The sequence below is a fragment of the Mizuhopecten yessoensis genome, unplaced genomic scaffold, assembly GCF_002113885.1.
Source record: "Mizuhopecten yessoensis strain PY_sf001 unplaced genomic scaffold, ASM211388v2 scaffold11067, whole genome shotgun sequence".
Lineage (NCBI taxonomy): Eukaryota > Metazoa > Mollusca > Bivalvia > Pectinida > Pectinidae > Mizuhopecten > Mizuhopecten yessoensis.
Window position 1 is genome coordinate 495,167 of NW_018408863.1, and position 72,089 is coordinate 567,255.

Consider the following 72,089-nt stretch of genomic DNA (forward strand, 5'->3'; position numbering starts at 1 on the left):
TGTCTCCATAATATAGCACCATGTCACCATGTTATATCATCGTGTCAACATCGTATATCATCATGTCACCATGTTATAGCATCATGTCACGTTGGTATAACATCCTGTCACCATTGAAAAGCATCATGTCCCCATATTATAGCATCATGTCACCATGATATAGTATCACGTTACCATGGTATAGCACCGTGACAACATGGTATATCATCATGTCACCATGTTTTATCATCGTGTCACCATGTTTTATCATCATGTCACCATGGTATAGCATCATGTCACCATGTTTTAGCATCAGTTCATCATGTTAAAGCATCATGTCACCATGGTATAGCATAATGGCACCATGGTATAGCATCATGTCACCATGTTATAGCATCATGTCACCATGGTATACATATGTAGCACCATGTCACCATGGTATAGCATAATGTCACCATGTAATAGGATCATGTCACCATGTTATAGCATCGTGTTATAACATCATGTCACCATGTTATATCACAATGTCATCATGTTATATCACAATGTCACCATGTTATATCACAATGTCACCATGTTATATCACAATGTCATCATAGTATAGCATAATGTCACCATGTAATAGGATCATGTCACCATGTTATAACACCATGTCACCATGGTAAAGCATAATGTCACCATGTAATGGCATCATGTCACCATGTTATAGCATCATGTCACCATGTAATAGCATCATGTTATAACATCATGTCCCCATGTTATATCATCATGTCGCTATTCTATGCAACAACAAGAGTCTGGTTGAACGAGACTAATATGGACTAAGACCACAATTAATTTTAATTTGTTTCATTGTAACAGGCCAAGAGCAACATCTTGGGAGTAAAATATTAAAATTTCAACATAGCATGTTGGCATTTTCTTGAGATAATCGTCTGCTTGTGTCACCAATGTCAAATCTAAACTCAGGACTCTTCACACAGTATCCTGCACAATATCAAAAATTGACACAAACATTGTTAGATTGTTATCTCTACTGTAGAGTATTTCAACACAAAAAAACTTTTACACAAATACCAAGTTCTAAGAGGCAAAGTACATTGTTTTTCCTAAATTCGTGAGTACTGAACCCGGAAGCATTTAATTGTGACCTCAGTCCTATTATCGTACAACCGCCAAGTTGCGCGCGTTGTGTTAGCACGATGTACGCACTGTAATATTAGTGCGTTGTTCGATCACACAGCTATATTTCATTCATAGCAAAGATTGTATTTCATCTTAATTCAAATAACCGATAAATACATGTACCAGGAACTTTCTTATTATGTACTGTGCAGAGACGTATATACTGGCTTTATTTATATGTTACTGTAGTGTGGCATATCACACAGAAATATATAAACTTTATTAACTTTACAACAATTATGAAACCAGTTAGTTTAACTTATATTAATCATTCTTGTTGGTCCGGATGTAAGTGCGCGAAAGGGGGGGGGGGGGGCTTAGGGGGCAAACCTTTTCACGCCCAATCGGGGAATTGAGCCCCGGTCGCCTTGGTGAAAGGCAAGTGTGCTATCCACTGCGCCACCCGATCACCCACACTAGTGTTTGTAAGCACATCGCGCGATCAGCGACCATATTTATATAGGGCACCCTATTGCGACAGTTGATATCTGAAATGTTTAATTTCTATCTAAATTTCCTATAAATAGTCTTATATTTTCCCCCTCTCGTCGTCAAGTTTTTGTTGGTGCTAGAGTCTGCCCCGATCTTTGTTTTTATTACCAGTAGATGACGCTAAACTAAAATGGCGACTCCCATGAAATAATTGTCGTCCCTTATCCTATTGGCAAAACAGCTAGTACGTCTTTGTTGTACACACTGATACATATGTACAATGTATCTCGCGGTATAGACAACTGTATTAGCCATAATTTGCGGGTATTAGGTACCAGCCAATGAAAAACTATACCGACTTCTCAGTAAGGATTCACTTTAAATCCAAATAAAAATAATAATCGGACCAAACTCTCGCACGGACAAAGTCTCGAAAGCGAGACAATGTGAAAGCGAGACTACACTTCACAGCATCGCCTTTGTCTATACTGTAGAACTAACTTTCAGCAATTTTCGGGAAGGCAATGCGTCTGTTTCCTAGTCGGAGCATCGACAAATCCTTAAATTGATAGGTTTTAGTCCTAGCAAAAGGTTCAGCATTTAGCCTAAGCACAACAAGTTTAACTATTGCCAATATAATATATGACCAGGAGGCAATCAAGCATATATTACACAAACAGTGGCATTTTCTTAAACGCTCGCTAGAAAAAGGAGAGGTCACCTTCGGTTGACTATTTATAGATACCTAGGCACATCTGAATGTCTCCTGGAGGACAAACCGGTATTTTGAATTACATTATACCAAGTAAAAATTCTTCGAATGACATTGTAGTTGTTAGCGGCACACTAAACAGTATAATTCAGGAAAAAAAACACTAGGTTATAAACTGAAAGAGTTTTATATCTCGGAACAAAGCAGGTCTTCTAACATGTTCCTTTGCCTTCTTCTGGGAGGTATGCATGAGGTCCAAATCCGTCCCAGTCCATGTGTATTACCTTGGCAACCAGGTCGATGTCATTCAATTTTGCTAGATCAGTTTTTTTAGACAATAGCAGTTCTAGTTCTACTTTCACTGTTGATGTAAATTTTAAGGTCGGCCAGAGAGAATACAGTAAGGGGCCTTAATTTTGTCAGCAGATACGTTCAAACTTCGGACAGCTCTTTCCGGTCCGGTGATTCTTACCCGTTACCGATGCATTCGCTTGCAGCTATCTATACACAAAATTTTCCTTCACCCGCATCATTAAACTAACTTCATTAAAAATACAACGCATACAGCTGGTAAATGCAAGACTGTATACATGTATATCTTACTGGTTTCAAGTTTCACAGCCTGTATCTGCATCAGAGACGTCTATTATTATTATTTCTATATTTCCGCCAATTTGAAGAGTTACAAGAACACAATATACAAATTAATTAAAGGTCAATTCATAATTAAATATACTTATGTACAAAAATAACATGAAACATAAATTATTAAGACATTGTTCGTCTGTGATCAAATGTTAGCACATTCTAAATAGGGTAATTCATTCTCAGATAACATGCATTTCATTACAATTTCATCGATGATACAATTTCATCATTTTATCAACAGAAATAGCACAAATCAATACAGAGTTTTCATAATCCAATTCACATAACTTGTAATGGAGGATACCGCCAAGTAGTATGTGAATTAGATTATGATCTGACAAGGAGTGCAAGTAAACATTTAGCTCTATATCAAACTCAGTACTTATAAGGCACTAAATGTTGTCTAACGAGTTTCTCAGTTTTTGTACAACGAAGGACAATGTGTGTAGTAATGTCAGTTTGTAAAATACCACAAAAGTGACACAACTCAATTACATTGGTAGATCGCATTTCTACATATAACCTAATTACATTATTCATCCTATCCAAGTGCTCAGGGAATTCAAAGCTAATTTCCATAAAATATATATGTGGACAAATTGTATAAATCAGAATCGCTAATCATTATTTCATACATCATCAGTTCTTCCTGATTGTACACTGATTTGTACACAAGTGATTTCCACAATGGTTTCCTAGTAAAAACAGCGTCTGAAACATACTTTGGTACATAATCAAATAAATCATATTTGCGAAGTATTCTCAAAATATCAGGAATAAATTAAAACCACCTTGACAAAAAGCATACAAACAATACATAAGAAGACGTCTGCAAAAATAATGATTGTGTTAAATATTTTCTACTAATCCCACAAAGTCGACTAAGGAACAAAAGTTTTCTTATATCAAGTTGGCCATATCGGTTCTAGTCCTAGGTAGCAGAGTACAGTAGAAATGGCTTGATCCTAAAAATAAAGGGCATGTCCCCAATAAACATGGATAGCGGATTTATCCTGCACAACACACCTACATATATATATATATATATATTTACAATCTACATTTTAAATACATTTTTTTTAGAATGATTTTTTTTTCAAAAAGCTATTTCTCCGGATTTGGGAATTGTGAAAACCACGATTACCACATCAAAAAACGCCAAAAATGCATAAAAACATGTTTTTTAACCCAAAAGTTGACCCACGAAAGAAGTACATGTATTGGTTTTCTTAAAACCTGTCTTCATTTGAATATCACCTACTCGGTAACAGAAATACTCACATTTTAGCATAGGTCGTTCAACTGGATTTTTCACAATATTTACATATGTGCTGAGTACAAAAATAGACTACGTGAAAAGCTAGCTTTTGTTGTGTAGACACAGACTTGTAAATGGCCAAAAAAGTAGTCTCAAACCAAATTCGATTTTTTTTGTGTTTTTAAATGTGAAGCCCACATAGTCCACTTCATCATGTATATGCCAATGTTAGTGCTGATTTTTTTTTTAAACTTTGATAATGTAATGTTACACATGGATTATTCACTGTACAAAATATCACCCATATGGCCACCGTACGCTACTGTACACTGCTACCCGATCACTGAAAGGTTGACTAGATTTCACGGTAATATCTACAGTCTTTGTCTGCAGGAACACATATATTTAATGCAGGTTGAGCGGAAGGGAGACTGGGTAGATTGCCGACGGCACATGTCACACACATGTATAAGACAATATTATAAGACTCTTTCATGCGCAGGTGTTTTCAAATTTAGTAAAAATCAGTCAGTTAGAGCGTTAGTATAAAACTGTAAAATCCTGAGTTAAAATCCTGGTCTAGCTGCTTCTACAGTCAGAACACTGCTGTTGTTTGTATTTTGTTAACTTCATCTTTAATATTTCTGCATACATAGTCCCGCAAGGTATATGCTTTTCTTTTCAGAAATGATTTATCTAAGCTACAGTATAGCCGTAACAAACAGTTTCCAATGGGTAGTTACAGTTTTTGGCAGTGGTACGGGCCTCCTTAAGTAGTGACATCCATTTATACATATCTGCATCAGTTAATTAGCATAGGGCATATTATACGTCACGTTCATTTTATTTTCGGGTTTGCGCCCTATTATCCTCGAAATTCGGAGGGTCTCGCTAACTCACGTTCTCCACACAGAAGGCCAAACAGAGTAAACACAAAAAATACGATACGTCTCCATATACATATATAAAGAGCTGAGTTTATATCATAGAATAATTTTAGAAAAAATAGGGATTTTTCTTTAAACATCAATTCCACGATTTCTGATAATGCAAAAGAAATATAGTTCTACATAAAGTTTTAAGTTGTTTTTAAATCTCTTTTATTCATATTCAGGGCATACGATCTCCTGACTTTATTTATGCACATATCCATATCAAATGGCACTTAATTACATATGTGCAGGGTTTGTTTAAAGTTATCGTGTTGCAATCTGCCGAAATAACTGAACGGACGTTAAAAAGATAAGTAATGGCCGATTTGTTTTTCAAGATCAAGTTCTTAATACATTGAGTCTTTTGACCCATCGGTTTCAAAAGTGATATATATTTACAGACAATACAATACAATACAATACAATTTACAATACCAGCAATGTACAAACAGTATGGAAAGTGTAACCAATTAAGTTAATTGGTATCTTTTTACATTTGCCGCTTTTTTTATTTGGTCAAATTGACAAGTTCTTTTCTGTTATTCACATTAAATAGTTTTATCAATTTAAACATCCTTGTTTTTTTTTTACATGTAGTTATTTTTCAAAAATCTAATACCATATGCATATACATAAATGAATTATCCATTGTTTCTTTTATGAGTGTTGATGCATACATGAATTATGTAAAGACAATAACCAGACTTTCAAAAATGTAAATTATTGCGTTCATGTTCTCAACAAATGGAAATCAAAAGCTGATGAAATTTAAGACGATGCAAAATAAATGTACACGTTGACCTATTGGTTTAATGCGGCTCTTTTTGAAAATATCTCCCGGTAGAAATATTAACAGAACCTGGTTGATGACAAAAAGGATCTTCAGAAAACATCCACGTTTTTACTTTTTGTGCCTGTGGCAAAAAATGAAATTAAAAAGTCATGAAGCACCGACAAAGAGATAAATGCAACGGCCATCAGATTTTCCGGTTATATTTTAACCTTCCGAAATAACCGATGAAAGCCGATGGAGTGTGACGTGCTTGTGACGACATAGTATGACAATCTCTGAACGACGTTTCATGCCTGCTAGCATCAACATTTATGTGATACGTTTGTTTCACTCAGAATGTATAAAAGTTTTTATCTAAATAAACAAGTAATACAACATGAGTATTGTTTTCACTATATGAAGATGTTTATGTATGGGTTGAAACGCAATTGTCTTTGCTTCAGGGATACACTTCCGGTTTCCCCCTGGCAGGGATACACTTCTGGTTTCCCAACTGGACGTCTATTTCCGGACGATTTTTTTTAAAGACAAGGTGTAGCAAGGGGAAGCAACGCTGTTTACGCACGCATGTGTTACCATTAAAGAGCTTCGCTATTATAATGGGGCTTTCAGCGGTGTATAGAGTCGAGCCATCGGTTATTTGCCCTCATTGTTTGATTTTCGAGTTTTCTATGATAGTGGTGGGGGCATATTGACATATACACTCACGTAGTGACCTAGGAATGTTTGGCCAGCGGGCTCTCGCCACTGTCAGTCGGTGTTTATCTTGGTTTTATGTGTAACAGTTACCTTTAACACACCCATGAGTATTGATCCTTTCCGCGTTGTGCCGATGTTTAAGAGTACATCCGATTACTAAGTAGCTCAGTCGGTAATTAGAGACCTAAATGTATTAAACAAACCCGTCTTAACTTTTCACATCTATTTAAATGACTTGACCTATGTCAAATCTAGGCATGTTGCCAAACTTGGCATAAAAGTGAAACTGGCTACTGCGCTTGCGTGGTGTTTGTTACATGTACTATAAGATATTTCCTACCTTCAACACATGAGAGTGCCGAAATCGTAACTTCTGAAATCTTCTTAAGTGAAGTTTATGACAAAAACTTACGAACAAACTTAAGTTTGTACTTAAAAATTCTAAAGGTGGATGTATCTGCGTAACTTAAAAGCCTCGTAAAACTCCGGCCAGGGTTCGATTCCCAGTTTAGCCCCGCTCGATTTATACACTCAGAATACTGTTGATTATAATTTGTTCATCTTTATCTTTTTGTTTTCATTTAAGTCTTGCAAGATACAAGATACAAGATAAAAGATACAAGAAGCTTTATTTAAAGTCGCATACATATCAACATAGAACATATAAGCTCTTGAGAGCTATTATTGCGACAAACACAAGTACAGCTGTATATAAAATAACAATACCATAATGTAATAGTGGTAACGAGGAATACATATACAGCAAAAATACACTGTAGTGTCACATGTAAGATGGGATCAGTAATTACACATTATTTTTGATAATATCACATGGCTTGACATTTAATATATAAAATTTAAAGATTTGACACATATTAATGAACGATGCGTTACTAAAATGAATGTTAAAACATTTATATCCGGTCATGTAAGATAACGCTGGCCATGTAAGATAGCCATGCTTGCTGTGTCTATCTTACAAGGGCGTGACGTCACAATGGCTCAACAATGACGTGACGTCACGAATTTGGAAAACACCGATGCCACAATGCGGAAAAGGCAACGTGATGAAATTAAAACCTTTAGCGATATATTTACCGTACACGTTAGATAGATGAGATTATTTTTTCTGCACAAACTTCGTTTGCAATTATAGGGTATGCTAAATCTTGCTGACGAATTCGTTTTCGTCAATAAAGCTCAGGGGAAAAAATAGTATTTTCAAAATGGTTTCTGAGCCTATTCTGGTTGTTGGAATGAGAAAAAAATACTCTTTCATACCCAAGGGTGTAGGATAGGGAAAGTCAACCCTTGGGATTTCCATATTTGGCAAAACCCGAGGCTTTAAAACCCTCGGCAAAGCCTCGGGTTATACCAAATTTGAAAACCCCTCGGGTGAAATTTTCCTATCCTACACCCCATTTTACGTGACGTGACGTCACAATGGCTCAACAATAACGCGACGTCACGACTTTTGGAACTCTCAGATACCGCAATGAGGAAAAGGCGACGTGATGAAATTAAAACCTTTTTACGATATATTTAATTATTTATGTATGCAATTATTCCTTGGCTATGCATTCTCTGGCCGCATCATGTTAAACCATTAACTGTTGAACGACAAAGCAAAGACTTAAAAGCTTTATTGTTACAAATGTGTATACGTGATCCTGTTATGGTTCTTCCTCCTCCGGTATGTATTATCATCCGGGACCGTCATGGATAAAATTCGCTTCTTTTTTTAATGATTAGATACAACCATACCGGCGACACGGAAAAATAATATGAATTAATTATCTATAGCTGACAAACGATACAATCCTGGATGCACACAGACAATACATCCAATATGAAACCAGTTAATAATTTCAGCTTTAAAACAAATTCTGACAATATTTCCCAGCTGCAAGGCCTTTTAAAACTGTCATCAATTACAACTTTTTATATTAGGCCTAATTCGTAAATTATACATAAATAGCTGTGATCAGGCTCGATTGCATGTTTTATTTCGTTATTGGTACTACTTACCAGCCAATCGGGAACCGTCGGCACTTTCCGTAAGCGAGAAAATACGGAAAGTGCCGACGGTTCCCGATTGCTTACCAGCGTGGTTTAGAAAGTTTTATAATGATGTTTTTTTGAAAGTAGGGTTTAATCATTTAAACATTAATCTTTGTTAAGTTATTCACAAAATATTTGGAGCACGGAATCTTCCCAGCAAATTCTGCGCCCGATATACATTTATCGCTTTACGAATGCAAGAACTACTGTGGGATAAGTATCAAAAGTTGCTTTGGAAAACTTTTTTACAAAATTATTCAAGTCTAGTATTTCTCTATATCTTCGGGCTCAAAATAAGTTAATAAAGAAATAATCATTATATGTGCAGGTATAACATTGAGAAATTGTCACGACTATACAGTATGAGAGCGATCAATCTCAATCTTTACCCAGAGTTGTCGTTCCTTAGAGCAAGGACCGTAACTCTGCATGGAGATTGGACAGCAAGGACCGTGACTCTGCGTGGAGATTGGACCAATCTGTGTGTTTGTGTGTTAGTAACAGCATTTACTAAGTCATTGCTAAGACCCTCGATTTAACAAGCGACTGCCAGCTATACTTGTCGTCACAACAACTAATGGTGGAATGTATAACGAGGGTAAGAAAATGTTTGAAAACAAATCCACCATATTAACAACCTTTCAGCATATTAAAGTGTAAGGAAAGTCTTTTTAGTGTCTACTTCAGTGTCCATACGCCTATGAGTGTGCTGTAAGATATTGAACGATATGGATAGTGAGAACGACATGCGTGTTCAGTAATAATTTGAACGTTATGGGTTGGTGAGAACGACATGAGTGTGCTGTAAGATGTTGAACGTAATGGGTTGGTGTGAACGACATGAGCTTGTTGAAAGATATTGAACGTTATGGGTTGGTGTTAACGACATGGGTGTGCTGTAAGGTATTGAACGTTATGGGTTGGTGTTAACGACATGGGTGTGCTGTAAGGTATTGAACTTTATGGGTTGGTGAGAACGACATGGGTGTGCTGTAAGATATTGAACGTTATGGGTTGGTGTTAACGACATGATTGTGCTGTAAGGTATTGAACTGTATGGGTTGGTGAGAACGACATGGGTGTGCTGTAAGATATTGAACGTTATGGGTTGGTGTGAACGACATGATTGTGCTGTAAGATATTGAACGTTATGGGTTGGTGTTAACGACATGGGTGTGCTGTAATATATTGAACGTTATGGGTTGGTAATATTGACATGAGTGTGCTGTAAGGTATTGAACGTTATGGGCTGGTGCGAACGACATGGGTGTGCTGTAATGTATTGAACGTTATGGGTTGGTAATATTGACATGAGTGTGCTGTAAGGTATTGAACGTTATGGGCTGGTGCGAACGACATGAGTATGTTGTAAGGTATTGAACGTTATGGGTTGGTAATATTGACATGAGTGTCCTGTAAGGTATTGAACGTTATGGGTTGGTAATATCGACATGAGTATGCTGTAATGTATTGGACGTTATGGGTTGGTAATATCGACATGAGTGTGCTGTAATGTATTGAACGTTATGGGTTGGTAATATCGACATGAGTATGCTGTAATGTATTGAACGTTATGGGTTGGTAATATCGACATGAGTATGCTGTAATGTATTGAACGTTATGGGTTGGTAATATCGACATGAGTATGCTGTAATGTATTGAACGTTATGGGTTGGTAATATCGACATGAGTATGCTGTAATGTATTGAACGTTATGGGTTGGTAATATCGACATGAGTATGCTGTAATGTATTGAACGTTATGGGTTGGTAATATCGACATGAGTATGCTGTAATGTATTGAACGTTATGGGTTGGTAATATCGACATGAGTATGCTGTAATGTATTGAACGTTATGGGTTGGTAATATCGACATGAGTATGCTGTAATGTATTGAACGTTATGGGTTGGTAATATCGACATGAGTATGCTGTAATGTATTGAACGTTATGGGTTGGTAATATCGACATGAGTATGCTGTAATGTATTGAACGTTATGGGTTGGTAATATCGACATGAGTATGCTGTAATGTATTGAACGTTATGGGTTGGTAATATCGACATGAGTATGCTGTAATGTATTGAACGTTATGGGTTGGTAATATCGACATTAGTGTGCTGTAAGATATATAACGACGAGTGTTGGTGAAAACGACATGTGTTGGTGAGAAAGACATGAGTGTTCTGTAAGGTATTGAACGTTATGGGCTTGTGCGAACGACATGAGTTTGCTGTAATGTATTGTACGTTATGGGTTGGTAATATCGACATGAGTGTGCTGTAAGATATAGAACGACATCTGTTGGTGAGAATGTCATGAGTGTCCTGTAACGATTGAACGTTATGGGTTGGCAATATCGACATGAGTATGCTGTAATGTATTGTACGTTATGGGTTGGTAATATCGACATGAGTGTGCTGTAAGGTATTGAACGACATGTGTTGGTGAAAACGACATGTGTGTGCTGTAAGATATAGAACGACATCTGTTGGTGAGAATGACATGAGTGTCCTGTAACGATTGAACGTTATGGGTTGGTAATATCGACATGAGTGTGCTGTAAGATATAGAACGACGAGTGTTGGTGAAAACGACATGTGTTAGTGAGAAAGACATGAGTATGCTGTAAGGTATTGAACGACATGTGTTGGTGAAAACGACATGTGTTGGTGAAAACGACATGTGTTGGTGAGAAAGACATGAGTATGCTGTAAGGTATTGAACGACATGTGTTGGTGAAAACGACATGTGTTGGTGAAAACGACATGTGTGTGCTGTAAGATATAGAACGACATGTGTTGGTGAGAATGACATGAGTGTCCTGTAAGGTATTGAACGTTATGGGTTGGTAGTATCGACATGAGTATGCTGTAATGTATTGGACGTTATGGGTTGGTAGTATCGACATGAGTATGCTGTAATGTATTGGACGTTATGGGTTGGTAATATCGACATGAGTGTGCTGTAAGATATAGAACGACGAGTGTTGGTGAAAACGACATGTGTTAGTGAGAAAGACATGAGTATGCTGTAAGGTATTGAACGACATGTGTTGGTGAAAACGACATGTGTTGGTGAAAACGACATGTGTTGGTGAGAAAGACATGAGTATGCTGTAAGGTATTGAACGACATGTGTTGGTGAAAACGACATGTGTTGGTGAAAACGACATGTGTTGGTGAGAAAGACATGAGTATGCTGTAAGGTATTGAACGACATGTGTTGGTGAAAACGACATGTGTTGGTGAAAACGACATGTGTTGGTGAGAAAGACATGAGTATGCTGTAAGGTATTGAACGACATGTGTTGGTGAAAACGACATGTGTTGGTGAAAACGACATGTGTGTGCTGTAAGATATAGAACGACATGTGTTGGTGAGAATGACATGAGTGTCCTGTAAGGTATTGAACGTTATGGGTTGGTAGTATCGACATGAGTATGCTGTAATGTATTGGACGTTATGGGTTGGTAGTATCGACATGAGTGTGCTGTAATGTATTGAACGTTATGGGTTGGTAATATCGACATGAGTATGCTGTAAGGTATTGAACGACATGTGTTGATGAAAACGACATGTGTTGGTGAAAACGACATGTGTTGGTGAGAAAGACATGAGTATGCTGTAAGGTATTGAACGACATGTGTTGGTGAAAACGACATGTGTTGGTGAAAACGACATGTGTGTGCTGTAAGATATAGAACGACATGTGTTGGTGAGAATGACATGAGTATGCTGTAATGTATTGAACGTTATGGGTTGGTAATATCGACATGAGTGTGCTGTAAGATATAGAACGACGGAATGATGAGTGTTAGTGAGAAAGACATGAGTGTTCTGTAAGGTATTGAACGACATGGGTTGGTAGTATCGACAGGAGTAAGCTGTAAGATATCTTGATCGCTTTGTGATCGGCTGAGAGTGTCCGCAATTAGGAATTTCAAAGTTCTATTGATATCTAAATCATTTCCGTTTTTTTCAATACAACGATGGAATCTGTTCGAGCGCAGGATTTAGCTGCCCAATTAATGTTTTTAAGTTTTTAAGGTTCATGACATCGTCGTCCAGGAAGTCTTTAAATTTCCTTGCCACATCTTTGAATGGCAGATATGCCCCGCCTGCAACATATGGTGGATACTAATTGTATGGGTAGTCATGGAAAATTGTTTTCCATTTTGACCCTTTGTTACGTTCTGGCAATGCGGCAGTAACTTTTGTTCCTAAATACACGCCTGTTTTATTCGTCTTTTCGATTCCTCTGATGTATCTAATCAAATCATGAGGCTGAACGTGATAATCGTCATCTGGAAACAACAACATGTCGGCCTCCCAACAGTTCTTCATTGCCCAGTTGTATGACATAACCGTTTTCAATGTGTTATTCATGTATAGGCGTCTAACAAATTCTCTTGGACAATATCATTATACTGGCGGACCTCCTCGTCCACCAAGGCCTGATAGGACCCGTTGTAACCTAGCATGAACACGCGCCATACGTAGGGGTCACGCAAATCCCTCCACATCGCCCTTACAGCCGCCCTTAGCTCCATATTTGACACGGCAGATTTAATAAGCACCAATACCGTTTTCGTGCTGTTGTTACGGGGCGGAAAATGACACTTTGGAGGAAGATGGATGAAGGTGTATGGGTGAGGGTTGATTTGGCGATAAGGTATGCGCCGTTTGAACAATATCAGGTTGTTTACAAGACGTTCTAAGTCGATTTCCAATGGATAAGAAAAATTGTCGTTGTATGATAAATATTTACGAGACGTTTTGTTAAATCCTTCTTCATACTCCGATTCAACAAAAACTGGCGGTAGTGGTATTTCCGTGTCATTAAATCGTTCATCGTAAACACTGTCATCCAATGAACCGTCTGTCTCTTTCTTCATCAACGCATGGCTAACGTTTTTCTCATTTTCGAATTGTTCTAAAGATTTCCGGAATTCCTGTTTGATAGCTGTTTTTCCAGTCACTATGATGATATTGAGTTTTTGAATCATACAGGAAAAAATAAGAAGAAAACGAGGAATCCAACAACAACACAGCGAGGAAGATGCGAACGATGCTTTTGATATTTTAGTGTTTTATCCAAAGCATACGAGTAAACTTGGACATTTTGCTTCCACTTCCGTCGTTGCTACGTTAAGCACTTTTGGCTAAATGTTTCATCCATATGGCCTATATAAATATCGGTGTGGTTCACTGCACTGGTTGCTCCTGCATAGGTTAACTAATTTTGGAAACATCGCCGGTTACTGGGAAGTTCCTTACGTGAGTTCTAGTTCCATCATATTATTCCATCAAGTATTTGATTTTACCTAAAAAATGCAATATCAGTTTGTTGAATATTTTCGATATTTAAAACCAAAAAAAGTATAGTATTGGGTATTTGTGTACAGTTTCGGGTGATGTAACTCTTCAGCCTAGAGTGTAAGGTGATAACAGCACAATCACATATTTCCCAACTGATAAATCTTATTGGAGTTATACAAAAATGTATTTTGATAAAATATACTATGGAATTCTATGACATAAATCGATAAAATCCTACACCCAATCATTATAAAGTTGACCTTTTAAGCAGATAATGTTTATCGTGATATGTATCGTATCGTATCGTGAGGTATGCGTATCGTATCGTGAGGTATGCGTATCGTATCGTGAGATAGCCGTATCGTATCGTGAGGTATGTGTATCGTATCGTGAGGTATGCGTATCGTATCGTGAGGTAGCCGTATCGTATCGGGAGGTATGCGTATCGTATCGTGAGGTAGCCGTATCGTATCGTGAGGTATGAGTATCGTATCGTGAGGTAGCCGTATCGTATCGTGAGGTATGCGTATCGTATCGTGAGGTAGCCGTATCGTTGCTGCCCTAATTATTGAAGGTTGGTGTTGTTTATTGATAAACATCCTGTTGTTTCGTTGTCAGCAATCTGTTTCTCGCTTTGAGGAACAGTACTTGTATCAGTTCAACATATCGTGTATTTAGTTTTATATCGCCTTTATACTTATTGCTTAACCGTATCACTATAAATCGATAGTGTGTAAAAACCTCGAAAGTATTTCAGATACATGTACAGCAAAAGAATTCAATACTCATAGCAGTAATTATATTATAGGGTCATTCACAAAATAAGCATCGGAAATTCAGATCCCATGCAATTTTCACCTGGGTTAAATCGCTGTGACACAAACACAATACAAAATATGAACATTTCAATACTACATGAATATAAATTAGTAGAAATCTTTTACAATATATTACAAGTAATATTAACATGCATGTGTTTAAATTTATAATATAAGCACGTAATTACGTATTTGACTTACTGTTTTATATGCTTGAAAGCGATGTACCCTATAGGTCATAACTGTATAGTTGGCAAGCAGGCTGAGCATATAGATCTGCCATGTCTTCGTGGGAACAAACATTCCATGGGTTGTTCCGTCTGTCCGTCCGTTCACAGATCCTTGTTCAGATCGGTAGGAAGATAAAAAAATTAAGACATACAATTTTTATTTACAACATTATTATTTTTTTATCATCTGACCAATCTCAACAAGGCACTGTGCTCAACTGATGATGCGTGACCTAAAGTATTGTTATAACAACTCGATCTGTCTATGGTTGGCTGATATTGTATATCAGTAATATACATATGAATACGTTGCCCCGGACGCTGTGGTTACTAAGGAAAGTCATGTGATCAGAATAAGCATACGATGTACAAACTCAAAAATTGGTGGCCAGTGATACAACACACCTTTTAGTTAAATCACGGAATTAGATTAGTTATCTAAGTCCGTGGTTAAATGAACCATTGTTTCTTATTGAATTGTATTACAACATACGATTTATGAGTTGTCAGTGAAGCGATACACCTGAAAGATTAATAATGAATCTCAATTTAGCGTGGAAATGTGAATACATTTCAGTGTTTTAAAGGGCTGTAATGGAATTGTGTATCGCAGTGAAAAATCATATTGAGGTAAAACGTATAACCTTAAGGAGACATGGCATGTTGAATCAACAATACGTCGACAGTTCGTGTGTTTCTTAAAGGGAACCTGATCCGCATACGGGGGTTGCTAGATAGAGAACAATCGGATGGGGTAACATCCCGCCTGTGTTTATTGGTCAGTTTAATCGATCTGACGTCACAAAATCCGTGGAGTATATATCTCGATAATTCCGAAAAGTAGATCATTCCGAGCTTGCGGAAAGGAAACATACACATCGTTGATTAGCTCCCAGACGAAAGGACAAAGAAGAAAACATATCTTCACTATAGGACTTAGGAGAGGGGTTTGTAACATCTGAACAGAAAAACTATTAAGAGGAGACAAAAAGTTACAGGAAGTCGAGGTTAACTTCGAGAACGAGGCCGATGTCATGCTATGACTTGATTACTGGAATGCAGTCACAGAGGTTGCTAATGTTCATCAAATCGGATGCACCAGCTACGCACGGGTTTGTTAAACCTGTGCGGATCCTTTCGTTGTAGCAAAATGCCTAACCTCTGGAGAACGACACGATGCTTCCTTTTCTTTCTCACTAGTCGATACAACTGTCCGGAACTTCGGAACACCCTGGGATTCGTCAAATTTAAACACTTGTCGGCTAGGTAACTTTCGACGTCGGCCATGATCTACGAAAATGCAAGACATCAGTATGACCTCCAATAGCTCGCAAAGCCGCGATAGCGCCTTGAGAGACGGAGACAGACCGCGCCTGTCTTTTTTTAATCTTAATCCAGCATCGAGTTTTGCGTCTCGATATGCTAACGAGTGCTCTATGACACATATAATTTTGTTGCGTCCTATCCACTACAGTAATATATTGCAATGGAACGCCCCAGTAAGTTCCCGGAAGACCTACGTACGCCATGCAAACTTCACAAACCCAAGAGGAGAGGAAATTTTTGAAACTTTGTGTTAGAATAAGATATTCTAACACGGCCGTACCGGGTTCATGTAATGACAACATGGAGACAACAAGGAAGAATCTGATTTATAAATTATCCCATCTCGATTCTTGTTTTTTTACCAATAAATAAAAAAATCGATTGATTGACGTGAGGTAACACTTAGTCAGCTCAGTATCATAATATCCATCAGTATCATAACGGCCAATTTGTATAAAATGCACAACAAATTAACTCCAGACTATTTAAATTCTCTATTGCCATCTTCCGTTGCAGAAAATAACCGTTACACCCTTAGAAACAATGATGATTATAGAATTCGTCCTTTCAATCTTTCTCTAACAAATTCATCTTTTATAATTTCAACTCTTGGCGGTTGGAATTCATTGGACCTTTCAGTACGATCATTGACCTCATTACATTCTTTTAAAAACTCGTTAACTTCAAATGTACAATCTCCTCCACCAATCTACTTAGGTTTCGGTGAACGTAAATTGAACATTTTGCACACTAAACTTAGACATCAGTGTAGTTCACTTAAATATGATCTGTTTAGAGTAAATCTGGTTGATAGTCCAGTTTGTTATTGTGGCTACCCCTGTGAAAATGCCTTTCACTTTTTTTGTGAGTGCTTACTTTTTCACAACGAAAGACATACCCCGCTCCAAAATTTGAATGCCTTGCATGTTGATTTTAATTTAGAACTACTTTTGTTTTGGTAATAGTCAACTTTCGGTAAAACCAACATAAGTATTATAGACATGTGCATCATTACATCAAATCCAGCAATAGGTTTTGATAGTTATAATTACTTTTCTATTTCTGTTTATGTGTAAGTTGTTATATGTGTTTGTAAAATTGTATTTCATTATTTTGCCTGATTTATTTGTTACATTGATTCTGTTCATTTTGAAATTACTCTACCATGATGCATGTCATGAAATTTGTATAATTCATAATTTATTCAAATGCGGATCGATTTCTCAGTTTACACGTTTACTTTTCTATGTAACACCCCTCCCCTCCATCACCCCTACCCCCTCCCACCCCACCTTTCCTTCTCCACCCTATCTTTTTCACTTTCCCAAAAAAACATATACACTGTTTTTACCATATGTATTGGGGAGAGGACTCTATTAAGTTGTAATAACTTGTTGTCCGATCCATTTGTATATTTGTACAATAAAATATGTTTAAAACTAACGGCCAATTTGTGTTGGTAAAAGCAGGAATACACGTGTAGCTCGGAGCTAAAAGGCGTTTGAGTCATAGTCCATACGGTTTAGTCTCGACTAGCATGCATTTCTAAAATACCTAGTCTCACTTAGCATACTACTTACAATCATTTTCAAAGTTAATGAGTATTTCTTGAAGCCCTTCAACTGACTCGGAAAATGATGAAGTCTATTATTTAAAGTGAAAAATGAATATTTATATTTTCATGAAGTTGAACAAAAATGAATATTATGTTATGATGAAGAGTTTGATATATGAAATGGAAATGTCATGTATAAATATAATTTAACAGCAAATATACGTGCTGTGCTTATACTCTAAGTATGCATTAGACTATAGTTTACCTGTAATTAAACCCTATTGTTCTCTATCTGACACAAAATCTCACCTAGCACACCTTACCGGTATATAGGAAAATACCAAATGTATGCTAGGTTAGAAGACACCGTCCATACGGCCAAATACTTGTATTTGACGATTTTAATGTGACAACACCCATGTTACAACATCAACTCCCTTTATTGCTCAAGTGCTCATGTGCATACCAACTACAGATTACACATCGAGTTACTGTGTAAGGGAGATAACTCTTATTAAACGTTAGGCAAGTTATCTGTAATTCTGTAACAACGTGGCGAGTGTAGCGGGCCATATCTGTTGCATCGTAATTTTGGAATGTCAGCCTATGAGGACATTGGATACATGCATATTTTACTTGTTCAGCTGCTTTTAATGGACATTATGTTCATAACGACCACACACATTTTTGATCATTTTTTTCCACTTGAATATTTACTTTTAAAGCTTATACATGTATGTAAAAATAGCATTGGTTCATTAGTTCATTGATTATGACACCGTTGTAAGCGTCAGTCGCTTCTTGAGGTGCTTCGTGAGAATACGAAGTCAGTCAGAGGCCACGTAGCACCGGGCGCTTTATTATGGTGACACGAACATATAGATAGAGTGTAATAAACAGGAGCTGTGTAAAACTAGTTCCCCGCACGCACAGTTTTGTATTTTGTACAGTAAGTATAACTCATTTTGTTTAACTGGCTTGAACAATCCCGAGTTATAAACTTTTCCGAAAGAAACTCGAGTGTTCCGAAGAGCCATTGGGAACTGACACCAGTAAATAACAGCAACACTTTTTATCATGTGTTTATTGAGGGTACCGAGGTACTTTTTTTATACCTCGGTACCCTCAATTTTAAAAGGTTTAAGAATGTGTATAAACACCGGATAAAAAGTGTCCTTTTAGCCTGATTATTAACAAGTAAAACCCGACTTTTTATATGAATATAATCAAATTCTGTACTTCACTAAGTAGTTTTTGATTTACGTAAACATTGGAGATTTGTTAATGTGTATAGACCATGATAAAATAACAACACTATTTTATAAGACTTAAACTTTCAAGAAGATTTTTTTATTTCTTTCCTTTTTTATGATTTATATGGACGGTCCATATTTATCCAAAACAAATCTTGAAAATTTTAGTGTACATGTATGCTACGCCACTGCACAATAAACTGCAGCAGGTATCACTTAATAATTTGCTGATATCAGTATGAATTGGTCGTGTCAATAACATCTTCAACCGAAATCCTTGCAAACGCTCCAAAAACAAAATTAGCAAAACAATAAAACTGGAAAATGACAAAAATTTATTTACATCAGTAGATTGTTGTTTTGTAGTCCGCTCGTCCTAAACAACATTGTTCATTTAAAATTATCCTATCTATAAGATGATCCATTTTTTTTATACTAACCACAAGAACTGTTATTTTACAGTATATACATGGTCCGCGTTGGCGCATCCTTGATACTCCAGGGGTTATGCTTACTTGCGCTCTCTGCATCCCTGGAATATGGTATAGCAAAAAGTGAAGGCACGGGGCTAAAAATACATTTCACTCCAGTTAAATACTTTTTCACTTCAGTGAAATAATTCATCATTAAAAAAGGCGTTAGTTCATCTTCAGGTAAAAAGAATTTCACTTACATGCAATCAATTTTTACCTTAAGATCAAATAGTATTAAGGTAATAGAATTGTGTCACCATTTCTCAGTAGAATTTCTTCAAATTTTGTAGTTATATTGCTTTGAAGTAAAGAAAAAATTCTGCCACAAAAAAAAATCAGGTTGTCAGAATTTTAAGAATTTTAAATGGAAATTCATGTAAAAAGGAGTGAATTTTGAAAAAATAAATAAAAACACATATTTGTTTGCAAAATAATGTCACTAAAAATGATACTGACATAGATTAGTATCGCATTAATGTATATCAATTTCATCAATACTGAAATTGTGTAAAATTAATTATCTATAAACGACTACAAATTGACATTTTATAATAAAACCATATACACAAAGTAATTGCATGTAAGAGTTATCGTTCTTGAAAAACTTCACATTGATAAAAAACCAACTGAATTAATGCCTGGATTGCTTTGAAATACTTTAATATTGAAAGAACACACTGTTCTGTCAATAATAAACATACAATATTCATTAGTTTAATATTAAACATTAGAATATGTAGACATTGTGATACTGTCTCCCTAAATTGGATTTTCAACTAGGGATGTACTTCTCATTTCCGTTTATCTATACACTCCAATGACCTTAAATGAACGACGAAAGATGCGGCATAGTAGGAAGACAGCGAAAGTTATCTCTCTTTGATTGTAATTACTAGGCGTATACACTGTTACATATTTAAAGTTAAAACGGGCTTTGCATACGTAGTGTATACAATAGTTATGTCAACACATACCCCTGCACTATGAGTTAAATCATTCATCTGATACAGTTTAGGGCATTGTCATGTGATAGGACGTACACGAAAATATACAGGAGTGCCGATGGGAAAGCTTTTTTGCAGATGTTGGAAGCTGAAACTCGTCGAACAGCAAGTGCGAGATTGAATGTGGATTTTAGATGTGCAAATTAAAAAATAGCCGTGCTTGCGATGAGTAATCGTCCGTTTTTAATCAACCCGACATTGAACTAGCTGAGAAAATTAGGCAATTAAACTAAAAGTGAAAAAATCAACACGTCGGAGAACCCAAGGAAATGATTGAAACTTCATCGACGAGTGGAGTTCAGTCTTGTTGTAAACAGTGTTCCCCTTAATGTTCCAACATATCTTGTACTTTCTCTAAGTGTCCCGAAACTCGTTTTTTCTCTCTCCGCGAAGTAATCAAATGTACCGCTTCATATCACAGGAGCCTGAAGTTCTGTCAATAATTGATAATAACAGTAATACAAAAAAATACCTATAATATGATTTTTTGTATATTACTCAGTGTTATTATTAACTACTGACACAACTTCAGGCTCCTGTGTTCATATGCCGTATGCTTTTAATTCAATATATTTATTGTATATGTCATATAATATATTTTGAAACGTTACAGAAAATAATTTGTAGTCGGTTATGATTAATTATGATCTGTATGCGCTTTCCGATTCGTACCTTCCTGCCCCCCCCCCCCCCCCCCCCCCCCCCCCATTGACACCACGTAGGCCTACATGATACCGTCTGAAGAGGGAAATAAACGACACAATGGACTCGCAGCAGAGAATTAGATTAAAATCGGTTCTTACATGACTGCATGAGACTAAAATAAAATGTTGACATTGAAAAATTGAGTTAGCATTTGTTCTCATTTTGAACAATATTGGAACCAAGTGGCAAGTGCTTATAAGCGAACGTACATGACCATTGCAAATGTTTTGAAATAAATAGGATGCCTATTAAACAACTAGATACTGTACATAATATAAAGAACATTAGTTTTGTTAGCAGGGGAGTGTCAAACAATGTTAAGTTTGGTTGCGCGTTTCCTTTGTAAAATATGAGAGTTACTTCCCCTGGTATTGTTGGTAGATCTCGCGGTTGTTTGCACGTGACTTTTCCTGTGTTGCTAAGCGGCATATTCGCTTGCGAATCAATCATGGAAGCTGAAATGGAAACCCCTCCGAAGAATAAAGGACATAGAATGTTTGTAGTGAGACAAGGAACACTGGACAATGTCATCAAATCCCGCGGGTAAGTTGTATGTTATTTGCATTCAATATTTCACAACAGCAGAAGAGAAATATTTTATGTAATATAGATTCCATCGGACTGATGGGCATGATGACGAATCGCGCCAATTTTGTTGACAGTGCTTAGGCCCATAGGCCTTTTTACTCGTGAAATCAAATAGGGAATTCGGAGGTTACGTTAATCTTATGTGCTTTTGTCATTCACAAGACCTTGTAATGATTGTTAATTGTCTGTGAAGACAAAGACGAGCTGGAGACAGTCATTTTTTAACGACTCATAACCTAGGTCATAATGTAAAAATATATTATTATAGGCCTACCAAAGAAGGGTTGCAAACGTTCTGAAGACATCTTAATATTAAATAGAGATATCTATAATTGAAATAAAAAAAAAGGAAAACAGAAATAGAGAAGAGTTATTAGGTCCCTAAGTGGTGAACACACATTTTATTAATGTTTTTAACTTTAGGCGCTCAGACAAACGGTTTAAAATCAAATAGCATAATCAATAATTGATAATTGGTTTGTAATTGAAATTATTAGAATACAATTATAATTTTATGGGACTGAATTCGAATACCAAAATATTTTTAGCAACAAAACAAGTGTGACATCAATAGACAGAGAGATAGCTAAGATTAGGGTTCCTTTAAGCAAGTTTTATGTAGCTTTGAGTGTCTTTCTATATTATCTTCAAACATTCATAAAATGTTAATTTATATACATGTATGTAAAATGTTCTTGTGACAAATTATGAAATTTGTAATTAATAATCACAATTGGAAATTTTAAAAACCTATATATTTTCAGTTATAATTGAAATAGCATATGTTTAAACCTTAAAGGCCTATAGAAGTTGTTACAAAATTTCTCCTGGAACTGATCCAGATTGTAAAAAGAAGTAGTATGGTGACAAATTGATGTGACTTAATTCTCCCACCTCAGACAGAGATATCCCACGTCATAGGCCATGCTAGAATTTTCTATCTCGTCTGTCTTGTACCTTTACGTGACATTTTGTGGAATTTTGACACTGCGATGTATTCATCCGCATGTTAACTGATTGAAATTGACAATTTACATTATAAATGTTCTGTTTTGTCGTTATATGTATATTTTTGATGTTGTTGGATATTTGATATTGTAGATAAAATTCAATCTACACTGTGGAATACGTTGTAATCTATGTAAGGACGGTCTAAAATTTTTACGCAGAAGCATTCAAATGTAGCTTTAGAAGTGAAGAGGTCATTATCCTTGGAGGCCCAAGGCGGTATACTTGTAGCTTTTAGCAAAATTGAAAGTTCTTTTCCAGCTAAAAGGTATGAGAAAAAAAATAATTACCTGTAACTGAGCGAGATCGGGTTATCTCAGTCTAGGGGTAAGATTTTGTAACATCCCAACCTCGGCTTGCGTCTCTGTTGGGATTTTGTTACAGAATCTTAACCCTTGACGGAGATAACCCGATCTGGCTCAGTTACAGGTAAAAGATTTTATTAATCTGTTAGTTTAATTTCTTATGTATACCTTTAATCTATGGATATAGAATTCTTTGTATATCCTTTAGAGTTGACAAAGGAAAAGTTACATAATTCTCTTTTCTTTTAAACCATTTCAGAGAGGCGGTGGAAGCTAAGCATCTTATTAAATCAAGATTTTCGTTTGAATCAACCCATCTGCAGCATATGGAGAAACATAAGAACAGTACTTTGAAGATTGTTGAGAGTGGTAAGTAAAATTTTTGTGCTTAATGGAAAATGTATTTTCAGCAAGGGCGGCAATTCTAATTGTTTGTTTGTTTTGTTTGTTTGTTTGTTTGTTTGAAGAGTTTATAGTCTACACTTCACTGGCTGGTGCCAGTGTTCGGTCGACTTGTGCAATTCTGATATTATTGACACAATTTTATACTTCTTGAGTGGTTGTATGTTTAAGAACCACTTAAAGAAGAGATTTAAAGGTGGGGTATGGGTGCAACCTGAGGACTCCTGTATTTTCTATGTTATAAATTCCTTCTCACCCTGGTGACGAATCTTGCAAATAATTACTGTGTTCACCACACAATTTCTCAACCCTGCAATGCAAGGTTACTTATACACATAGATACATGCACTCAAAGGAATTCCACCAATTATGATATATTAATTTGCAGGGTTCTCCCCAGGCCATTTAGCTGATACGGCTCCGTATCAGCTTCAGTTTGAAATCCTCCCTGCCGTATCAGCTTAATTGACCCGTATCACCTTAAACTGTGAACCGTATCACCTTGTTATTTGTACTGAACAGNGACATATAAACTAAACAGTTAATTCCTGTTTATTAATTTAATACCATTCAAATACAGGTTATTAGGGAGGATAATTTTGTGGAACATGTCCTGGTCACTGAATTAATTGAAATTTTTTTAAATAGTGTAATTATAATAAAAACATATTTTTTTACCTATTTCAATGAAATACAATTTTTTATATTACTTAATATTGCATGTATTAAACACAGATACCAGGTGCTGAATTGAGTGAAACAGACTAAAATCTAGTCCGAATACAATCAAGTGTTGGGAATCGGTTGAAATTTTATGATCTATCATTGGTTACCATTAACCAACCAATGATCGATTAATATTCGATTTATAGAAATACTGAGTGAAAACCTCCATGCTGTTGTTTCGAGTCACTAAGGCAAAAAAAGTGATACCATGTAATTATGATATAAGAAATACCTGCTTCAAACACTGAATCTGTAATATATAGTCCTAACTAGCAGCTATGAGCTAAAAGTAAGTCATGCAGTGATTATGCCATCAATTTTACAAAGGAGTTGGGGAAAATGTCTACTGAATACTCAATAATATCTACACATTAACATTCCGACTAAAATTGATCATGGATTTTGTACTCGATTAATCAGTTTGTTAGCCTAAATGACTGCATGATGCTTGACTTAGTCGATTAATCAGAACACCATCAATACAAGCCTAACTGACCGATGCTTGACTGAGTCGATTGATCACATCACCATCAATACAAGCCTAACTGACCGATGCTTGACTTAGTTGATTAATCACAACACCATCAATACAAGCCTAACTGACCGATGCTGGACTTAGTCGATTAATCACAACACCATCAATACAAGCCTAACTGACCATTGCTTGACTTAGTGGATTAATCACATCCCCATCAATACAAGCCTAACTGACCGATGATTGATTTCGCCGATTAATCACATCACCATCAATACTAAAGCCTAACTGACCGATGCTTGACTCAGTTGATTAATCACATCCCCATCAATACAAGCCTATAACTGACCAATGCTTGACTTAGTCGATTAATCAGAACACCATCAATACAAGCCTAACTGACTGATGCTCAACTGAGTCGATTAATCATATCACCATCAATACAAGCCTAACTGACTGATGCTCGACTGAGTCTATTAATCACAACACCATCAATACAAGATTAATCACAACACCATCAATACAAGCCTAACTGACTGATGCTCGACTGAGTCTATTAATCACAACACCATCAATACAAGATTAATCACAACACCATCAATACAAGCCTAACCGACCAATGCTTGACTTAGTCGATTAATCAGAACCCCATCAATACGAGCCTAACTGACCGATGCTTGACTTAGTTGATTTATCACAACACCATCAATACAAGCCTAACTGACTAATGCTAGACTTGGTCGATTTATCACATCCCCATCAATACAAGCCTAACTGACCGATGCTTGACTGAGGCATTAATCACAACACCATCAATACAAGATTAATCACAACACCATCAATACAAGATTAATCACAACACCATCAATACAAGATTAATCACAACACCATCAATACAAGATTAATCACAACACCATCAATACAAGATTAATCACAACACCATCAATACAAGATTAATCACAACACCATCAATACAAGCCTAACCGACCAATGCTTGACTTAGTCGATTAATCACATCAATACAAGCATAACTGACTGTTGCTTGACTTAGTCGATTAATCACAACACCATCAATACAAGCCTAACTGCCCGATGCTGGACTTAGTCGATTAATCACATCACCATCAATACACAAGCCTAACTGACCAATGCTTGACTCAGTTGATTAATCACAACACCATCAATCCAAGCCTAACTGACCGATGCTTGACTGAGGCATTAATCACAACACCATCAATACAAGATTAATCACAACACCATCAATACAAGCCTAACCGACCAATGCTTGACTTAGTCGATTAATCACATCCCGATCAATACAAGCCTAACTGACTGATGCTTGACTTAGTGGATTAATCACAACACTATCAATACAAGCCTAACTGACTGATGCTCGACTGAGTCGATTAATCATATCACCATCAATACAAGCCTAACTGGCCGATGCTGGACTTAGTCGATTAATCACAACCCCATCAATACAAGCCTAACTGACCAATTCTTGACTTAGTGGATTAATCACATCCCCATCAATACACAAGCCTAACTGACCGATGCTTGACTTAGTCGATTAATCACATCACCATCAGTACACAAGCCTAACTGACCGGTGCTTGACTTAGTCGATTAGTCACATCACCATCAATACTCAAGCCTAACTGACCGATGCTTGACTTCGTCGTTTAATCACATCACCATCAATACACAAGCCTAACTGACTGATGCTTGACTTAGTGGATTAATCACAACACCATCAATACAAGCCTAACTGACCGATGCTTGACTGAGTAGATTAATCACAACACCATCAATACAAGCCTAACTGACTGATGCTTGACTTAGTGGATTAATCACAACACCATCAATCCAAGCCTAACTGACCGATGCTTGACTGAGTCGATTAATCACAACACTATCAATACAAGCCTAACTGACCGATGCTCGACTTAGTCAATTAATCACATCACTATCAATACAAGCCTAACTGACCGATGCTCGACTTAGCCGATTAATCATATCACCATCAATACAAGCCTAACTGACCAATGCTTGAGTTAGTGGATTTATCACAACACCATCAATACACGCCTCACTGTCCGATGCTTGACTGAGTCGATTAATCACACCACCATCAATGCAAGCCTAACTGACCGATGCTTGACTGTGTCGATTAATCACAACACTATCAATACAAGCCTAACTGACTAATGCTAGACTTGGTCGATTTATCACATCACCATCAATACAAGCCTATAACTGACCAATGCTTGACTTAGTGGGTTTATCACAACACCATCAATACAAGCCTAACTGACTAATGCTAGACTTGGTCGATTTATCACATCACCATCAATACAAGCCTATAACTGACCAATGCTTGACTTAGTCGATTAATCACACCACCATAAATACTCAAGCCTAACTGACCGATGCTTGACTGTGTGGATTAATCACAACACTATCAATACAAGCCTAACTGACTAATGCTAGACTTGGTCGATTTATCACATCACCATCAATACAAGCCTAACTGACTGATGCTCAACTGAGTCGATTAATCATATCACCATCAATACAAGCCTAACTAACCGATGATCGACTTAGTCAATTAATCACATCACTATCAATACAAGACTAACTGACCGATGCTTGACTTAGTGGATTAGTCACAACCCCATCAATACAAGCCTAACTGACCAATGCTTGAATTAGTGGATTAATCACATCACCATCAATGCTCAAGCCTAACTGACCGATGCTTGACTTAGTTGATTAATCACAACACTATCAATACAAGCCTAACTGACTAATGCTAGACTTGGTCGATTTATCACATCACCATCAATACAAGCCTATAACTGACCAATGCTTGACTTAGTGGGTTTATCACAACACCATCAATACAAGCCTAACCGACCGATGATCGACTTAGTCAATTAATCACATCACCATCAATACAAGCCTATAACTGACCAATGCTTGACTTAGTGGATTAATCACATCACTATCAATACAAGCCTAACTGACCGATGCTTGACTTAGTGGATTAATCACAACACCATCAATACAAGCCTAACTGACCAATGCTTGACTTAGTGGATTAATCACATCACCATCAATACACAAGCCTAACTGACCAATGCTTGAATTAGTGGATTAATCACATCACCATCAATACACAAGCCTAACTGACCGATGCTGGACTGAGTCGATTAATCACATCATCATCAATACATCAGGAGATATGTTGTTCGGACTATCAACTTTACAAGCTACACAATTGACATATGTGATGAACTGTGAAGTGCATGTGAAAATAGCAAGTTACCTCCCTTTAAGCATCCCACAGGTAAAAAGGTTAATACCCTATATAAAACTTTTCATATTTTTTGTTTACAAATAAAGTTTTAAGCAATAACGAATGAAGAGAAAGCTTAATCAAGTATAAAAAAGCAAATAAAAAGAATCTATAATTTGTTGATAAAAAAAAGGGCATGTCAAGAGATACACATGCTGAAGCATAGTGGATTCATCCCACTCAACACATCTGCACACAGACATGTATATATCCCAAGATTGTGAACTTGTGAAAGCCATGGAAAAAATGAACATTGACCATTCAATTTTTTATTCTATTATATTTCTAACATACAATCAGTCTCTAACTTTTGACATTGATTAAAACTAGGATAGTTTTGCATTTCAATATATATATAAATCTATTAATCCTGCATTCTTCAACTTGCCCAAATCTGTTTAATTATTTTAAAAAGCTCCTTTCAAGACATGCATGGGTTAATAGTATTGATTTATGTATATGATATTTGTTGTTGGGGATATAATTCAAATTTCATGGTAGTTCTTGATTCAATACCAGAAAGAGATTTAATTGCTGCATGGTTTTTACAAATTCTTGTTTTCCCACCTGGTCTGATGAACCAAGGTGAGCTTATGCCATACTGTGGTATCTGTCTGTCTGTCTGTGTATCTGTTGTACATCGGTCAACATTTTTTCTCTCCAAAATAGCCGAACAGTTGATGACTTTAAAGAGAGGAATACACATTAACCCTTAGAGTGCTACATTAAAATAACATACGGTAACCAATCAGTGCTGAATTAATTAGGAGAATTTAATTTTCACTGCAGTTCAAATTTAGATATAACTTCATAAGTCACAATTTTAGTAAAAATATTGCAAAAATAATTCTTGTGTTAATAATACTAAAACATATTAATACCAATGGAAATTGGTTATTTGATAAGTTCGATTAAATTTTAATCAACACGATTAGCTGTTGACCATATAAAATACCATTTTATAGAATGTGCAACTATAGTTGTGACTAGCAGTGGGGGCCACAGACATACAGCGCAGCTATATAGTTGTGACTAGCACTCAAATGGCTGTGGGATTTAGCCCCATCCTTAAAGAGTATAATATACTTATAAGTCATTTTGGATTGGTTGACATTCACTTATCATTTGGTTTAAACAGTATTTTGTTTCATACCGTCATACATCATATATATAACAAGTATGCAGGTTAATAGGAATATTACTATTTAACCGCATACAATTGCTGGGTATAATGAGACAAATAAAAATATGATATTAGAACTTATAGATGGATCTGGTCCCACTCCTTGGTACATAGTTTCTTGGTAACAACTTGGATATAGTCTTCAGATCTCTCTCCCCCCAATAACCATATACCATATAACCAATAACCCAATAACACAAATGTACACATTTGCTAGTAATTCCGTCTTTGCGTATTGCAGAGTTATCTTCTCTTGGGAGCAGGTATTGATTGTTACATCATTGGTTTGTGCGAGAAAATTAGGTCGTTTTCTCAAAAATTAATGACGTTACTCTCACATACAAGTGACGTAACAATCAATACCTGCTCCCAAGAGAAGATAACTCTGCAATACGCAAAGACAGAATAGGGAGATGAACACATGAATATAATGCTACCAAAATGGTACAGGGGTCTGTCCCCGCCCATATGGATATACTCTCTGAATAGTTACATGGAAACATTTGATACCCACGCCATTGTATCAACATATATATATATATTGCTGTTCATGAAGATTTAGATACACATATGCTACATGTACCAGGATTTGCCAACTGCATGGGGACTTGACCTATCAGAGGTGATCTCATTTGCAATAACACATACTATTAATGAGAATATTTTGCCATAATTGCTTTAATATCCAGGTAAGAGATACAGGCCCTCTGAGCCTCTTTTAGCATACTTTTTATGAATTGATATATTTCTTTTTAATTCACAGCATCCAGTTATCCCGTGTTCAAGAAGTTCAATGAGAAGTACATGGCTGAAATACAAAATTCGATCGTTCTACAGCAATCCATAGTGTCGAAATTAGGCGAAGCTGAGGGACCCTATGAAATGATGAAACAGTAAGAATCAGTAATGTTTCATGAATGTTATTTGTGTGTTCTGATACAGCCCTATCTACTTTAAATCAAGAAGAGTTGACGAGGTGCCAAACTCCCTATCTAAAAGTTTATAACCCTTTCACCCCTAGGTAACTTTAGTGGACTCTTCCATACGTTTATTGGGATGAAGCCATTATGGTCTACAGTGGTCAAAGGGTTAAGGAAAACGGTACCACAGCATCATTTATTATTATAAAAAAGAGTTCCGTTCAAGAGAATTTATTTGAGTAATCTCCCTTCTATATGGAAGATGCAGCAACAAAAAGGAGTTTGTGTGACTTAAAGTAAACGATCATGTACCCTTGTTTTGAGGCCTTGGATATAGTTCCTGAATGGCAGCAGTGTGCACGTGTATCCTTTACAGGACCTTTAGTTCAACACCTGCAGCTTTCCTGTTTTCCTTCTTATTTGTATTTTCAAACTCTTAAATTTTGAAGAACTTATTCTATGAACTGCATGGCAACATGGGATTTACATTAAATATATATTTTTAGAGGGACTTAAACCAATATCCCTCAACACAGACAATAATTATAACACATTTGGCTTGATGATTTGATGGTGCTCTTTACCTTTAGTTATAAAACAAGCGCTATTTAAGACTGAGGGTCCTCAACATTGAGAAAATAGTCTTAACGGCCCCCTCCCCCACAAATTATGATGCTGGATCAATATTAAGTTAACTAGTGATGGGCTGATGATTGATTGTAATTGGTTTGCCATTTCCGTGTCCGAATATTGATTTCAAATTCCATAATAGATATTATTGGTTCACTTTTGAAATCAAAGTGTCAAATGTATACATGGACAATAAAAGTATTTTTTTATAGTGATTTACAATTTGACTGAAAAAATCTGCATAAAAGTTGCTTGAAATGAAATTATGTCATTTTAATTTTGTTTTTAACGTTACAGATGGCTCGATGCTCCTAACACAACAACTAAACCGGAAGAATTGAAAAAGCAACTTGCTGCATTTTATGAGGAACATGGCAACAAAATCAAACAACTGAGGAAGGAAACAAAGGTAAACAATATGGACATCTTATATTTATTTACCTCAATTTATCAATCGTTTAGTCTCTACGTAAACAATTAAATTGGATTATCACGTACAATATGCCTTGAGAAATTATCACGGTATAAACAACAATTCAAATGGGATATATTGCGATACGTATCCCAATATATAGTTAAAAGAAAAGGGTGCTCATGTTATAAGGAAGTTGTTGGCAGAATCTTCATAATCAAACTGAAATATATTTATATTATCGTGTTTAGTCTGCATTAAACCCAACAGCACACACAGGTTATACTCTACTATGTTTTTTGTCGATAAAATAACAAACACTTAAATTGTCGAAAATGAGCATTTATTCTAAATGCCAGAAATCGAACATATGTATACATCTTTGTGTTGATTTTTATAATAAGGTGTACAAAGAACCAAAAAAGATGGGGTTTGCTTCAAAATAAACACACCATTTGTAAATAAAAGATGTACAACAAATGAAACAAAATTTAAAACAAAGATGTGCAACAATTACATTTTTACACAATAGTACATAAAGGTGGATACAAATTAGGGGAGGAGGAGGGTAGCTGATTTTTAAGGAGATTTTTCAAAATGTCAGCATGGAAAAATATTCTGCACAGGTCACGTGACTTTAGTACACCAAAACATCACGTGACTACTTCTATAGGGATGGACTAGTTTCAAAAACGGAACCCACAAAATATAACAAATAAAAATATCATATACTAACCAGATAATATAAATTACTTTATGCATTGCATAAATACAAATATATCATTTGGTTCACAACGATTTATGAATTTTGTTCAAGCAGCTATCGGTTACGGAATTTCTTCTCCTAACCAATACAAGTAATGGCTTATTGTAATATCATCTTATTAAAGTTATTTATATATTTTGCAAATCTAAAATTCAAACCAGATACATAAAAACCAGCTTTGTAATATTATGGGATACAGCGATATATTTCATTTCTATTTATATAATTTTCAAATCTAAAATTCATACCAGATACTTAAAAACTAGCTTTGTAATATTATGGAATACAGCGATATTTCATTTCTATTAAAAGTGTGATACGATACAATATACCTGTGTATTGCAATAAACTGGTTTTCCAAATTATGTATATATTAATTGTGACAGTCTTACGGATTGGTTTTGATTATTATTTTCAAGGTGTTTCTTAAAATTTGTTACAAACATTGAATGAGAATATTCAATTTACTGTAAGTAAAGTGTTAACATATATTTGTATCAATTTATTTATTTAGGCACTGAGAAAGATAAAGGACCAACTAGAATCGTGCCAGGACAAACTGAGGTGTGTTCAAGCTGCTCTGAAAAGAGATTTTGAGAGGAAAATGGTTGTATCAGCTGGGCAGATGAAGGAACAGAAAAATCTGAAGGGCAAGATACAAGAGTTGTACAGTCGTCGAGAAAAATCTGTGCAATCTTGCAGAGGACTTTTGACAGAAGAAAATGAGATCCGGGAACGTATGCAAAAGGTAAGATTAACTGCAGTTATAGTCATGTAGCTGAACTGGACTGGGTCGAGGGTCGGCGACCAGGTGACTCAATTGGTGGATTCGAATGGTCCAGGCCGACGGGTTTTGAGCCCCGGTCTGGTCGTTACATTTTCTCTTTCTCCTGTTACAAAATTGGCAAGCTTGCAAACCTTTGTTTCAAGCATTGGGAGTACTTTTAGTAAGGGGATTCCCAAACTTGGTTTAGTAAATAGTTGTGTCTTTGGGGGCGAAGACTTAGAAAAAGGAGGGAGGAGTGTAGCGGAACTGGACTGGGTCAATCGTCCGCAACCAGGTAGCTCAATTGGTAGAGTGTCCGTCTAGAGCTTGGAGGGTCCCAGGTTGGAACACCTGTCTGGCTGTTACATTTTCTCTTTCTCCTGTTACAGTGATTTATTATTAGAACTGAAAGTTGTAGAGCGGGGGATATTAATTTGGGTTTGTCCGTCTGTCTGTCAGGGTTCGTTTCCGTGCAATAATTACAACAAATGTTAACTGATTTTTTTCAAACTTGGTCACCGTGGGGTTGGATACCTTACGGGATCGGTAAAGTTTGATGACCATTTGGCGGAGTTATGGCCCCTTGAATAACGTAAAAACATCATTATCTGCTGCGTTTCTGTTAATTAACTCTTGCAAATATTATTCCGATTGTCTTCAAACTTAGTAACAGGGTTAAACGCATTAAGGGCTCAGCAAAGTTTGACACTTCAATCGGACATCATTTGGCAGAGTTATTGCCCCTTGATTAACGAAAAACGTCATTATCTGCAGTTACCGCTTAATAACTCTACCAAATCTTAGCCAAATTCCTTCAAACTTGATAACAATGTTTGTGTTCCTCTGTCTTTCAACCCATCTCAGGCACTCTTTGGTTTTCATGTGATAATTGCTGTAGATATTGTTCAGATGTTTCAACCAAATTCCGTATGCACATCCGACTCATGCTAAGTTTGCCAACCGATGTGATTTGTGCATATTTACAAATAATCAATGAGGTATAAAAAAAAAAAATCTTCAAGTTTCAAGCTATACATTATGTCTCAACAGCAAGGTACTCACTTTTTTAAACCTTACCTTAATAATGTGAACCTGTAATATGTCCTACAAGTGGGGGGTATAAATTCCACGAATTTGCTTGTTACCTTATGTAATGTTGACAACTTTCTTATGTGTCATTTTTATCTGAGTCTAAGTGACACCATGTGTGGAAAATGAGAGTGTGATTGTGTTATTTTTACTGTCAACATGCTTCATTGTGTTGCAATTCAAGCTTCTTTATCAGTTAAAAAAGAGAAATATTGTTTGATCTGTTGAAGGAGAAACATGTTGTTTGTTATAAGGAGATGTTATATCAGTATTTAAAGAAACATGCTATCTTATAAATATATATAGATATGAAAAGACATAATTTTATAAATATAAGAAAAGAAATTTTATTTTATGAATATGACAAAGACATGTTATTTTATAAATATTAAAAAAGACATCTAATTTTTATGAATACAAAAAAAATATAAATATAAGAAGTCCTATGTTATTTTACAGGAGCTGAGGGAGAAATATTGTTTAACCAGTACATGTAAATATTTGTTTAGGGTATGATACAGATTGCGGCTGAAATACACAAATTCGACACGGAAAGAGTGAAAGCTACCAACGACGCTATGACTAAATTTGCATGGATCCTAAACCAACAAGAGGTATTCAGGTAAGGTGTAAATTATTATCTACCTGTAATCAATGCCAACGCAAATATATAGAGGATATTTAATGGTGTCGTCAGTTATAACAAATATATTTCAGGATTGTGGCTAATATTTTTATATTTATCACGAGTGTGCAGCCTAAAAATTAGCACCATAATGAATCGCATATCCTAATGACGTCACACTTGACAACAAGGCGACTGCAGGCCATTTTGAATGAGATACTCAATGCAATTCAAAATGTCCTGCTATTTTCTGGTACAAATGGTTTTTAATTGTGTATTTATGTAAGTACCTAAGTGTGTGTACCAAGCATTTACCATAACAACCACTTATTCTACCGTCGGTTCATTTCAATCTGCACAAAAAATTGTTGCCTTAGAATGCAGCCAATAGAAGATAGCGTTAGAATTTATTGGTCAATACCTGCAAAAAGTGATATTTTCATTTATCAAGTTGATAGAATCCGATACTTCACTGGCAAAAAATGTAATAAATCTTAATATTGATTTCAGAGTTAAGTTTCCATTAAATATTTCTGAACATAATGCACGATATTTATGCAGTTTATGCATTAGTCTACATTTGATTTTTTGTACAGGGGTGGGGGATGGAGGGTGGGGAAATACAATTTGAACCACTGTGTTCCAATTAGTTGTTATAATAAAGCTATTAAACTACAAATATTTCTATAGAGCTAACAGATTATCTATAAAAAGGTAAATACTGCTAATGGTCTTCCAGAAAATGATGGGTTGCTAATTGTCTTTTTCTTGTGTAACTCTTTTGGTAAGACGATACAAGCTGCAGCAAGATAGCATAAATTTTGAATCTGTTTCAGAAAAGACAAAAGAAATGCTACTTTTGACTTGGTAGCTGAGGTGAACCCCAGATTCATTATCCCACCAAAGGCAGTACCAATCAGCAAGGAAAATACCAATTGCATACTTTACAAATTTCCAGACTATGCTGTAAGTAAAAAAATGAAAAACATCTCTTGAATGCTTTCTCTGATGCTTTCTATATTGATATTCTTGTCACAAAGTTTGGTACAAAGAAACGGTACAATGGCACTGTAGCTTAAATATGATTTCAGGTAAATTTCCATGTACCATAAAGACATGCTTATGAAATATAATACAAATGACTTGGGTAAAACATCTTGGTGAAGTTCTTTTTGTGATGTAGCTTGTACTGATGAGATTTTGATTCTATGTACACTGAGACCAGAAGACATTTTCAATATTATCAACGGAATAATAAAAATGAAATCCCGGCTTTTAATGATATAAAATTGAATGAAAATATGTCCAGAGTAGACGTTTTCTTAACACTATGCTATCCTTTTAAACGGGTTTTAGGAGAGGTTAAGAGAGATGGGATTTTCTGAGGAGACAACTTCAAGCCCTGAAACGACAACATCTCCTGTCGTGAAACCTGATGGTAGTTCTGATGGGAACGCCAAAACTAAACCTTCCTCATCTAAAGACGCAGATGATGGATCAACGAATCAATCCACATCCAAAGACACAGGATATAACTCGACTAAACCTTCTTCATCTAAAGAGACGGAGAATAGTTCAACAAAACCTACCGCCAATCGCTCAGATGGTACTTAAACTGTTTAATAATTAGCTAAATTTTCCGTATTATTATATGTTTTTCTAATGAGTTTATGATGTTGTCGTAATTTTCTTTTGACGTCAAAAGTGTGATATTATCTGTTAAATATGCGGAAAAATGCAAATACCTTGTAACAGCCAAAGTAATCATTAAGCCTTTTTCCTTAAAAAACCACCCAAAAACAAAATACTAACCAGAGGTATGAGAATAAATCTTGTTAAATATTGTCACAGCAAAAGAAGAAAATTAAAGATAATTTCAATATTTGTTTTCATAATTGAAATGAACTTATTTAAAATATTTCTCAAGAATCTAAACTTTCCATTGTTATGTCAACAGAGAAAGGGCGTTTTACTGAGGAAACCCAGAGATCCAAAAAGAAAGTCTCACCCCAACTTGTTGAGGATGAGGAAAAACCAAAAAGAAAAGTTGGTAAACCACCAGGGAGTGAGGATTCAGAGAATGAAAATGACAAACCTCCCCATGTCCCCAAGCAAGTATGGGTAGGAGGTGATGACGACAAGGAAAAAGAGAAAAATGAGCAGGTTGCTGTCAACAACGGCGAGCCAGAGATTGAACCAGACGTACCTGGGAGGGACGAGAATCAGCCATGCTCCTATGGCGCACCTTTGGAAGAACCCTTACGAAGGGTAGCTCTGGTGGAGTTCCTGGCTACAGACAACACATTTCTCAGCTTTAAACAAGGTTAGTTTTCATTTTTTTCTCTCAAAAGAACTCCCAGAAAATATTCAAGATGTGAAATCAAGATTCACATTCTGGTAGGATATATGTTGGATATTTGTCAAAAGTATTTAGAAGTTCCATGATACCTTTTTAAATTAATTTATAAGCTGTATGGCAAAGATAATATTTGTTTTATTTGTTGATTTTCTTCTTCTTCTTTCACTTATGTTTTTGCTGTCGTGTTAAAGGGGGGTTGGGGTGGTTGTTTACATTCGGCTCCCACTTCAATATCTTTTATTGTTTCGCCATATGTAGGTTCATAAAATTGAATAATAACTGCATATATGATTATTCATTATTACTGCTGATAACTGTAGTGGACCTCCTTGCATAATACCTGGTTGAGTGATGGGGGTATCCTAACAAAATGACAGAGAAATAACACAGGAAAACGTAACTCTGAAAAGTAGTGTAAAGTATATAAAATTACTGTAATGTTGATACTAAATATGTCATACCCACGTATTGATATACATGAAGTAAGCCTAGTGATACTTTTAATTAGAAAAACACGCAAAACTTTTTACAAAAGTTAAAATATAACCAACATTGTCAACTTGCCTTCAAAGAGTTACAATGGTATCCTATGTTTTATAGTTAATTTGAATTATTATTTGAAATATGAATGACTAATATATGACATTATTTTATATCTTTAACTATAAACAAGAAAAGCAAGGAGAGATATCCTTGTCTGCTCCCCATACAAAAATGATATTTTAGCACATTAGATTCTTGTGACATTGAACGAAGGTCAAGGTCACCAATGTTTACCAAAATTATATCCATCAACATAAAGAACAAGACCCATTGACCTTTTGTTATGAAGAAACACAATTTAAAAGAAAAATGGAGAGAAAGTTTTGCTTTACTATCTTTTAAATCAAAGGTGTTATATGACAAATTTTCTGATTGTCATTTTTTTGTAATTTCTGATATTGAATGATATTATAAGTAGCCAACTTTTAAGGAAGTATGAAAAATAGACTCTTTTTAGAATTATGTAAATTGACGTGTCCAAAAAGGGAATTCTCCCATGAGTAATGAATTTTCACATACTTTTCTGCTTAAATCTTCAATGAAAAGAACAATTCTTTCCGGAAATAGTGTAATAATTGGAATCAAAATAATAGTTAGAATATGTTGCACACGATGATATCAAATGGTTGGAGGACTTGTATAACACACACACAGGTGTAGGTCAATGAGGTTCCATTTGTCATAAAATGAATTCTGAAACTAATTGTTCTGAAACTAATTGTTTAAGCTTCCTTTACCTTTTAATATTGATCTTGTTTTGAATTCCAAGCGGGGGCCAACGCTAATGTTGAATCTCAATAGGCGTTGACCCTACCTTTTATTTGTCAATGGTGTTTATATTTTCCCAAATCGAATTTACAGGACAAAAATTGGTGCAGACCCACACACCTAACGAGGCAGGTCTGCTTTTTGGCTACACCCGAAAGCATGCTTACAGTCAGATCAAGCACGGGTACTTCATTGCCAACAAGACGGGACTCAGGACAATTATTCGAAAGAATATCGTCAAGAACCTGTTTCGGAACAAATAACTTTAATATGGAAGTGAAAAGTTCTATTCTAGTTTAACAAAAATTAGAATAGAGTTAAGTTAAAATGTCCATGCAATTTTTCTATGCTTTAAGGAATGCATATAGGCTGGCATAAGAAAGGAGAATGGGCTTGTTTCAAGCATGTGCACCTGTTAAAGAAAAGTTTTTAAATTGTCCATGAGGATTGGTGTTTAAGAAGGTATCGAGAAAAACGAAAAAAAGTGAATGCAGAGAGGTTATTTAATTTGAAAGATGTATATCATTACATATCCCTTTTTTTTAAAGAAACAGAACACAGAGAATATCAGATTTTGGATATGTTAGGAAACAGTTAAAACAAAAACATCATCATATTTTCATATGTTTGGCAAAAATTGAAAATATCTTGATAGAAAACTATCAATACATATCATGAATGTTAAAAGAAAAAAGAAAAAAGAAAAAAAAGGGCGTGGTTGATTAGGGACCAAGTGATTGGTAATTCTTTGAATAGAGAAAAAGTGTCAGACTTGTGTGTCCCATAGACCACCATTAGTGGTTGTAATTGGGACAACGATGAGTCTTACGATCAAATTGGAGCGTTTCACAGGTACACAGTGCTCTTCAATATTCTTAAATTATTTAACAGCCAAAAAAAAAAAAAAGAAAAAGAAAAAGAAAAAAAACCCGTGGCTGTGATCCTAAGATTTCCTTAGTGAACATATCACTTCTGAAGACAAAGTTCAGTCAACTTTATGTTTGAGGACAGTTTGCGGTAAAGCACTAAAGAAGGTCTTGCCAAAGCTGACAGTAACTTATTGTTTTGGTCATTTATGATAGCTTCACCAAAATGATAAAAAAAGAGTGGAGGAAGGAGTTGAAGATAATGTATGAGTATCTCTTAATGTAAAATAGTGCAAAGTTGCACACAAAACAATGAGCCAGAGTTGAATTGTACCCAAGGGCATTTGTGATTTATTGATTTATTTACTACTAGGGAACTAGGGAGTTTTCAGCCGGTATGTCTAATATACTGATTTTATAATTCTATGGTTTATATTTTGCTAAGAATATTGTTTGTTTGATATACAGTGTTTTTTATCAAGTATATTTCTGATGAAGTGCCATCAAATAATTTTACAATACTCTACAATATATCATATTTTTTATCTCAAAGTATTGCATATTACATTTTTGTGTTATTTTGTTACATTTACATTGAAAAGATGATGTGTTTGTGCTACTTAGTTTCTGAACTTTTGTTAAGATTTTTTTTAAATAACAAAAATATTTACTTTTGAGAGGAAATAGGAGCTCTACATGTACGTTGTACTAGAACCGTTAATCCAACCTGTGCCATTTTTATTAAGTCTAACAATTTTATGTTAGCGATATAATATAGTTGATCTCTAGATCTGTGATGGCCTTGTTTACACAAGTTATGCAAATAAAGACTCGTTGAAAAAAAATGTCTTATTGTTGTCAATTTAGTTCAAGCTTTCATGACATACGGAAATAGAACAAGGTGAGAGCACATATTCATAATTTATGTACAATAGTTATATAAACCATTATTATAATATTTCACGATATTTAGGTGGGAAAAACTCCACATAAATGGTAATAAATTTGCGTACAACCAAAATTTCCTAAAATAAGAAATATTTTATTTTTCTCCAGTTCTTACAATTTAAAAGTTTTGCATTATGTTAATATGACATGATCTAAGTATCAAAAGCAACGTTATTTATCCAGAAGTTGTTTCTTTACTGACGTTAAAGTTACGAACACATTCATTTAAGCGCTCATACCTCGTCTCCCTAGGATATGCACAGATCAACCCTACAAAAGGAAACCGAAAAAAAAAACCCTCAGTAATGGAAGATTTATCCAACATTTTTTGTTTACCTAAAAATATTTGGCAGAAAACCCACAACCCGTGTTACTAGAACAATGGATGTCCAACTACAGACAAAAGGGTGGCTAATGGTTGTAACACTTCAGAATCTTTTCCCGGGGGTCTATATTCCCAAGACACCATGCTACTCCCTTAGTCGGAATATTGCCATATTTTGGCGATGAAGTCATATTACAGAAGCAGCAACCTGTTGATGGAGGCAATTACCGGATGAAGAAGTCGAGGAGGGAACACTATGTACACAGTACGTACGTACGTATGCTTACATCTATTGCATTTCTGAAGTTTTTATCGATCGTGTCTGTGCACATTTGTTTTTCCTCTCGATGTTAATGACAGATATTGTAAAGAAAACCGTAACAAATAAAGATAAAATAAACAAAAATTTAATCAACAACAATGCTCGTGATGTAAATAACGCAGCAATGCTTCGTACCCAGGACCTTCAGTCATACAGTACTACTGTCACTCTAACAGAACTACAGTACATGGGCCCGTATTCATGAAACCGTTCCCATGCTCAAGTATGGAATTTGTGCTCAAGCCGAATTTCTTGTTCCCGTTATAAATTCATAAAAAATGTATTTTTTCAATGATTTGGGCCGAAACATTGAAGAGACTTAAAGCTGGAAACTGTTTTCAATGTTTACATTTGACTTTTTGATCGTTTGACAAGATTTAAGCGAGTTACAAGAAACTGGGTTTGAGCATGATAACGGTTTCATGAATACGGGCCCTGGACAACGGTATATCATGCATCTTGGCATAGTCACGCAAATTGCTTCACAAACGAAATTAATGGTAGATTACTGGAATTCTCTAGTCTTTAGCTTCGGACCTGGTGAGCTTATTCAGCCAGTAGGTACCTGGGATGTAGTGCTATATTAAAATGACCTTGACATAGTTACAATGTTTCAGGAGTCAGATATGTTAAAAACTTCAAACAACGATATCCTAAGAAGCATTTGGTCTAGAGTCATGATACTTGGGTATGTTATGAAGATCAGCTGTGAATCGTTTTCTTTATTACACTAATGAGGTCAAATGTCAGCTTCAAGTGCTAGCCGGAGTCAAAGGTCAACGTGGGTTAAAAGCTTTAAAATTAGAATTAGAAATTTCAAACAACATTGTCTTAAGAAATGTTTAAGAGATGTTAAAATGTCCTGTGTAATAGTTACCAAATTTGGTCTGAAGTAAGCTATATGTCAGTTTCATGTAACAAAAGAAACAAGTGAGCGATACAGGCCATCTGGGCCTCTTGTTTTGTTTATGTTTTCCTCCAGAAAGACAGGGACATTTAAACACAACTTCATGAATATTACCAGCCAAACGTGTAATTCAATTACAACAAAAGGATTCGTTGCTTGCCATTCGGCACACCTTACCTAGTTGTTAACAAAGAAAATACACTTCCAATTATAACGGGCGACACATTTGTGAAAGTGGGATACATGTATGTCATTGAGTGTGCCCGATTCTTAGATACTACTTAATACAACATACATAAGTGTTTTCGCTTTCGAAGTTTCCTCTGACTTCCCGTAGACGTTTTTGTTGGATTGATTACAGTTGAATGTTTGCAACAGCTAAGGTCAAATACTGACAGCGTACAGAGATCACTGGCCCAACTGATTGGCTAATGTTAAGTGACTTTTGCCTGAAATGTCGTAGACATGTCGTAATATTGACTCTGTTAATGACACCCACAGGGTCTTATTATTCAGAAAACTGTAAAAGCATTGATGCCTGAGGAGACACCTACTGAAGAATATAAAATAGAACCGAAAATAATAGGGTTCAAAGGGTTGCAGCGGTTGTGGCAGAGCAAATGTGGTATCATTGATATCTCTGAGAAAGACCTACAGAATGCCCATACAATGAATGGGGTCCCACATTATTTGCCTTTTACGATCTTGCGGGAGGTATGCAGTAGATCAGTTATTCATCATTTTCCCCCAAATGAACTGCAGTATACATTGATGTAATAAACGCATTCAAAAACTCAATACTACTGTTTCATGCAGTCCTGACGAAGAAGGCTGCACTGCGAAATAGTATTAATCTAATACGCTGTGTGAAGCTTTCGGGAAAAGTGAAGCACTATTTATCATTATTGAACAGGACCTGCATTAAATTCATCGGAATATAAACCATTTCTTTAATAACGAGATCTCTCATGGGCGTTTTTGGAACTACTTTACTACAAATAGCTATGAAAGGACTGGACGGGGATAGATGTTATTCCTGTTTTGGAATCAAATTGGCTGCAGGTTTGTTTTTAAGACCACCCTAGGACAATCTTGTATCGTAAAAACAATCCTTATGTCCCATAAAGCCAGGAAGATTAGTTCTAAGTTTCACTCTATCGATCTGCCTGCTTTGTCACGATTAAACCGTCAGTGATGGGGAATGGCTGACAGGATCGTCGCTTGCAGAACAGGCATTTTTCTAAACTATAGTGTTTATCACCTTAAGTACGGGTTTGGAAATTGAACTGACACTTTAAAATGATACTTTGTTAATTCGCCGGCGGTGAATCTAAAACCTTAAACCTTAAAAGACCATACATGTAGCTGTTAAAAGGACGTAAAACACAAACAAACTAACCCAGCTTTCACGGCTTAATTCGGTGCAGCTCTACATGGCGAGGTTTTCGGGAACTAACTAAATTTGTATCTTAAATCCGTGTTGAATTATGACCAATCAAATTGATTGACAAACGCATTAATTAATAAGCCTCTTGACGGCTGCTGGAATTCAAATTTAATGCAGGTCCTATTCAATAATGACAAACGTGTGTATGTAGCACGTCAGTAAGTACCGCTGTTTATGGGATGTTGTTTTATTGTGAGCATTAAATATTCAATATTCCCATAGGAAAGTGATGCTATCAAGGGTGATTCCTAAGAACACTTGTTTATCCCTAGAGTGAGATGACGTATTGCCTTATAAAGATGAACCATCTCACTCTAGGGATAAACAATAAAACAACATCCCATAAACAGCGGTACTTACTGACGTGCTACATACACACGTTTGTCCGGAGTTTTGTATTGACAATTGGTACACATGTTTATTACATATATATGATAGGTCATCTCAAACAATGTCCACCCCCCCCCCCCCCCCCCATTTGAACGGTTGTCTGGTGAAATTAGTGCGAAAAATCAAGATCTATAAAAACCTTCAAATGAACCATGATATGTTTGTTCTACTCTAGTGTAGTAATACTTTGCATGTTTCATATGTATGCCACATCGATGTCTCAAACTTTATTTGAAATATTATAGGATTGACTGTTTCTATAAGGTAAAGGTAAAATAATGCCATCACTGGCCACAGAGCTGCAGCCTAGCGGCGTAGCTCAACACATGAAATAGGTTAAAGTAAAATAGATATGAAAAACCCCATCTTCAGCACAAATGCAAAGCATCATCGTACCGATTCCGACAACAGGAACGATAAATAAGACAGGGAATATGAACAATAAGATTTTTCTTAGTCTATGAAGCAGTTTTAAGACAAGGATGTTCCTTGCTGTGTTAAGATTCATTGTATGGAAAACCAGGTAAGAAACGATCCCTTGGGCACTCAGCACCTTAGCATCCATATTTACTGGGAAAAGTGTCTATATTTACTCTAATTTGCACGTTCAGCTTAAACCCAATCATAAATTGTTCATATGTGGTATTTGATAACTTATAATTTGACCCACAGTCTCCTATACCTAACCGTTGACATATGCAGTATGTATAAATTGAGGCAATAGGACTTTAAGTGTGTAATACTTTTCTCTTTCCAGAAATAGCATCGAACACATTGTAAGCATGTACTTGGTTATTACAGGTACTTACCATTTAAAAGTGTGTGTTTCTGCTACAAAAACATGTATAATTGCGTTTGGCATATGCCCGATAGGCAAAGCAAGGCATATTGACAGCGTAAAAGTGGCGTTGTCCTGTATAACCAACAAATGTGCTAGTACCTTGCATCACGAAAAAGGATCTTAAAATACATGCTACTCTTATCGTGTGTTACATCTTCTGCCAGTTGATCATTATATTGATTAATTTCACGTTTCATTTGTTCTTACCAATGATGTACAAAACAGGGTGGTTACAATTATACCTATCAGTTCCACTTCAAAAAGAAATTATGTTTTTTAGGTACCAACCTTAACCTAAATATCAAGTGGTAATTTCCTTGCAATAAAATAGACCGAATTCCCATGTATTTGACTTTGCATGGATTTTGACAGAGTGTTTCAATGTAGTTAGTGTTGAGACGAAACCGTACTGCAGCAGTAACACTAAATCCATTTTATAACTTTTTTTTGTGTGCAGATAGTGTTGCGGTCTGTTATATCAATTGCTTGGCGAAGCAATCTTAAGAACACAATGTAACTATACTATAGCAAGCTGATGGCATCATGGCATTATTCCGAATAATCTAATGTCACTGAGACTTTTAATTACTGCTCCATTCGGACACGAAGTCACATAAATGGTAGGTACAGTTGTAGGATCGCACAACGTTACACGATGTGCGGTGTGCGCGCGATATGCGCACGGTGTGTGTACGATGTGCACACGGTGTGTGAACGATTAAAATCTGGACGAGTATTGCTTGCGCACATATGTGCGCACGATGAACGAACGTTGTGCTATGACAATCGTGGTTGGTGTAAATTGCGAAATAGCTTAACAATATAAACTAATTATTTTAGTATATTTCTATATTCTAGCTACATAAATTAGCTGATCTGTCTATCTATATTTCCTTAAACTTGTAGAAAAGGTGTTTTCGGTGTTTTTAAACGACACAGAGCGACTCATGTAAAATAAAAAAACATAGTCACGGTCACGTATCCTGGTAAATATACCCACTCTGTACTTATACCTTGACCGTAGTTTTCCCCACCCGGGGCACTTACGTAACTCGCCAAGGTGTTAAAATCCAAGTGAGGGGAAGCTATAGACCAAAACGAACGAAAATAACAAATACTTAACGTCCAGCTGTGTTTTCGTAACGGTCATACAGTATCACATATCTGCTGTTTGTCAGGCACAGGCCAGGTAAAACTCCGGTCAACCATCAAATTGTTATTTACCTGTTCTGTTACCTGGAAGCTTAACCCATTCTTGACATTCTAACGGTCACTGTAATGCTGTGTAACACGCATTGTGAAATTGAACGTTATCCTTATTGATTTAGTGAGAAATTTTTATTCACAGTCTTCTTCATTCTATGCAAAGGTTCTGGATTTTCGATGTGAGCACGCTATTTTTGGTGCGTTGTGCGATCACACAACTGTAACATCTCGCCACGAGTATCGAGGGAAACACAAGCCAGCACTGCACAACATTTCTATGATAGAAAATATGGATTCAGAAAGGGCAGATCATGCGAAACCCAACTAATTCATTTTATGGATGACATCACCAACAACATTCAAGCAGGCCAGCAGACTGACATACTCATTAGGGACTTCGCGAAAGCCTTCGACAAGGTCAACCACAGTCTCCTCATCCACAAACTCAGTGATTGCGGGATACGTGGAGAAATCGACTCCTGGACCGAAAACAGGCAGGCTGGAAGAACACGAACTGTCGTCGTGGAAGAAAGAGCTCCACATCGGTGGAGTCGATTCCGGAGTCCCCCAGGGCTCGAACCTAGGACTGAGTCTCTCCATCTATTACATCACCGACCTGCATGAGTCACTGGAGTCCACCATCATACTATACGCGGATGAAACCATAGCCTATCCACCATTTCATCAGAGAACAGCGGTAAGACCCTACAGGAGGACCTCGACAAGCTGACCAAATGGTAACTGTTATGGTGCATGAAATTCCATCCCTACAAGTGTAACATCCTTAGACTCAGCAACAAGAGAAACCAAATCAAGACCAACTATCACTTACGGGGCCACTACATGCAGGAGGTCAACACAACCCCTATTTAGGTGTCACCATATCCAACAACCTTAAATGGGACACACACATTAGGAAGATTACAGGGAAGGCGAACAGAACCTAAATCTGAAGATTACATCTACCCAGATCAAAAAACTAGCATAAAACGGCCTGGTTAGACCTTTGATGGAATATGCATCCTCCGTATGGGATACGTACTTACCCAGTACAACATCAACAACATTGAACACATCCAGAGAAGAGCTGAGAGGTATGTCACGAACCGTTATCGGAACACGTCCAGCGTCGACTCTGATATGCTTCAAATGCTTAAGTGGAAACCACTACAAGAAAGGAGAAGGAAGCTAGACTAGTGCTGTTATACATGATAGTCAGAGGTATGGTTGCCATCGGTAACGAAAACAGACTGCTTCCACCAAGACGACATGCCAGAAACACCAATACTAGATCCTTCCAACTGCTTACCCGCAGGACTGGTTCAAGAAAGATGTCTTTCTTTCCCAGAACTGCACGTGGATGAAGCCCAGAGTGGCGAAACTCTGAAACCTTTAAAGCTTCTTTTATCCAGTTTTCAACCTACAAACTTATTTAACTGTGCCAGTCTTATCCAATGTGAAAACGCCACACATTGTGGAAGCATCAACCTGTTGATGGAGGCAATTACCGGAAGAAAAAGAACCCAAATTTCTAAACTATTTGGACACTTTTTTAATCTTCATTCATTTGTGGAATCAATGAAAAGGTCTGAATTGTTTGCTACTAAGAAATGTATAATTTCCACTATTTTTCAGATTTTCAGCTGTAATTTTTTTCCGAAAGTGAAGGGGAGCGAATTTATCTTTGGATTTTTTTCGATGATAACCGGAAAATCGATCTGTACGTTGTCTACACTATACTACCGTTTATACAGTGGGTTTTCATTTCAAAGTGTGCATTACATACCGTGGGACTTTTTCACTGGAAAGCGCAATAGTCACACATATACTTAATTCAAGGAAAAGGAAACTGGATATAAGTATTTCAAATTTTCATTTCCGTCTCGTATCATGATTTGAGATGAAACACTTCCGTAACTTGAATTCAGATATCAACACAGCCGGAAAATACGGAGAACAGTTTTGTGAGTCAATCTATCACCATAACACAACCGAGGAGAAAACAAAACCTCTAAGGTAAGTTAACTTTGAAAGAATTGTTGAATGATAGCTGTAAACGCCGAAATGGCAGCACCTGCTGAATGTTTTCAGGGAGTTGAGAAAGATATTGGCTGATTGCAAAGGCCCTATAACCACGGATAATAATTTGTGAACCGCTTTGAGACGACCTACGTACTAGGTTGTGATAAAGCTGTATATAAGAACCTTGAATTATTAATAAAATAATATCTGTGCTGTCCAATCATACTCCAAGTATTTACGCACGCATCATTTTATAAAAAAAGTAATATATTCCAATACACATAGGACTGTTTTATTGATATCCAATAATCGCTGCCGTTACTATGAGATGCTGCTGTCATAAATCAGGACCTTGTCACAGAACTCTTCTATCTATCATATGGGTTAATATTTAGAGGTTTCCATATGATCATTTCGTTATCTAGAGTGGTCGGATGGCGCAGTGGATAGCGCACATGCCTTTCACCAAGGCGGCCGGGGTTCGATTCCCCGATCGGACGTGAAAAGGTTTGGGTCACCTGCCCGACCACGTGGCTTTTCTCCGAGTCCTCCGGTTTCCTCTCACACTAAGACCCCCACGCGCTAACATCCAGGCCAACAAGAGTGATTAATATAAGTTGAAATAACTTGTTTCATAATTGCTAAAGTTTTTATTTATATTTATATCATTTCCATAGTTTACCCCGAATAAAGCTGATACCTTCATTTCATCCCGAGGGTTAAAGGCCTAAGAATTGACGTGTTTAAGGTTTGACAGCGGGCAGAATTTGAAATATAGTCGAACCCCCTAATTATGATAGTCTAATTGCCAGAGAAAAATATGATAATAACTTGAGGTTTTTGAAGTAAAACCAATTTTCATGATGTAATCCTTTCCATAACTTTAGTATGCATATACAATACCTACTCCCATCTTTGTAGCCCAAAAACAAAAGATTCAAATTTCCCTACCTCCCTACCGTGACGTAACCCATATCTCGATGACAGAACCACGGAGTGATCTCCCTTCCTCAAACCCCCTTTTATGGAGCCTAAAGGCAGCCGGGAGGCAAGGGGAGAAACACAGGGTGGGACCCCATAAAGTTATGGTAAGTATTACATCATGAAAAATGGTTTTACTTCAAAAACCTCAATTTCATTTAAGTAATAATTACCATAACTTTAGTATGCGAATTCGTCTTACCGTAGTGGATGCTTCGAATCCAGGCAGACTAGGCTGACGGAACAATCTCGAGACATGTTCAAGGTAGGGAAAAGGTTCAAGGAACCCCCCTAATAAAGCCCCGAAAATAATTAAAAAATGAAAAACCTCCCCGTGAAACGAGCAGGTGTACCACCGTGGTGCATGATAGCATACTATTTAAAATCACTAAATTACTGTGGAGGAACAGCCACAGACTGTGCAACCACCACCGGTCCAAGGGAATACAATCCATCAGAATGAGAAGCCAAGGACCGGAGATAAAAATCCGTGAAGGTAGTCTGTCCGCGCCAGAAAGCCGCGGACATGACCTCCTGAAAGGGGGACCCATTGAGGAGGGCCCATGACGCAGCAAGGGCCCTGATCTCATGAGCTCTCACCTTATACAACGCCCGAACCTGATCATCCGAGTGGTCGTAACCGTACTTGATGACCTGACAGATCCATCTAGACACTGACTGAGAAGAGATATCCTGTTGACCCTGCTTAATGGGCAAAAACAGACGAGATCGAGGACCTCGCCCCCCCCNTCCTCTCACCCAACGAAGGCAGTCAAAGACGGAACCTGATTCTTAGCCATAAAGGCAGGATCAGTGAGAAGGGTAACGGCAGAGTAATTCATGGACCACCGGAGGCTAGAGTGGTGAGAAGACAAGGCATGAATCTCACTCCTCCTTCGACCTGAGGCCAGGGCAATAAGGAATACCACCTTGTAGGTAACAAACTTCAAGGAGGCAGACGCTAAAGGCTCATAAGGTGCCCGCATCAGCGATTCGAGCACCAGTGGCAAATTCCACTGGGAGCCAACTGACGGACTCTACCATGGTGGGTGTGTGTGTGTGTGTGTGTGTGTGTGTGTGTGTGTGTGTCAACAGAACTGCTAACACGTCTCCGCGAGGGAGAGACCAAACCCCAAGGATTCCACGACGGAAAAGCCATGGGGTTACACCCATATCCCGGAGGATAAGGGAAAGGTCCCACGGGCTGGGAGTGACTCCAGAACCAGCCAAACTGGCCTGCCTGAGACTGGGGCTGGCCAACTTGCCCAAAGGGCGAAGGTGGACCGCCACTCCCTCAGGGGGAAACCCGGGCATATACGGGCTAAGCCCGTAACTGCCGGGATGCTGTTGCAACCCAAAACCATCCGCAGGCTGGTAAGGGCGGCCCAAGGATGGTTGCCCGCAGGCACCCATATACCCTAAGCCAGGGGAAAACGGAGGCCGGAAAACGGCCCCTGTCCAGCAAACCCAACACCCGGAAGAATGAAACTCAGGACAGGACCTAATAGGACCAGGTCCGGGTAACTGACCGGGAGGGTACGCCTGACCAGCATTGGTGCCAGGATTAGTGAGCTGCGCGTCACTAATCCCGGTAGACACAGACAATCCCGAAAGAAAGTCTGTTGTCACACCTGGACCTGAACCCGAAAGAACAGGCCCGGCACCAAGACTGTCCCCAACGACAGCACCACCTGGAATGCCGGGATCACTGACAGAGTCAGTGACCGGCGGCCGGTAGTCCCTACCCGAAGGCAAGCGCGAAAGCTTACGGGCGTTCCCGGCCAATTCGACCCTTGGCTGTGCCAAGCCAGGGTCAGGCTGCCCCTCCCCTACTCCAGGGAGTTCCTGGACAGGAAGGGCCACCCCCTGCTCACGAGAGGGACTTGCCGAAGCAAGACCCCCCGAGACAGGAACAGAGACAGTACCACCAGACCCCAGAGAGCTGGTGGCACGACCCCTACCTCTCTGCTTCCCTCGCTTACCGGAAGAAACAGACGAATCTGTCTTACGGTAAGTTGAGGGTAGCTTTGGAACAATGAAGTCCTTGCCCTGAGATTTTGACTGTGAACAAAGTTCACAAGGCGAAACCTCACTGCAAGGACGACACCTGGGACAGGCATCATGAGGGTCCCGTTCCACAAAGAAATGGGAACACCCATGAGCACTACCTCGTCGCTGTCCCGACCGAGACATACCCTCCAAAGCGAACGTAAACAAAAAATTTACAAGCAGATAAAACGGGAAAATAAGGATAAAATACGATAGTACAAAGTACGCAACGTAGAAAGAATTTCACCCGTAATATAAATCAGAAAACGGTTAAAATAAATAACGTTTGCCGAAACAAACAACCGTCACCGAAATAAACAGAGGTCGGAAATTAACCCACGATAATGGCGGACCGTGGCACACCACCGGCACACGTGGAGTAAAATAACCGGCCGTAAAAGGCACAAAAATAATTTTCAACAATAATTAATTATATTTACAAGGGCAGATGGGTATAAGGCACACAAACTGCGCAAAAAATTGAGTTGACACTCGAACAAAACGACAAAACAAAGTTTTGAAATGGAGCAAGCTCCGGGCGTCAGCAGGCAGCAGGCGCCATAAAAGGAAGAGGAAGGGAGATCACTCCGTGGCTCTGTCATCGAGATATGGGTTATGTCACGGTAGGGAGGTAGGGATATTTGAATCTTTTGTTTTTGGGCTACAAAGAGTGGTGTAGGTATTGTATATGCATACTACAGTTATGGTAATTATTACTGAAATGAAAAGATATATTACAATAAATGTTCAAGCCGTTTTAGGTTGTCTGAACCGGAAGTAAGATGCCCTATAATCATCAGACATTGATAGATGTGGAAACAAGGGAAGATATTATTACAAATTGATACAATAATAACTGATTTTTTTTATTTTTTTTTCGTACAAAAACTTTATTTCACTGTTAAATTACAGACTTTTGTTGTTGTATTTGATATTACACACAATATTTCTAAACATTTTCTTCAGGTTGGTAAGTATTGATTATGAAACGTTCGTTTTTACACAACCAATACTATTTTCTATGTGACCTTACAATGACTAGTACGATATGTACACTAGTACTGTCACCTTCATCTGGCAAATGACCAATGAAGCGTATGCACACAAAGGTGTAAAATGTGTACGAGTTGTCCACAAAATCGCAGTTATGGAAGTTTTGAAGCGGTTGTCTGTCTCAATTATCCGGAACCAACGGTTTTCAGGTAGTCTATGATTATGGTCATAGTTATCGTTTTGAAAAGAGACTTAAGACTTGCTACATTATTATAGATATTATCTTGTGTTCGGCTGAAGATCGGCTGCCCTTCGTGTTTCAATAGTTGCATGAATAAGGTTACGTGATATACGAGGCACATGTGTATGAATAATATTTGACCCAGTCTCACAGAATAATGTTGTTGATTATAATTATTAGTATACATGTATACTTTATTGTTTTGTTTATTTATTGTCTATTTCATCTCGACCTTTTTTTTATATAAAAGTCCCTCAAGGTATTAATTTCCTGATTTATGAAAGTTATAGTCATGCCGGCGAAATCGGTTTTTGTTACATAGCTATGGTTTTTGTTACACAGCTACGGTTTTTGTTTAATAGCTACGGATTTTGGTTACATATATAGCTACGGTTATTGTTACATAGCTACGGATTTTGTTACATAGCTACGTTTTTTGTTTAATAGCTACGGATTTTGTTACATATATAGCTACGGTTATTGTTACATAGCTACGGATTTTGTTACATAGCTACGGTTTTTGTAACATAGCTACGGATATTGTTACATAGCTACGGTTATTGTAACATAGCTACGGTTTTTGTTACATAGCTACGGTTTTTGTTACATAGCTACGGTTATTCTTACATAGCTACGGTTATTGTTACATAGCTACGGTTATCGTTACATAGCTACGGCTTTTGTAACATAGCTACGGATTTTGGTAGTGGTACGGGGATCCTTAAAATTATTGGTAGAAACTTAAATAAGAAGTAGCCTTGCCCCAACGCCGATATTTACTTTATTTAATAGGGCGAACAATTAATATTATCCTGGCACTCACTTGTTGCATATCTTTAACCATTCAAAATAATAATATTACAATAATGTGAACAATTCACTTTTTGTTTTAAAGATGCCAAAACCATACTACGCCAAAAAGAAGACTTTGGCAGAGGGTCTGATGGACGTGGGCCTGATGGTAGCCAATGCCAGTCAGTTAAAAGCCGTGCTTGACGCTGGCTACACCCACGATTACTACCTGCCTCTTGTGGTGCTCATCAGCATCTGCCTCCTCTTACAAGTGTGCGTAGGTGTCCTCATCCTTCTACTTGGGATCACGGAGGACAATGAGGAGGAAGACCCGAGGTCCAATAGAATCAACAAGAGTGTTGTCGGCGTAATTTTCATCATCACAGTCCTCAACATATTTATCGGGGGGTTTGGAATATCAGCATCTCCAAAGTTACACGTCAGCGGTTCAACCGGGTGAAGACGTGGATGCTCTGTATTAAACTTTGATCATGCACGCGATTTTCATTACTCCTTCCAATTCAACTATATACACGAAATCAAGTCATTCACATTTATGTTTTTATAATTATCTTTCTTTAATTTAAGAATCTTCATATTATGTTAATAAGATATTGGTATTGATTTGAAAGAACATGTAGTATGAAATTTTGTATTATCAGATTTACTTAAAATTTGTACAGTTACCTACGCCAAAAACACTTACAACTAACATTGGCAGTGAAAACGCTTCATATCTGTTACGTGTGGTCATTCGGGAACGGTTGGTACTTTCCATGAATGAGATACAATTTTCTCGGTTTCGGAAAGTGCCGAAGGTTTCCGATTGATGCGCATGCCGTATGGTACATTTGTATTATATACATGCCTTTTGCATACGGAAACAAATACGCATATGGATACAATTTTTAAAATGCAGCAAGTCAAGCATCGTTTTTGGGGAAATGTTTGACTGATGTTGGCGCAAAGTGCATTTAATTAGTCATATATATTTGCTACAAATCTCCAGGCGTAACTTTGCTCAATTTCGACTCTTAGATTTCGCAACAGCTTGATACATTCGACGTTGGAAAATTTAAAAGTCTGCCTCGTTTTTGTTGGTTAAATGTCCGTCTTGTCCTGCGTTATATTTCAATGTCTGTACGAAAACTTATTCAGTTAGGAAGTGTAGGTCAAATCACAAACTGCGGCGATCAAGTGGACATGCGCTATGCCGTGTTTCATGTCTACGTGCCACATGTTACATGCTACATGTATGTCATAGCTCATTCGAAAACGCCTGATTGCTATTTTCGATTTCAGCGACAACTGTTTCCGAATATAAAAGTTCGTTTGTTGATTTTCCTAACACGACACTACAGTGTAATCTAATGTCTGCTGTTAGGAGACACTTACCCTAACATTTGATCCGGATGTATCAAGAGATGTTCTACTAAATAATTACATTTGCCTTGATATATAGTAATCGGCAAGCCGACGGTGCTGATAGGGAGATTGATCCGGAATAAACGTTATTGGAAGGGAATGCATAATGCTTGTACAATGATGTCAATAAAGTTAGACTCTTGGGAAAGATATTGAGACCTCGATCTGTCAGCAAGACTATGATATTGTGTTCTTTGTCGTCTATGTGGGTCTAACATACGCATAGTCTTGATTCCAGTGTAATGTAAAACTATCATTTACAAAAAGACAAATTTACGTTAGGTATATTTAATCTAAATCACTGTAAGCACATACATGTACTAATCTCCACTCAATGTCATTTATTATATATCTGCAGCGCAACTGGGCCTGACTACTACAGTTAACCTGGTATTTCCGGTTGGTAGAACTACAGTATAATTATCGGAGGTCATGAGTTCGAATTCTGGTTTGGTACCGCAGCATGCTTTTTTTTTTTTAACTCAGAACACTCCTGTTACACACATTTTCTGAAAGTTCCCTAGTGGACGATCATAGCTTCGTATTTCTCTTAGATCAGGACGCTTTCACCGTTGACCGACTTCAATAGTAAAATGAAGATTCACGACTATTCTATTTGTCAGGAATAATCCATTTAAAACTCAAGTGTAGATAGTGTTGCGGCCTGAAACGTCCCTATAGGAATTGCTTGGCAATGCAATCGTCAAAGCACAATGCAATTCTCCATAGCTATAGCCAATGGTATGGTTGCAAGATGTCATTATTCTAAATCAATTTAATGCAATTTGAACTTCAAATTACAGCTTCATTGAGAAATTCATCGTTTTCATTGTGAAAAGAAACTATGTAAATGTTAAGTTATATATATATATAGATACAAGCCGTCATTGCGTGCATTGTGCATACAGACACATATATGTTGTAAACAGGAATTGTCGCGTGTCCATTCTTGAAACTATTTGTAAGAATAGAAAGCTTCAACTTAGGACTCTTATTTCTGAGTAACTGATTATGTTTTCCTGCCATTTAGGTCTTTAATATTGGTGTTAAAAGACGCTGAAACCTTAACCATTGGCGTTAAATGTACATACAATTCTTGGAATTTCCTTATAGATTCATTTCAGTATCACAGCCAAAATACCAGGTAGAATCGACTGTATAATGAGATTTAAAAAGAAATCATCTGTTCATGTTGTGATGATTAAACGATTGTTACATGTAAAAAAATACTATTTTTAGGCATGTTCCCCTGTGATCGCACATTCCCAGGTCCTTGTTATTAAATTTCCAGAGAGAATTACTATACTGTACGCAAGACCTCCTTATTACTTTGGTTAAACACCTTTAAAATCATGCGGTTCTTTTCAACTCTACTGGATTGCAGACAGGGCGTATTTTGTTTCTGATATTAGACAATTCTTTACGTTATAGGTATCCAACCGGTATTGATTGATATCCACGAACAACATTGGAACAGAAGCTTTGGGATCCCATGCCACTTCACTGAGTAATACTTGTATAGCGGCTTACTTTCAAACAAATAACGAAAGTGGATAATAGAAAAGAATCTTTCTTTTTATCAGCTGCACCTTTCGCAAACGTTCACAACTATCCTCATATCCTGATTTTGATAGCAAATGATTCATCAAGCTACTGCTGAATGATACATTAAGAGAACATTATATGAAAGAGATTCTTGAACAAGTATCAAATATAGTGTAGGTATATCAATACCTTCTTAAACATTCAGTAAGTAGATTTTATCACGTCGGATGCCTTACGGAGGCGGAGTATGCATCTCACACACATATAACTCTGCTCTACGTATACCCCACCACCTACCAAAGCCAAAACTCAACCCCAGCGCCAATGTCCACGCCGTCCCGTCCCACTCCTTCACTTCGACGATTTCTCATTATCGTTATATAGTTTAATTTTTATCGGGACAAGCATTTCTATTGGTTTATTATTTTTATGTAATCAGCTCATAAGATAAAACAAACTGACGATAGAACTACTTTTTGACGAAATAACGGTAACAAGCGTTTTTATTGGATGATTTGTCAAATTAAATCTTTGATAGTTTTTAAACTTTTTGTTGTTTATATTAGAAATAAATTCAAATTAATCCTTAAATATTTCACCATAATAAAAAAATCACATGTTTATAATTCTAACGTAAGACGTGGTAGTTTTGATGGACAGTTTGAATATATCAAAATATATACAACAAATCATAATGTTCGTTTTCGAATGAGGGGATTGGAGTCGTTTTAAGTGAAAATCTTTGCCCATTCTTGTGTATCACGACAGATAAAATTAAAGCATTGTACTTTTATGCATACTAAAATCTGAAATTTATGGAAAACAATTCAAACTTGAGATTAGACAGATGATAAAAACCTGATATCTCATTTCAAATTTCAACAAAGCTACTGCAAATAATGTCCGATCAAGTCAATAAAACAGCATTTCAATTATAAAAACAATGGTATCAGATGACAGAATCAATCTGAAGTAATCTCGACACCACTTGCAATAGATTGCTGGAGTCAATGTCTGCTGTATTGCCATTATCGTACATTCACGGCACGGATTGTTATGTAATTGATGACTGACGCAATGGCTGTTCTCGACAATTAGTCTCGTTCAACCAGACGCTTGATCACCTGTTCGGCGTAGCTTGCGCAGACAACAAGAGTCTGGTTGAACGATAATTCTCAAATAGTTCTGTTTAATCAAGGTCACTCAGACGTTTGACATATATACATGTGATACGATACATTTAAGCATTCATGTTAATCAGGTAACAGTACTATATGCAAGTAGATCAAATAACTTGTTATAACTAAACCATTATACATGACACGGATCACGTATAAAATATTCAGGGTCTAGATATATATAATGTGTATTGTTCAGGTTCCAGAGGGATTACTTGTACTATTTAGGTTCTAAAGAAAATATTAAATGTAAAGTGTCAACTTTATTAACCGTATTTGCGAGCGTTTTCTGAACTGCATGTGGTACCCGTCATGATGTCGCATTTAAACATCCTGAATCACGTATAATTTTCAGTTTTTATGTGACCGTGGCAAAAGAAATAAATGTTTCCTTCAATTTCCTTGCATTTCCGGAAATAATACACATGTGCGGACTGAACGGAAGCTGACAAGACGTTAATCATGATGTTTTTTAAACTTAAAGGAAATATCTATTTTGAAATATTTTCAACGTTTTAAAGTGGATTATACATCAGTGAGTGTGTGTCATGCCCTTAGATTGTAGTGTTAGCCACAATGTTCTAGAAAGTGTTCGAATGATTAAAAAAACATTGAAAAAATAGGAACATATAAGGAAATCGATAAGTAAAGGGTAACAGTAAAGTTAATCTAGACAGACCGCCCCAGTTGTGGAGAATAATAATTTTTAACAGACAAAAAGTCTCCATATAATTTTATACTGATGTATAAAACGCTTATTCCAGACGACAACAATTTATCATTTTATTTAAACATTGGATCAGATACAAGTAACAAAAACTTACAGTTCATCGTCTCCTGATAGTAAAACGTTTACTTTATATGCAATTGGTGATTACACGCAAGGCAGGTGTCAATTAATATGTTTAAATACCTGTTATGATGTGCATATGACCCATGACTCACTTAAAACACTTATAATTAATTACATAAATATGCTGGGTAAAAGCATGTGAATGGTAAAGTTGATAACTATGGAATACAGCCGATATCGTTAAGATATTCAGATAGACCTTTTGGCATTATGTTGGCATATTGTTTCTGAACAGTTTTGTGTCGTTCACACAATCAAATCTAAGCATTTGTTGTTTTGCTCTAAAAATAAAGACTTATATAGTTTGTTACATGTTTTGATGGTCTTCTATTTAGAGTCATAACTCCCTTTGATAGTTATAACTTGTAACCGTGTAAGAATTCCTCTATAATTATTCCTCATGACTTCCGTTATCCAATGCATATTGTTCCTTCAGATCCCTTTCTTAAATATCCAGTTGTTTAACTAATGCAAAACTACTTACCATTAAGGTTTCATAAACTTTTTTTTTTTTTAATTTCCATTTGCTCGTGCAGAAATCTTTTGAAAAAGAGATATAGCTAATAGTTTTACATTTAACGTATCATTCGCTACAAAGCCAACGTACGCTCACATAGTTAAACTATATATTCGTTAATTTTGAATGGCATGTCATCCATTATTCAGTGTCTGCAAAGTATCATAATTCAGTAATTGAATAAAGCCTTCTGTAACGATAGAGGAAGCGGCGTAGGCAATAGCAAACAAAACCAGCTAAATAGATGAATATCATCACTGTTTAAATTTAAAGCGAGTATGTAAACAATGCATCATGGTTAACTTCACCGTTCGTAGAATGTTATTGTTTTCTAACCGATCACTTTCATTAAGATGCAAGAGCTGTCAGAAGTGGTCAATCTGTCAGTACATCAAATGTTTATTTCAAACTGTTGCACAAGATTGCTTACCAATCTATCTCAAATACCTAGTCAAAAATGGAACCCTTAAAGTGAAAATATTACCAACGAAACCCTCGTTTTAGTTTAGTCATTTAAATTTTTAAAATTTTCAAACAATCATCCTGATGTGGTTGCCAATTTTTTTGGTACAATTTGGAGTATGTTTTCTAGAATTTCATGACTTTCTCTGTCTTTTAAATGAAGACAATTAATGATATCAAAACCTATCAGGTCGATTCATTTTATGGGTGTCTGGCTAAATTACTGTCATGGATTGCCAACATTTAAAAGTTCCATTAATTACAACCAACTCCACAAGGCAGACGCGTCCCTTCGAAGACGACAAGATTTCTCGTCCGAAAACATTGCACTATAAACATCAGACAAGGCCAGAAGTATTGAAATGTTGACTTCCGTTGCTGGCACCGGTTGTTTCGGCGGCGACACTTTGTCTGAGAAACGACGCTTCAGCTTGTGCGAATCAGTTTAATGCATTGCAGAAAGAATGTCTAATCCCTGATTTTGTACCAATCAATTGCGATGCAGCATCCTAGATTAAAGGCCACAACAAAGATTGCACAACGAAATGTACTTGGCTTCTGAACGCATTGCTAAGGTTCTCGCATTTTAATAAATCAATACTCCCTCCTTTTTTATGTCAGCTGAGATGCAAGACTTACCACTACATTAAGAGAAGCACTAAGACGATGTTTGTAAATAAATTGAACTGGAAATGTGTTTTCACGATGCATTGTCTTTGCACTATATTATTTGTCAATATGCTTTCTGTGTTCATTCTGGTCGATTACCGCTGAAACTTTAACATTGGCCGTTATATAACATTGTGTACATCAAAGAATCTAAATCGCCAGCAATGTCCTACGGCAACCGCTATGACGTCCCGTTGTCCGTTCGTGATATGTAAACATGGTTTTGCTTGTCTGTTGTGTATATAGTTTGTGTTTTTGTAGGTCTCCTGTGATTGGTCAATATGTGTTTCGTAGGCCTGTTGTTATTAGTTGATGTTTCTTGTGTGTAAAATATAATTGTTCAATATATGTTCGTATGCCTGTTGTGATTAGTTAATGAGTTTCTCTCTTGATGACTTGATGTTCTTTTTTTTATCTTGTGTGGTAGATCGATTTGAGATATTTTGTTTGTCACATTAATGTGTTATGTATATTTCTCTTGGCTAGTGCAGGTATGCTCATGTGATTGGACACTGCTTATTTTTATGTTTGGTTTTATTGGAAAACGATTATTTGCAAATCTATCATGATTGGTCAACGTTGAATTGCATTTTCCCTTGCGAATACTGAATGTATGTTAGTGTGTCGGTTGCGATTGGTCAATGTCTGGATCAACATGTATTGTGATTGGCAAATTGGTGAATATGCGTCTAACATTCATCTGCTTGGCTCAAACTTGGTACAGGAAACGCGGCAAAGTTTATTTTACTCAAAATATTTCATATATACACTCATAAAAGCCAAAAGTTACCAGGAAAATTTGTTTTCGCCCGTATTAGATATAATATCGTCGGAAGTAGGTCACTGATTCTAGGATGTGCAACGTGTTGTCGCCTGTGAGAAGCCGTTGTCATTTTTTAATGATATTTCCCCTTAAAATTGCCATTTGAAATGAATAACATGAACACCGAAAAATGTTAAGAAGATGTTATGCTGGCAAAGGTGTAGCATAAGTAACCGTGGAACAGCCTGAATCCGAGCTGGGTAACAATTAGTGTCGTTTGGCGCAATATTACCGGCTAGCCATGCGTCCTAATTTTTCAAATTGTAAATCTGTACTCAATTAAGAATTTCCTCATTAATATCAAAAGTTATCATCTCAAAATGCCAAAATAATAAAACTGCTGTGTCTTTCTCTAAGTTAGTTAATGACCAAACACTTCACTGTTTATGGCATTCGTTTTAAAGATCACCGAAAAATAATCTTTATTTTTTATTTTTTATTAAGTATTGATTTATCGGTGTGAAAATCGAATTTAACGCAACACGCGTGTCGATAAGGGCGTTTCAAAACAATTTTGGTACGTGATGTGTCCATTATATTTCGAAAAATAGATAACCTTTTGTCGGAATAATAGCAACATATAGGAAATATACAAGTTTAAATACGATTCGTACTTATTCACAGGCCATTCCTTAATATATATTAACTACGATACCTATCGAACAACTGGGTATTACCTATCTCGCATTTGTACGCACGCACCTCTCGCACAGTTGTTCATAGTGCGCAATTGGTGCGCACACCGTGCAAACACCGTGCGCATATCGTGCGAACACCGCACGTCGTGTAACGTTGTGCGATCCAACAACTGTGCTTGTCAGTGGAGCTACTACCCCTGGTCTTGGGCCGTTGCGTGATTGGTCTATTGCGACTAAGATAGTTGAGGCCAAATTCAAGAGGGACATCATAACTCACCTCTTCATGTCTGCATTTTAGGCTCTTTGCAAAGACGTCATGTAAATACCACCCTTTATTTGCTCATTTATGTGCACATTGCGATGATTATCTGCTTGCTTAAATGTATGAAAGTGATGGTAAGCCTTTGTTTTAGTTTCACAATTAAAACTAATACTATTATCCATATGTTGTAAAGCGCTTTAGAGTAATTTTACAAATTATATATGGCGCTATATAAAGGTTGTATATTATCATTATTATAGAGTATAGTAGAAATGGCCTGCTCCTGAAAATTAAGGGCATGTCTCAAATAAACATGGATAGTGGATTCATCCTGCACAGCAAACCCACATTTATATATAGTATAAGCTGCATTCTCAACACATTGTTTTTATAAGTGATTTTTTTTAGATTTTTTTTAACCATGTTTCCACATCATGGAGCACTACAAAATGCCAACAATCTTGATTTTTAACCCAAATTTTGACCCCCGCAAGTAGTCATAATATTCTTAAAACCTGCCTTAAATTCAATATCACCAACTCGATAACAGAGATAATCTTGTATCAGCAGAGGTCATTCCGGTGGATTTTTCACAACATTTACACATATGCCGAATAACAAAAATTGACTTCATGAAAAGCTAGCTTTTGTTGTGTAGACACAGAATTTTAAATGACGAAAACTGTAGTCTCAAACCAAATTCGTTTTTATTTTTGAAAAATTCCATATATAGTCCATATTGTCCACTTCATCATATATGTGCCAATTTAAATGCTGATTTTATTTTAAATATTGATACATGTAATATTACAGGGGTTATGCATTGTACAAAAATATCACCAATTGCCACCGTACGCTATACTGTACACTGCTACCTAAAATCTCATTGGGTTAAGAAATCCGAGGGAAACCAAAGCAGAACTATGTAAATAATGCACCAGTCAGTATAGTAAAAATGTAAGAGCGAATTAGTACGAACTGGCAATAGATATTGATCCTAGTGAAAACGAGATCGAGTTTACGAAGTTGCTCCGTATCAGTTTGGGCCTATCTTAAAGATATGCTAGGACATACGAGTTTCGCTTTTTTGATTTTGTTTACTTGCGTGTGATGTCATGTACCCGTACAATACGAGAACAGTTAGGCAATGGTGTCTTATGTTTGGTGAATTTCAATGTGTGCTAAATAACCATATGGACGCTTTCAGACTATTGATATTCTCCTTTTTTCGATTGTAAAATATTGCACAAACATGATCAAAAATAAAAATTAGAATGAAATAATTGTTTTACGCTCCTCTAAAAGTCTAAAAAAAACCCTGAACATACTTTTATTTCTGTCAGACCTGAGGTTTTGGGATTCTCTGTCATGGGGTGCCAACATATATCAATGTTTCATTAATCACAACCCACTCCACGAGGCAGACGAGTTCTTGTGGAGGCGACAAACAATCTCATGAAGCAGATTTTGCGTTACATATTGATCCGTAAACAGCAGGCAAGTCCGGAAGTACCGAACTGTTGACTTCCGCTTATGGCATCTTTTATTTTGGCGGCGACGTTTTGTCTGTGAAACGACGTTTCAGCATGTGTGAATCAGTTGCTTGTAATACATTGGTGATAGAATGTCTAATCCCTGATCTTGTATCGATCAATTTATGTGTTGAAACTAAGATGGGAAGCAATAAAACAGATTACACAAAAATGTGTTACACTGTAGGCCCTTAAATTAGATTACCATTACTCTTCCATTCATTTAATCAATAGTACGACCTTTAAGCTGAAATGAGTTTAATCTCATTTATATTAAAAGAAGCATTTAGACGATGTGTGTAAATGAATTAAACTGATTTGTTTCCCCAAGATAAATGATGTTCACTCTATCACTGTTTAAATACTCTTTTTGTTGTCAGTGTGGTCAGATAAACACTGGATACCGATAGCACTGCAGTGTTAGCTGTTATAATACAATATTCACATTTGCCCTGCATCCTTCCATTATAATGCATGGTAAAGGCAGATGTTGTTGAGAGACTATAACAACATTTGCTATTGTAACGCCATGAATATCTATTTCATTGTTGTCAACATTTGTTCAAAATAACTAGATAAAGCATAACTATTCCATCAAAATATGAATATAAATAGTGAATATTTTAGCAAATAATGTTTTGGTCCTATAACACACATTTCCTTTGCAGTTATTAAGTTTGTTATCAATAGCAATATGTGTTATAGGACAATAACAACATTTGCTAAATCATGCATTGCTTAGTTAAAGCTAGGCTTTGTTTAATACACTGTCATAAATCCGCGAAAGTATTTTACAAAAATCATCTCGATGAAAACATGACCCAATGCAGTGTGTCCATAGGGATTCCTTTCATATCCTGCTTACATGTGTTTTTCTCTCTGCCCAACACGTTGGGGTTATCCTAATAAACCCCATACATACACCGCACGGGCCAATTATGAATCGAGATGAGAGGCTCACTGACTCTCAGATCTATAACCAGATTTGAAACAATTATTAGGTGCCTTTGCTGAAAACCAAACTTCAAAAAGTTTGAATGAGGGTACATATTTCTGTTTCTGTATTACACAGGAGTTATTTATTCTTTTTTCCCCATCCCTTTTCGTACCGTAAATATAAGTCATAATTGTAAACCGCTTGCACCACACCGTTATCAAGGACCCATAAAGTGTTATACAAATCTGACGGAGCTTCCCTTGTCATATTGCTAATGTGATAACATGGTGGTAGCAACCTCTAATAACTTTAACTTTAATTATTTTTTTCTCCACTAAAATATTTTCTTAGTTAATGGTTGTATTTTAAAAAGTTACACAAAATTTGCGCTAACAACAACGGATAAAGCTAATAACCGTTTTAACAACTTGGCCCTGATGCTTATATTAAAAATCATAGGTATGGTGTATTGCTTCTATTCATATCTAATTATGTACACGTTTTTATTGACCTTGCTCAAGAAATTGATTTTCCCTGACGTTATCATTCATGTACTTTATTCCAATGTAAGTAAACTTTAACATAGAATTCATTAAGTTACCCTAAGTTAGGTATTACATTCATTAAATCTTCCCTTGTTATATGAAGCATTCAATAATGATGACCATTGAGCAGCATCATGCTCCAATAAAACCATTAAAGTACATTTTGCAAAGCTGTGTTTGTATAAAAGTAAATGTTCTTTAATTCAATGGTTTGATTTTTTTTAGATATTTTACATTTTTACTTAAACGCCTGAACTTCAACCCTGCCAGAATAGATAGCCAGTATCCTGTTGTTTGAAACACATTAACAGGAATGACGATTTTCAGTAGTATCTTTTAGGTTCCTTTTAGCACAAGCCTATCACTAGGTCTTTTTCTAATCATATTCTGTCCACCTTTACAAGAGTCTCGATGGAAATCTTTCATTTGTTAATATTTTACCTTAATTTTATCAATTATGAGGTCGGGGAACAATTTATGTATTTATGATCGCAGTTTTTGGCCCCAAGGAAACCTAGCACCTTTAAGACATTCCAAACTCGGTCCATTTCTGTTCAGATCACAGAAAGTAAAACGATGAATTTCATTGGTGATTCAACCTCCTTAAAAAAATTCGGAAATACGCAATACGTGTGAGTAAGGAGCTGAAGAAAATAAAGCGTTGTTAAGGAGAATTGATGGCGTATTGTGATAATCGATGTTACTCATACCTCCTGTATGCCTTCTCTGTCTTAATTGTTTTCCCTGAAAAATATATTTTATTTCTTGATTTTACGGGTGTTATTAAGGCGGTTGCCACATCTGGTACAAGTGACGTATATCTTTCCGGAATGCCTGCTGTCGCCACCGTATATTACAATCATTGTACTTTAAAAGTAATTATTTCATGACACGTTATTGATTTTTCTAAAATTAAATAAAAAAAGCTCGATGAATATTTGTTCTCGTTTGTCATGGCAACTTGGCAGAACTCATTGAGAACCCATCTTTAATTTCAGTCCATATTGTTTCCTAATATCATGGTACATGTATAAGTAAATGTAAAACCGATTAATATCGATTTGCAATGAGACAGCATCTCACTGACTAAAAAATTGTAATAACAATACACTGTGTCTAAAAGTGCTACCGATGAGGTTCCGTTATATTAGGGTATACTTTTTTATGATTTATATTAGATTCGATTATACACATCTGCAAATACACGACGTATCATTATGCAGTGTTTATGTTTGCAGTGTGCGTACAAACGAGATTAATTAAACTGTAATCAATGTGGTTCTTATTGTACAGTCCATGTGTCAATACCCTCATGTTGTTCATTAACAGATATAGTGCACATTGTATGTGCCACTGTACATTGTTCAGCATACCAAAGGCTTTGGCTACTCCCTGTTAAAAACAAAACCATTGTCATACTACACAACAAACACAATGTAAATGTGAATATGCATTAGGCCGACATTTTAGCATTAACGAAATATCTATATTACTTATATGATTTGATTTAGAAATGTTTACATTGGGGTGTTAACGAAAGGTAGATGTAACATCTATGAAGGTACTATAGCATTTTGAATAACTTTACTCCTGAAAAATTAACAACTTGGCTGTCGGTGTGTATTTTATCTTTTCTCATTTCAGTTTAGTGCATCTTTTGTTCTGGTATATCTTCTGTTTCTCTGGTTGATTCTGGTATCAACGTACTGTTTCGGTTGTACTTACATGTTTGTGCTAAATATTTGTGTTCACATATTTTACTTTTCGCCCAATGTTCAGAACCATGATTTAATGGGACGCGTATACGTATAATGTATTCATTAGACCGTATACCAGGTAAATTTCGTCCAGGCAAATATTCGTCCTTTATAGAAAAGATTAATATTCGGTCATTGTTTATTTCGCCCTCCACATGCAGTTACTACATATGGTTTGTTATGTACTGATGTTCGTTATTATGATAAATTCGCCCACATTGACGAAGGCGAAAAAACCGAAAATTAAACAGCGACGAAAATTATCGTTATGCAGTATTGATACAGTGGGTATGTCAACCACCTGTGAATTACAAAGCCACATTACACCAAAGTTAAAATGTTTGTTCACTCATGTACTGTATGCTACAAATGTAGTTTTTCATATCCTCGCTGGCATTAGGCGTAATGGAAGTAAAATCTGACGATCGTGTTATAATTTTTGTTAACAATGTGTCATGGTAACCTTGAAGTTTCCAATACAGAAACCCCCCCACAAATTTATAGCTATGAACAGAGATTTAATTTCATTCTGACATAATCAAGTACCACAGTAAATGTATATCATTTTAAATATTGCTTTTTAACGTTGTTCACTTCAACCGCTTACTCTCTGTGATATTTTAAATCTGATGCCTTGTGGAATTGAATTATGCCTTTTGTGAAATATCTGCTTGAAACGTTTTGACTAGAAATCTGTTTAATTGTTGTCTCCAGTGAAGTTTTGAAACAAAGGATGATTACAGGTGAAAAATAAAGCAGTTTTACCTAAGAATTTTCTGTTGTAATAATTACTTGCATTTAGTTCTCTTTTATAAGCGGAGTATATGAAAAAGACATTTTATTTAAAAGCTTGTCACACATTTCATCGTCATTACTTTATATGTTGCAGGTTTGTATCCATCAAGATCTGTACATGATGGATGCTGAGTTTGCTTTGGAGGAATTTTTCTACCATCAATGTTCGGAATGAATGTAGTTTTATCAACGTTTTAAAGTTTAAGGAGACTCAACGATCAGTGGAGAATGCAACAAATTAAACATCCCTTAGCAAATCTTGTGAAGGATATTGACATCCTAGTATATATACACCTAAGGCTATATGAATGATATTAAATGCTCAAGACACAACTTGCGTCCGGGGTTATATATGAGGAAAAAAACTTAGTCCAGTTAAAGTTATAAACAGAGTTTGATAACAATCTGGGTTATATTTTGTGGCATGTTAAGTTGTACTTTAGGTTGTAAAATACCACTTTTCGAGCAAAAAATGCCACTTTTTGTCACCTAAGATACCACGTCTCAACTTAAACTGCCACTAATTCACCTAACATACCACTAATTCACCTAAACTCAAAATGATGATGCAATCACAAAATAGCCAAAAATTTATTTTTTGAAATATAAACAAAGAATGCAAAAATAGCAGATACGTCTTTTTTTTTTCTTTATTTTTTTTTTATTTTTTTTTTAAAGTTATCACCCTTTCAAAAGTGATTATGTTGCAAAATAACATTATCAGGGTTAGACAGAAAGAAATCAGTTTTAATCATTTTTTTTATAAAAACAATTAAAACTGTTTGTTTTGAAACGATATGAAGCAAACCAGATCCTTAGACAAATAATATAATCGTAGGGTTAGGCTGCAAATGTTATGTTGCAAAATGACCGTTTATGTTGAAGAATTAGAGGTAATCAACTATGATCAAAAGACCGTTTATTTTTTTTCAATTCAAATTTCAGAAATCAAGAGGACTTTCTATAAGCGTTTGTTTACTGTAAGGAAAAGCTATAGATACGTTTTTAAATATCCAGGGTTATCAACATGAAAATGGCATTTAATAAACAACAAATTAAAAAAATAATAATAATTTTTTTCTCGCAAAAAAACGTGTATTATGATAAAAAAAGTCAGCTATCATTAAATATAAAAAGGAACGGGACCAGAAATGCATTGTGTCGTTTTTGTTTTACGAAAAACTGGTAACAGAACATATAAAATATTCAAAGATAATAAAATAATCGTAAATAAAGTTATAATATTATATACTGAATACTTTTTATCACTTTATTACGACTTTAATTCCTTCTAAAATCGTCTAAAACGACTGTTTTAGCATAAAATGTTTCAAGTTTATTTTTCATTGAAAAAATGTTCCAAACTATTGATTTCTATGGATATTCTACGGCAAAAACAATCATCTAGGTTACCCTAACCTTATACCAAAATCTGAAAAGATTTTATGCAGAAATATGGAAAAAATACATTTCAAAATTTCAGGAAATTAGTATTGTGCTACCTAAAATTGCAACATAAAATGACATAAATAAACCCTGGAATGGTCCTTTCAACATAAGTCAGGGTTAGGGTTAGGGTAAGCTTGTGTTGAGAAAAACCAGGACAAATATTTTGGTCATAATGCAACATAAGTTTTTGCTAGGGTTATGAGAAATATTTTTTTTATTTTTATTTGTATAGACATAACCAGTGAATTGTAACAAAGGAGACAGTTTGTATAGCAGTTGTATAGATTGAACAATTATTGAAATATGTCGATTTATATTGGCTGGTTTTCCGAAACATCAGCTAACCCTAACCCAGCAACATAGTTTTGTATGTATTGATGTTTTGTATGTATTAATATTTTGTATGTACTAATGTTATGCATGCATGAATGTTTTGTAAGAATGTTTTGTATGTTTTCGCAACATCAGCCAGGGTTAGGGTTAGCTTATGTTGAGAAAAACCAGGACAAATATTTTGGTTATAATGCAACATCAACTTACGCTGCAAAATGACCAAAATATTTGTCCTGACATTTTGCAACATAATCTTACCCTAACCCTAACCCTGACTTTATGTTGCTAAACGGCAATATGGTCATAACACAACATAAGCCAGGGTTAGGGTTAGGGTTATTGAGTACTGTTCAATGAGATGAGCGCCCGGAGGCGATTTCATCAAGATAAAAACAACCTCCTTTTCTGTAATGGAACCCTCATGTTTGACAAGACTCTCTGTGAGATAGATTAATAACCTCTGGTCCGATTTTGGAAACGCTCTTCTAGCACTATTTGGTGTTGTGTCAAGGGATTAACGTCCAGCGGCCTGGTCTTCACTGGGAGGGTTCTCGCTTACCTCAGGGTTCGAATGAGGAGAGTTGATTTCAGGATCTTGTATGGCTGATGTCCCTACATCTGGCACGGCTGTCAAGCTCTTGGAAATTAGCTTGGAGACCGACCCAGCCTCTGACTGCCGGTCGTGCATCTCGTAGAAAGCGTCAGCGGTGGACGGTAGGTGCGTCATGTGCGACGCTAGCGCCTGCCGTGCTTGTGGTTCCCGATGACGCACCTCCGTCACCGCTAACTTCCTGATCTTCGTAGCCGATATGTTGTTTGCTTTCACCGTCCCCTGACTCCAGATGTTGTTAAGGGCTGGAGATACCTGACTAGATGAGATAGGTCTAGGGGGCTGACCCGGTGATGCGGGCCAGTTAAGAAATATACTCGAGTTCATTTCCTCTAACTCCTTCACGAACCCGGGTAGTGTTTTCCGTACTCGCAGGTAATTTTTTAACATTCGGTACATGTCTTTTGAAACGGCAATCACTGCTGGCGTCCGGTATCCGGTCTTGTGGCCGGCGACCATCATTACATAAGTTTGGTCTCTGAGAGTGGCATACTCAAATGATCTGAGAATCAGGGAGCACAAAGCGCCAGAGCGCTGCGCGTTTTGAAAAAGAATCTGTATCATTAGGAAGTTCCTCATTAAGCAATATTGATGGCGTAGTGGGGTTGCCATGTCTCCATGCTCGACCATACGGAAATATTCCTCCGCCCTGGTTGCAACACTTGACTTGTTGAACTCTGTGATGTCGCTAACACTGACCGCTTCATCAAGGTCTATTACCCTTCGCTCCACAACACGTTTTCTGTTTAATTTCCCAATCGCACTTGTCCACCTCTCTAGGGACCACGGAACCAAAACAAAAATAGATTGTGGGTTTTTCCCTTTTGGGCAGAAGATTGAATAGAAAGGTGAATGCCTCAGGGCCTGCTGGTTGGATATTAAGGTGGCAGAAGTTTCAAAAGTTTTATGTGTGGGTTGAGCAATATATATAGATGTAATATGTATAAAAAAAATAAAAAAAATTCAAGTCTGGTTTTGTCTGGGTGAGTTTATTAAGTGTGTAATTTGTTGTAAATTTTGTTCGATTTTTGGTGCCGAATTCAATACAAGATGGCAGCCCCCATATAAAAAAAGTCAAATTGGCAAAATTTTGAAATATTTTTTTTTACAGTTGTGTGAGATGCTATTCTTCAAAATGAGGTCAGGTAAACCAGTGTGGATAACCCCATTTAACCAGGACAGTGGTAAACGTGAACACTATCGTCTATGGAAAATCATTTGGTTCCGCGGTCCCTCTATGGCCGTTTTGACTGTCGTCGCCGCCTCTGCTGATGGTTGGTTTTTTATTATCAAAAAGCTCATAAACTCTTTAAGGGTTCCCAAATATGATTTAATGGTTCCCGGAAGTTTGACTTCGCGAAAATCCTGCAACCATCTTGCAAGTATTTTTTCACAATCTAAGAGGGAAGATATGTCATCTTCATCAGTCACGTCGTCCCAGATGACTTTGAGCTGTTGTATGTGTTGATGCACCTCTCTGGTGAGGTAAGATACGCGGAGAAGGCGTCCAAGGTTTGATTCTTACAAGTTGGCTCAGTGCTAATGTGTTGTTCGATTATTAACCGATGTGACTGCTCGGGGGTCATTCCATGCACACTCAGCAAGTGTTTGTCAAGGCGCTTGACAATGGCTGGGCAGTTGGACACCATGCATCGTTTGTATGTTTTTTTATAGTGTTTTCTGCGCTGACTGCCCTGTTCTCTGCCGCCGCATTCAGGTATACTAGTTTATCTCCAAAGTCGTGGGCATTACGCTAGTGCCTTGTCATGTCCACAACTGAGATGAGGCATAAACGGCATTCCCGCCGCGTTCTCGGCTTTGAGGCAGATTGCTGCCTTGACTTGCGCCGGGGGTAATGACGTAACGATGTGCGCCTCCAAGACGGCCCAGGTGATATATATTTACTTCTGCCAATGTTTTGGGTTCCGATCTTGCACAATCAAAGGGTATAACACTCAAAGCTCTCTTTTTGGGACTTGGCCCAATCACATTATTAGAGCTGTCAGTATCCTCCTCGCCGGAAAAGGGTTTGTAATGTTGATCCTTGTTTGAGTCATCTGTGTAGGAAAGACTTCTGCGAATTGTTTCTCTCCTTTTAAAAGTTTCGAAAATGTTGTTAAAGTGTGCTGTTTTGTTTTTCCTCCCCGGCGCGTTTTCTTCACTAGATGTGTCATCAGCCTCCTTTGGCGCATCTGTCGGCTCTCTCTAGCGCATCTGGTGGCATATTGATCTTATCTGGCGCATCGACACTGTCAGATGTCTCTGGCGGCGCATCTGGTAAGCGTTCTGTGTTATCGGGCGCATCTGAGACACTAACACTAGCTGCTGCTGTCTCTGGTACGCTATCTGACTCCGCTGTCACCTTCCCTTTTTTTTTACTCGTCGCCTTTCTGCGCTTTGGCATGATCCTGTCAAAAAAAAAGAAAATTCAGTCAATTGGCAACATAAATGAAACCCTAACCCTGTAAAGGTCATTTCAACTTTTCAGTATGGGAAATTCCATTTTCGGTAATATGCTAGTTTTGTCAAATTTTAAAAGTTAATATCAATCATTATATTATAGCAACACTTTTCCAGGTAGTGGGCTTCCGAAAACCGATATATTTATGTTAACCCAGGTCTAATGTCAGTTTTCAACATAATTGAATTTTGATTTGATTAACTTATTAAAGCAACGTATAATTGTTTTGTCTTGTGTTTTTCTTATCAAATGCACCACAATCTCCTTAAATATTACGGTTATGATATAAATATTATGTGTGTAATGTTAACCCTGCGTATGGTCATTTCACAACATAATATGTGCAAGGTATGTGACCGTGGAAAAAACAACGAAAAACAAAATTTCTTATTTTTTTATTTTTTTTTAATATAGGAATGTCGAATTAGTTTCAACAAATACAACAATCTGTATAGCGAGTGTGTAGGGTGAAAAAATGAATGAAATATGTCTATTCATATTTGCGGAATATGGCAAGGTTTTAATATATGATTGTGTAAAGAGGGATTTGAACGCAAAACATTTATACGGCAATACAATAGGTTTAGATAATAAGAGACGTTTTAAAACGTGATATATTGACACATTTTAGGTTGTGATTGTATTTAGTAATTATATGAAAA

The 72,089-nt window shown here is 36.6% G+C and overlaps 1 protein-coding gene and 1 pseudogene across 1 annotated transcript; both read left to right on the plus strand.

The window, feature by feature from the left end:
* Positions 1-21,811: 21,811 nt before the first annotated feature.
* LOC110465244 lies at positions 21,812-38,901 on the plus strand. Its single transcript, XM_021520949.1, has 10 exons — positions 21,812-21,926; positions 23,544-23,653; positions 30,192-30,321; positions 31,276-31,387; positions 32,671-32,904; positions 34,521-34,633; positions 35,473-35,602; positions 35,993-36,242; positions 36,594-36,959; positions 38,400-38,901. Exons 1-10 carry the CDS (start codon positions 21,832-21,834, stop codon positions 38,567-38,569), a joined length of 1,710 nt encoding a protein of 569 aa, XP_021376624.1. The 5' UTR covers positions 21,812-21,831; the 3' UTR covers positions 38,570-38,901.
* A 13,838-nt stretch (positions 38,902-52,739) lies between these two features.
* Positions 52,740-53,096, plus strand: LOC110465249 (annotated as a pseudogene).
* Positions 53,097-72,089: the final 18,993 nt, after the last annotated feature.

Excerpts from the sequence above, each read along its gene's own strand:
- LOC110465244 (XM_021520949.1), top strand. The coding sequence starts at position 21,832 with ATGGAAGCTGAAATGGAAACCCCTCCGAAGAATAAAGGACATAGAATG. Across the intron at positions 34,634-35,472 it reads AACCAACAAGAGGTATTCAG|AAAAGACAAAAGAAATGCTA; the intron begins GTAAGGTGTAAA and ends AATCTGTTTCAG. Across the intron at positions 36,960-38,399 it reads ATTTCTCAGCTTTAAACAAG|GACAAAAATTGGTGCAGACC; the intron begins GTTAGTTTTCAT and ends TCGAATTTACAG.